The sequence below is a fragment of the Alnus glutinosa genome, chromosome 1, assembly GCF_958979055.1.
Source record: "Alnus glutinosa chromosome 1, dhAlnGlut1.1, whole genome shotgun sequence".
Classification (NCBI taxonomy): Eukaryota; Viridiplantae; Streptophyta; class Magnoliopsida; order Fagales; family Betulaceae; genus Alnus; species Alnus glutinosa.
This window is the reverse complement of record NC_084886.1, coordinates 8351003-8412131: the sequence shown is the minus strand read 5'-3', so window position 1 is coordinate 8412131 and position 61129 is coordinate 8351003. Positions and strand designations below refer to the sequence as shown.

Here is a 61129-nt window from a genome sequence, read left to right as displayed (position 1 = left end):
TTATTATTTCTTTTTTTTTTTTTTTTTTTCTTTAAATTGAGATTGCACTGCCACATCAGTGCATAAGCCCATACGTAAAATGCAATTTAAGGGTTGCATTACTCTTAATGGTTTTGGTTTTTTTTTTTTTTTTATAGGTTAATGGTTTTGGTTTTAATCTGTTATTATTTACCCAATAAAAAATAGAAGGGAAGGCAGGTCTAAACTAAGGAACAATGGGACCCAAACATCTGATTCTGACCCGCTCAATACGACAAATCAGAGGGAGACAGGGACAGGGACAAGGACAGAGACAGAGACAGGTATGAGTGCATTACACCATAAGCAGCGAGGATTTGCCAATTTTGCCGGCCTTCTTTTAAATTTTCAAACTTTTGAACCCGGAAGGTTTCGTGGTTGGCGTGCCGTAATCACATGCTCTCACTCCCACCTGCGCGTCATCTCTATTCTCTGGCGGCCCAATCCCTATCCAACGCACGCGCTTTGGTTTTTAGACGGCTTCAAAAACAGTTTGACTCCCTCTAGCCGGCTCCAGGGCTTTTGTCACTAATCATTACAACTGATTTTTAATAGAATGACTAATTTGGCCTGCCCTTTTTTTATTTAATTTTTATTTTTTTGATAAGCATATTTTGATAGCTAATTAAACTCTTAACCCACCCATGCCATGTCCTTCTTATTTGTCCTTTTTATTCTTTTGGTACGAGCTCTGCCTTAGCTTTGGCCTTTGAGCTCTCAAATGATGACCCAACTAAAATAAATAAAAATGAAAAGGTGAAAAAAGCTCTTAGATGAAAAGCATGAACTCAACCTCATTCAACCACTAATTGTAAGCAAAAAAAACTCTTGTAATGAAAAAAATTCAAAAAATATAAGAAAATAAAATTCAAAAAAAGCTTTGCCCCCTACGCCCACCCCAAAGTTTTTCAAGGTGGTCGAATCTCCTCCAAATCACATGTAGATGGATCGGCCACCCCAAGCGTGATGCAATAGTTGCCAAATCTCCTCCTCTTTGGTTTTTTTTTTTATAACTTTTTTATTTGGGGAAAAAATAGTCATATGAGGTCTAAAAAAACACATGTGCATGGCATGTGATTGAAATTCCGTCCATTTTAACGATTTCTGCTAATAATGGGATTTTTTTGCGAACGATTGATAGTTGAAAGAGATTGAGTATGACAAATGTCAATTTGTGGGGACAATGTGCAAATGAGTGGTAGTTTAAGAGGTTAACACTGTGAATATATATATATATATATTTGTTTTATAATTTTTTATTTGAAGGTAAAATTGTAATTTATAAAGATTTTTGTCAAAAATAATTACCGATGGAATAATCATTTTGTTACAAATGTATACTATATGGATTTATAAGTTCACTTTGCACAATAATTTTTTTTTTTTTTTTTGGTTATAAGGTCAAAACATATAGACCAATTTAACAATTTATCCTTATTTTTAGATAAATGACTTCAAATGGAAAGGAGGGACAAGGACATATCTTTTTTTTTTTTTTTTTTAACGGATTTCGCTTATGTGCTAAGTGCTGTAGTTTTTTCCAGCACCTAAGCCAAATCCTTTTTTGACTGCTTGAAATTTGTTTGTAATAATTTCAATTCATTTTCTATAATTAGACCCTTATCAAACAAAAAGATAATTACCTATATTAGTATTTTCTTGTTAGATATGTAGATGTACTGTTAAGTACATAATGAATGGTAGATCATATCATCAAAATATTAAATAATTAATAAAAATTGTAGCAAAAAATTGTTCATTTTAAGCATATAATTAAATCATTTAAAACATAAAAGAACTGTACTCCGTAATTCGAGATGCTGACGAATCATTTTAATTTCAATCAAGATTAAAAAATACACAATAAATAAAAAAAATTGGTATTATGAACTAGACAACTCGCGTTAAGATTAGTAGTTAATGTGAAAATAATTTTGAATATTTTGTACTTTAAATTATTTTTGGTATTTGTATTTTGAAAATAAATAAAAAAAAAATTATCAAACAAGTTTATTAATTTTAGATATCTCCCCTTTTAGAAAAAAACAAAAAAGAAGCTACAAGGCCAATATCGTCAACAAGCCCAATTTTCCATTGCCTAGAATTGAATTGCCTTCTTTTAATTCGGTTGGTCCGCAAAAACCTCGAAATTTGAATGCCTCACAAATAAAAATACATTAATTTTAAGTTAAACAAAAACAATTCAAAAACCAAAATGCAAGTTCTTACGTGCATATGTGTGGAACAGAGAAAAAAGCAGAGCAGAAAAAAGCAGCTTTCCACACGCCTCAGATTTTCCTTCATTTTCTCTCGCTCACTTTCTCGGAATCCAAACATCCCTCTGTCAGACTCACCGTGAGTGACCATCTCGATTGTTCTTCACAATTCTCTCCGCATGATTTGAAGATTTCACCTTGAGAAGCTTTTCATTTCCACGTTCTTCGCCAAATCTTTTTCGGAGTTGTTTACTTGAGTTCTGAGAAGTTCTCTCTGGGTTTCTTTTAGGCGGTCGATCGGAGTTCTACTCTGCTTTGAGTTAAAATCTGAAGTGGTTTTGAGTTCCTCTCTGAGGTAAGTAAAAGATCGTTCTAACTTTCAGAATTTGTGTTCTTTTAAGTTGAACTCTCTGTTTGGCTGCTGAGAAATGAGGGAAAAGCACAGAACTTGACCATCTGGGTTCTTTGGGGTGTTTTTGTTTTTGGTACTAGTTCTAATTTTTAACTCCTAGCTTGGCTGTTGAGAAAAATGGAGAACAAGATAAGAAATTTGGAATCTGGGTTTTACGGGTATTGTCTTTTTGGTTTTATTTTTTAATTTGACGAATTCGTTGCCTTGGAGAGACCTTTTGTTTTTGGTCCCTAGATAATGAAAACTTTGTAATTCAAAATGTCAAGTTTCTTCTAAACTCCAAAGCTATTTTCTTTGATTTTCCCAGTAGTTCTCAGAAACCAAACAATGCATCAAGGTGAAAGATCTGTTAGTGTAAAAGTGCATTGTCAAATAATGCGAAGTTTAATTATTGGTTCAATTGTCAAAAGAGTTCGAAGAAAAGGGTCAGATCGAAGATTCCTGGAATGTTTCATTGTATTAACCACTTCAAAATGTTTGGAATCCTAAATTTGCTGAAGTCATATCGCCAGCGACTCGTATGGGTTTAAAGATAATTGGAATTTTTTTAGCAACTTTAAGATTTGGAACTTGTCAATGGTGACTGATAAGTAAAGAGCACTAGAGTCTGTATCTTAAACGATGGTCCCCGCCATTACGTTCATCGGATAAGTCATTGAGTGGGACCTTGTTAAAGTTTTATATGCCTTTTTTGGTTTTAAAGTAAGCATTTTTATCTTATTTTTTTTATCCCATTGCTTCTGCCAATACTCTCAAAATCTGAGTTTTTGGGCTGGAACACATTTCAGGTAGATGTCGCAGAATTCTCAGGTTCCGCCTTCTTTCCAGTCGATCAAATCGTTGCCTGGGGATTTTAGGTTCACGGGTTCCCCGGCTTCTGATTGTCTTGAAAAATCCGATGCTGGGAATTTGGGAAATATTTATGTGATCTCGTCGAGTATTCCTGAAAATGGTGATTTAAGGGATGGGGTTGTTGAGGGAGTTGAGGGCACAGTTGGCTACATGGGCCAGGTTATTGAGGATTCCCCATATATTGGGAATGCAATATCAGTTGAAGACAGGCCCTCGATTGTTGATGAAGAATTGGATTCAGTGGTTTCACATTTGTCTTCAATCTCGGCATCACGTAGTGAATGTAGGTGGGATGACACCACCTCCTACACTACAAAGAAGGTATTTTGTGGCTTCTGGCTAAAATTTTCTTTTCCTGCCGAGCTTTGATATCTTTCAGATATACATGGTATCATTTGATTTTTCTAGAAGAACGCAAGAGAAGTCCTTGTTGTCTTGGTTGTCTTCATTGTAAATTTTGTATTTTTGTACTTTCTCTAGCTTGCATCTATTGTGTTATACAGTACATTCTTCATAACTATGTATTTATGAATTACACATGTCTACAATGGGGGGCATTTGGCATGCTAAAATGGGTGAACAACTAAAATGTAAAAGAGAATGAGATGCACTCGAGGCCCAAAAAGTAATGATTTTGCTGCTTTTTTTTTTTTTTATTGGTTTGAGAACAGAAGCTTTAGGGCATGTAAGTGTTCTGTATTTGAAGTAGGACTTCTAGAATTTTTTCTTGAATGTAGAAGGTAGGAGGAAACACGAAGATCAAATGACTACTCAGCAATTAGTAGTAATGGAACTAATTAACTGTTGGCTTGTTGGGGAACTTGAAGAAATCTCTCTCTCTCTCTCTCTCTCTATATATATATATATATATATATATGTATAACATATATACATTGATACATACATATATTTGTATAAAGTGCTGTAGAAATAGCAGTAACAAATGTTTATTTCTTTTTTTTATAAGTAACAAATGTTTATTTCCACCCTACATTCCATCCTATCTTAAATTTGTCTTGATAGTCTCAATTATTTCTTGATTTTATTCATCTTTTTTTTTTTTTTTTTTTTTTTTAATAAAGAAACGATTAAAAATATGGAAACAACACCACCGGCGTTAAGTTTTAGATTCTTAACTTTGAGATACAATGGTTCTTTGGTTAAGTGTTTTCTGTTTTTGGTTTGAAAAAGTGTTTTGACATGATATAAAGGTGGGAAGTGTTTTTTGTTGGGGTCTATATTTGAGAAAATGTTTTATGTGGAGTACACTTGTTTGTTTTTAGAAAACACAAGCAGATATAGAGCTATTACTTAATAAAAAATTAAAAAATAAAAGAGAGTGATCGAGTGGTCACTCTGGAGGAGAAGGGTAGCTGCACGACCACCCTTATCTGGTTGGGGTGGCCGCGGGGCCATCTTTGATCACCACCGTGGTGGCTGCATGGCCACCCCTCTCTTCCATTGAGGGTAGCCACTGGCCATCCCTCTCTTCCATTGAGGGTGGCCATTGGCGACTCTTTTTTTTAGTTTTTTTTTTTTAATAATGAGTTAGCCCCTAAACCTGCAAAAGTTATAAGAGGAATGTTAAATACTATATTTTTATTCTACAATTGTCCAACAATGTTGACGTGACTCTTCAAATCAACCATTGGATTTTTTTATTTTTTTATTTAACAAGGATTAATCTAAGGGTTAGTTGGGAGTGACACGTCAGCCTTGTTGGATGGAATTATAATATATAGCATTTCTCGTGTTATAATATTCCTAAGGTGTGAAAAGTTTTCTAAAAAGTGTTTTGGCTTTTGACTTTTCTTTTCTATGTGGGATAAGTGGATTGTTCGGTAAAATAGTTCTGCATCGCATTTGCAAGATAACACATCAATGCAATGTATGTAGCCTGTGTTGCTACAGCTTATTAATGCATTGCTCTTTCTTTCTTTCTTTATCTTTATTTTTGATTTTGTATTTTGGTTTATATATTATTATATATATATATATTTTTTTTCTCTCTGTCAAATGGTTGAATTGATATCATGTTTTCTGTTATTTTTGGCCCATGAATAGTTACCAGGTCAAGGCAATATGTTAGCAGTTAAAGAACTTGAGAAATATACAACTTATGTTTTTACCTTGTCTCTCAAGATATTAATCTTTTGATAATTACAATGTTAGAGCTCCCTGGTCTACAAATGTTCTTTCAGTGTTCGCTTCATTTGCCCTTGGTTCTCTTCTGTACCTCATGGGGCAGTTTGAAGAATGATGTGGGATGGATTTTGGGAAACTGTATACCTGTGTTTTGTGGTGGGCTTCAGGTTAAGAGAATTCCTGGATTTAGGGTTTAGAATTTTAAAAGAAAGGGTTAGGTTCAAAGATTTATAAGGGTTTTGAAATGATAGGGAATGAGATCAAGATCATTGTTTCTTGTAGCAAGCAGATCACTGGAAAATTCTGGACATCAAGCTTCTTTGATAGGCTATTTAACGGTGAGAATATATATGGTTTTAGGTTGCCGATGGGTAAGGAGAAGTGCTTAATCGGGGGTTGCAAAAGAGAGCAGAGAATAGAAAGTTTGTGACTGTCCAGGGGCTTACAGGTGAATAGTACCAGTGCACAGCAAAGGAGATATGCTAGGCGTAGGCGAAGGTAGCTTGCTTCTCTTCTCCTAGGGTATCCACAACTGATTCGGTAAGCTACGTGTCTGGTGCACAGGGAACTGCCTTCGGTCCCCCAAACTGACTTACTCGTGGCAACCTTCCGGCCGCCCAACGAATTATAACGCCAGTCACTTCTCCCACCGGGGCTAGGAAGTAAGCCCCACAACCCAAAGCGGCGAAGAACAAGTAGAATAATCTTTTCTAATATCAATGTCTGAATTATTTGAATGCACTTAAACCTATTTATATAGATGATTAACTCTTATTTAATTTACTAAAGCTAGAATTCCTGATTTGAATAGCAAACTAAACGTGAAATAAAACTAATCCTATTAAAATTTCTAGAATAATCTATACCAAACATAATTTAGCAAATAACCCTAAAAATATGATTATGCACAAGAATTTTATGAAATTCCAGATCTGTCCTTGGTCATAAAAATTCCTATTACTCCTAAAGTAATGAATCAATTTAAAAACCATTTGAACCATAGGTCTTACTTCAATCGGGTGTCACATAATGATAATGGCTCAATGGATTAAAAGCTCTTAAGCTGCCAGAACTGAAAATCACTCTATAGGTAGCAACTTGACCTTTAGTCCATGGCTGTATCATTTTTCCCCAGTTAGAGAAAAACTTGCTCTCGAGTTTTGAGTTGTTGGATTATAAGAATTCTTGTACTTGGAACTTGCACCAAAGATTGATAATTTATTTCTGCTCCTTGATATCTTGAAGGAGTATTATGGTTTCTTATTTTTTCATATTGACTTGTATAGAGGTTAAGATGATTCTTACATCTCTCATCTGCAACAAGTGTCAACAAAGAGAACCCTATGAGTAGGCGGTTCACTGATGCTTATTACTTTATATTTCTCACCGTCGCTTGAATGCATTTGTAGGTTGTTCTGTTGGTAAGTTTCCTTGCAGTTTGCATGAATTATTAAAAGTACTGCAACAATAGAAATTAAATTGAAAAAAGAATGCAATAGTTGATACCATAATGTGTTGGTTGTATCCGAATTACAGTCAATTGAGTTGTCAGTTTTAACATACTAGTTAGTATTTGTTACGTAGTTGTTGAAGTTTACTGTTACAGAAGCTTCAGTCTTGGATTCAACTTCCAAATGGGAATTGGGAGCTGGGGAAGATTTTAGCCACTTCATCATCTGAGTCTGTTATTTCACTGCCTGATGGGAAAGTAAGAGAACTTTTGGGACTTGTGAATTATAATTTTAATCACAATCAGATGTTTACTCCATAATTTCTTTTGTAGGTTTTAAATGTAAAAACTGAAAGCTTGGTACCAGCAAATCCTGATATACTTGATGGTGTAGATGATCTTATGCAGCTAAGTTATTTAAATGAACCGTCAGTATTATACAATATTCAGTGTAGATACAAGCAAGATATGATATATGTAAGTATTTCTTTGTTTTTATTTTGAATGTGTTACATTTTGGTTTCTGCTTCTAATGTTAAACTTTCACCTGATGGTTTTATGGGTATAACTCTCTGCTTTTTAGACAAAAGCCGGCCCTGTTTTGGTCGCTATAAATCCGTTTAAGAGAGTTTCTTTATATGGAAATGATTACATTGAAGCATATAAGCGTAAATCTATTGAGAGTCCCCATGTGTATGCCATTACGGACACCGCTATCCGGGAAATGGTACGAGGTAATTTCTCTAATTTATAACTTTACAAGACTTGAGTTTTCAGCAGTTAAGGGCTTCTCTCCAAAGTGTCATTAGTGTGTGGTATTCTTACTTTGCTTCTTTTTCTTCCAGATGAAGTAAATCAATCCATCATTATAAGGTCAGTAGATTTTGTCCAACTTTTTGCAATTCCTGTTAGTCATTCTTTTCGTACTATGTGTGTGGATGGATGAGTCAATCTTCTGTCGAAAGCTTTTTACTGGAGACTTGTCACTTTGATTATATTGAGAGAGAATGTTTGGTTAGGATATTGTAATTGTTTAATATCTATTAGTACTGCAATCTTTTACCCATTTTTTGTTTGTAAGTGTGACCATAAAAACGACAATGGGAGATCTGTGCTTTAAAGCCTAAACACGGGATGTAATTGAATTTTCCCATTTTCTAAATGGACATGTTTGATATTCATCCCCTAATTATCTTCTAGCAATTTCCATACAACCAAGTTTCAAATTCACCATTGGATTTGTGGGACCTACATTGGGTTCCAATGTAGGTCCCACAAATCCAATGATGAATTTAAAAATGAGATGGGAGTGGGATGGATTTGTATCATTTTTCTTTTCTAAATGCATGATCTCTGGCTATGTTATGAGGACAATCTTTAACAAGTTTATGGTGTTTTGGATACTTAGACACTGGTGCATATGGGGCATTAACATGTTTACTGAGTTGGTGAAATGTGCAATCAAGAAGAAATTATAAACAGAGGATAAAAGAAGACAAAATGAGAGGTGGGAGGAGTTTGTGACACTGCTAGAATCTCATAGATAATCTTGTTATGAGTTTAGCATACCTAAAGTTTGAAGATGCGCTCATAGAATTACAATCCCATGCAGTGCAGTTCATGTGTCAGACAACACTCATCTGTGCTAGATGCCAAAACCCATATCAGTGTCCTTGTCACAAGATCTATGGATTTATCGACATTGATTAGCTGCTTAACTTTCATCATTCATGCTGCCAATAGTAAACTTGGCATTCAAATTTATTCTATGGCTGCTTAAATTTGTCATCATTGCTGCTGCTAGGGGTGAAAATGCAGATGTGGTTATTAACAATATCCGCATCCGCATAATGCGGTTATCTCTTTTAGGTATCTGCATCCGTGCGGTTATTGTGTTTATTAAATGCGGTTATTATCCGCTATCTATATGAGGTAATGAACGTTTTGGATTACTATTTAAATCTATATGCAAAATTAAATAATGCAGTTATTATTATATGCAAGTTTAAATAAATTAAGATTTCACTTGTTACACAATTCACGATTATCAACCATAGATGATCATTGTCTCATAGAGTAATTGAGATTTGGATTATAAAAAAAAAAAAAAAAAAAGTAAATGTAGTGAGGTATGACTTTGAGATGATAGTAAAAAAAACCTAACATAACCTAAAGGTCTTAAACTTACCAAATTCAAAACGACCTCATTTTAGGGAATTTAATTAAATATATATAATATATATTATATATAAAAGGAATGCGGAAAACTCTCCTTCATGTGTGGGTTCAAACTCCATTTTACTAGGTGAGGTCTAACACGTATAATATTTTAATTAAAATGAGAGGTAAATGACGGTGTTAAGGTTTGAACTCAAGATCTTTGGCTCTGATATCATGTTCAAATACCATTTATCCCAAAGCTTAAGCTGATAGGAAGAGGTAAATTTAATCATTTAATCAATACTGTAACAGAATTTATTCTCTGAGCTCTGTATATGAAAATTCTTCTTGCCCAAGTTTAAATGGAAAATTGCTTGCAGTCTTACCCTTCCCAGGCATAAGATTTAGTTTTATGTCATATATTCTTTTGAGGTAGTGGGTTTTGATATTGGCTTTTGAAAGTGATAGTTTGTGGAGAGAAGTTGTGGCTAATAAGGTGAGGTTCTAGGGGAAGCGTTTAAGGTAATGAGCATTAGTTTGAGGTCCGGGAAGGGGTCAAAGTTTGGTGAACGATATGAATTGCTAATTTCCATATTTTGAGGATTTTGCAGAGATGTTTGCTGCTGGTTGGCTATGGGATTTTAACTTTGAGAAATGGTTATGTGATTGAGAGTTGTTGGTATTACTATCTTTTAGAAGCGTGAGGTATTACTAATTCTGAGGAGCGTCATGCCAGCAGCTTTCATGTTTGTTTTGGCTTGGAGGAAAAGCTGAATATTGGAGAAGTTTCCTATCTTTGAGAAGCCCATAGCATTTTGTAGAAGATGGGGTCTTTTGACGATTGGTTATGGGACTTCTTCCCTCATTAGGTGTCTTCTTTTTTAAGAATGGTGACTAGACTTAAAGAATGTGGTGGACCCTGTGACAAGTGGAAGATGATAGAAGATTCCATATACCCCTTTTGTTCACAAGCTTTGCTTCTTTATTTATTTATTTTTAACTTTTTGTCTCCTTATTGGATCAAAACAAGGGTCTTTTATGCTGTTGTGGAAATAAACCCAGATGCAAACAAAAAACACTGAAGTCGGGGGTGTAGCATGTCTGTCTCGTGTAATGTGTTTTGGAAGAAGAGAAACATAAGAATCTTCTGGAAAGACTGGATCTGAAAAATTAATTCCTTACATTGATTCTCCTTTGGAGATTCTCATCTTTATCAATAGATAGGCTTCTTTGTTGTTGTTGCTCATGGTGTTGAGCCCTCTAGTGGTTTGAAAACCCTGCATGTAATAGGTATATAAATACAAAGCCCACTCCCTTGACCTTTTTATTTTATGCCTATGCAGAAAACAAAACATGTAAACGTAACCTCAGCTAGAAAACAATTTTATCGATGAGATTTTTTGTTGTTATTTTACTAAGTCCCTAATGAAAAACTTAGCAATTTAGGTGGTGTTTATAGCAATCATGATGGAAAATGAGAGATGTAATACACTAGTAGGGGATACATTGAGTTTGTGCTGTTTCAATCAGCTACCGTATTTTTGTGTACTTTTTTATAAGTGGGCATTTAATTGTTCAGTGGGGAAAGTGGAGCTGGAAAAACCGAGACGGCAAAAATAGCTATGCAATATTTGGCTGCTCTTGGTGGTGGAAGCGGAATAGAATATGAGATATTGAAGACTAATCCAATATTAGAAGCTTTTGGTAATGCAAAAACATTGAGAAATGACAACTCAAGCCGCTTTGTAAGCTCCTTGTTCTTCTCATGAATTACTTTAACATGCTTGTAATGAGGGTTAGCAGTAGTAATGACTCTTCAGAAGTGAAAATGTTGAAGTTATGGCCTTTTATATTGTAAGGGTTGATAACCTTAGTGAAAATGTCACAGGGAAAGCTCATTGAAATTCACTTCAGTGAAACTGGAAAAATATCTGGTGCCAATATTCAAACCTGTAAGTTCACTTGTATTGATGATTTCCCGGATTAGGTTGTAGCTTGTTAATTTATTATTATTTTTTTTTTCTGGAAGTTCAGAACTGACCTTAATTTGAATCTGTGTTGCTTCTGGTACACAGTTTTACTTGAAAAGGTAATTTTTTATTCCTCTGGTCTATTGTTCTGGTCCATTTGGTTTTTATTAACTCACTTCTTGATTCTTTTTTTTTTTTTTGTTTCCCTCTTTTCTGGGCACTCACTTCTTCATTTTACTATGTCAACAGTCTAGAGTGGTCCAATGCACTGAGGGAGAAAGGTCATATCATATATTTTATCAGCTCTGTGCTGGGGTTCCTACTGATCTAAGAGGTAATTATTGCCAGCTATTTCATTATATCATTTTGAAGATATTTATTCAAATGATAAGGGAAATGGTTCAGGTATCTTAATGCAGACCTTCTATAGATTAATATATTTTTGTCTCTACTATTGTCTCCAAATTCTGAATAATAGAGTGAAGGAAACTTTACATTTATGTTAGTTTTCTAATGGCCTTTTTTGCAAAATTGGTGAATTAATTTTATCAGACTGGTCTCTTGGATTTTTGTTTTAATGGGTCGATGATAAGAGTATTGACTTTGACTTGTCCTTGTAGATCTCATGCTTGCACCACTGCGCTATTATGGCTTTCGTCTGTTAGATGCTAAATTGATAACTTCTGATTCTAAGAATTTAGTGATGTGATTTATCCTTTTATTTTAGGTCAGGAGATAGTTAAGCATTACAACTAAATGTCATAGTCCTTTCATCCATTCACTGTGGTCTTGAATGGCATTCTGCTGTGCTTTAATTTGTTTATCCCATACATGTCAATTTAAATTCTTTTGCCTTATCTGTTTCTTTGTTCCATTTAATTTTGAAATACAGAGAAGCTAAATTTGAAGAGTGCAGACGAGTATAGATATCTGAGGCAGAGCAATTGTTATTCAATTACTGGGGTTAATGATGCTGAACAATTTCGCATTGTTGTGGTATCTTTCTCTTATCATGAATTAAACCTCCTGTCTACATTTCACATTTATAGTAGTTTTCATGCTTTTTTTTTTTGTCCTAGAAGTAAAAAATTGATTTGCAAATTAATTTTCTTTGGCTGTGACCATTCTCTAGGAAGCTCTGGATGTTGTCCATATTAGCAAAGAAGACCAACAGAGTGTATTTGCCATGCTTGCTGCTGTCTTGTGGCTAGGAAACATCTCATTTACCGTGATTGATAGTGAAAATCATGTTGAAGCTGTGACGGATGAAGGTAAAAGTCTTCTAGAACTTAAAGTGAAAAGCATTTTCAGGATTGTGATTTGTTCCCAATTGGATATGCCAACATGACGTTTCTTGAATGAATAGGATATTGTATCCTCAGGAGATGTCAATACATCTATAAACAGACACCTATTTTTTTGTTAAAACTTGTATAGAACCAATTGAATTGCTAGATAAGAAAAGAACATATCTATAGTCTACCGAATAACATCAAGAGTGTAAAAGTGTTTTTCTTAGTACTTTTATCAGATTCAGAGTCGCAGGAGTCTCAAAAGGGATAAGAGGTTGTAGATAGCAATTGCTCTGATTATTGTAACCAGTGGAGAGATGAGAAGCTCATTGAATCAAATCAGCTTTGTCTGGAGTTACTTGAGTAGCAACTATGACTTGTTGCAATAAGTTTTGAAGAACCTTAGAGGTGAGAGGAGGATAGAGAACAAAGAGTCAAAAAGTGATAGAAAACAATTCCTTCAGGGGTATGTGATAAGGCCTTAGGAAAATTTATTGGGCATGCAGTATGTTTGGTTTCATGGTACACTCCTATACCCAGTATGCCGAATGTTGGGGGTAAGCTTAGTTTTCTCGCTATGAAATCGTGTTTTGCTTCAAAATGCTTATTTTTGGGTTGCATTGTTAGGATTTTTATGTGATGTGTATACATTTATACTCATGTACTTACACACTCTTATGTTCGTACATATGTATGTTTGTATAAACCTAAAATTAATCATGTCAATACCTTATCTCCCCTTTCTTTTCTTTTTTTCTTTTCTTTCTCTTCCCCAAATATTATAGTTTACTTATAAAGTTTTAGCCTAAGATACCTTTATTCAACAATGATGAGCAAACATGGTATGCTAGTATCACAATTTTTGGGTAATTGGAATGTAGTAGTACTTTCAAATTAGAACACATTGATCTGGTTCACAGTTCATAGGGTGGGTAGGGGAGTCTAGTCACTTGGGCTGAAGTTCTAACCCCTTAACATTCGACCCCGTCCTTCAAATGAAAAATGTACTTTTATCTTATCCTGTGGATCCCATATATACCCACGATGTATTTGGGACTACTGTAATACCGATATACAGGCCCTTTTGAAATATCATTGCTTTAGAGGTCTTGCATAGTTTTTGTGAATGTCCTTGTATTTTATATATATACTCCTTCCCTTGCATAGTTTCCGTGAATATCGTTGTATTTTTCAATATTATGGAATTGGATAGGAGAAAAAATGACTGTCAGCGCTTTATTTAATTGTATTTTTCAAGAGTTTGCAGTGGATAGTTTCATGGGCATCATTTGCAACAGATTTTGCTACATTTTAGACTCCTAAGTCCTTGCAACCAGTTTCTATGCCAGACTTATATTTAATGATTTATTGGTCCAGTCTGTCTTCTTGTTCTATCATACCAGTAATATGCATCTTCTTCATACGTTAAATTTTACTCATATGAATTTTTGCTTAAAATTTTTTTACTTCTAAGAATTTAACCTTCCTGGTTAATTCCTTCTTTTCCCCCCTTTTCTATTGCTTGTGCTCGCATGTTCTCAACGTGAGCTTGAATTGTTTTACTTTCAGGTCTATATAATGTTGCTAAATTAGTTGGATGTGACGTTGGGGAGCTTAAGTTGGCTTTGTCAACTCGCAATATGAGAGTTGGGAATGATAATATTGTCCAAAAGTTAACACTATCTCAGGTGAGAAGACTCTCATGGAAAAATTAATCTTTTCTATTGTAGATTGTGGATCATGCACCATGTAAATTTGGCATAAAATATAGGCAGAGATGAAGCAACTTCCCAAGAGGAGTGGGAGTCTTTGGATTGTGAAACATTCCTATAAATTTATTTGATATTGTTGAATAGTTGTGCTTTCATCCTGTTGTAGTTCTTTATCAATTGGATTTCGTCATTTTGGACCTTATTTCAAAGTTCTCCTTCATCATGTAAAGACTGCTCAAAATGGATGTCAACAACCTGATCAGTCTGAATTTTGAATTGGAAGATTAATTTTTATTCTAATTTTTACCTGTATTCATGTCAGTACAATGTTGTGGGTGGGATCATGGTTTATTTGCTGGATTGTGAGGCTCCTGTGAAATGTCTGGTTCATCTTTCCAGACCCAAGTGCTTTGTGGCTCATATGAGGGGCATGTAACACATTTTTTAAGTCTTTCTTTAGAATTGAAGCTTGTGCTGAAGAGGATTTTGAGTTGCATAAATCTCTCTCTCTCTCTCTCCCCCCCACCCCCCCCTTCCCCCTATCTCTTTCTCTGTCTTCTTCATCTAAAAGAGAAAAAGATCCTTTTGTGAAGCTATAATATAGTTGTGATTGCTGCACTTGTTTCTTAAGTTGACACGGCTTGAGGCACGTGGCATTACTGATTGGTTTTGGTCGTTCCCCATAGTGGTGGTTTAGTAGGTATTGGCAGATATTTTGTCAAGTCATATAGAGTTGAGCTTAAATTTAACAATTTCATAATTTTTTCAAATTGGTTTATGCTATACAATGATAGTCAAGGTTTTTAGACCACATGGCCTTCTTTCTCTTCAAATTAGATGTGGAGGGTGATGTCACGTGTTAAATTCTGTATGATTGCAATCATTTATCAAAAAAAGGAACAAAATAAAATACAATGATAATTTTTTTATTTTTTTTATTTTTAATTTTTTTTTTTGTCTCTGATGCTTTAAAATTTATTTTTTCTTTTCCTTAGGTGAGCTTTTACATTTTTATACAAAGTTAATCTTAATTTTTGTATTTTCAAGAGTGTGAAGCTTTAGCTCCATATAACAGAAGGTTTATACTTCAGTGGACAGAGACTTTAATGCCTTTCTTTATCTGTTCATTTTTTTCAAATGTTGTCTGGGATTAAGCTTTCTGTCCCAGAATTACACTTATGAATAACAAAAAAGAATTAAAAAAAAGGCTGTCCCACAATTATAATCAAAATTTTCAAGAGCTAAACCCTAATCATTGGCTGACACTCTTCATTCTAGAATTGGAATTAGTTTGAAGTTTGTGGAATCTTAGAAGTTTTTTTTACATGTGAAAATGTATGAATATGTCCTTGAGTCTGACCAATTCTAGTGACTTTCCTATCCTTGATAATCTAAAAATTATGTTTTGTGTCTTTCAGGCCACTGACACAAGAGATGCATTGGCAAAATCAATTTATGCTTGTTTGTTTGAGTGGCTGGTTGAACAAATCAACAAATCTCTTGCAGTAGGCAAACGTCGTACTGGCAGATCCATCAGCATTCTTGATATCTATGGCTTTGAATCATTTGATGTATGTTTCAATTATAATCCTGTTGTAGTTCTCTCTCTCTCTCTCTCTTCTTTTACACACTAATTGTTTATGGTATACCATTGGTATCTGCAGAGGAATTCCTTTGAACAGTTCTGCATAAATTATGCAAATGAGAGATTGCAGCAACACTTCAATCGTCATCTATTCAAGTTAGAACAAGAGGTATAATCTTGTATGTTCTTTATATAAATATGAAAAAAAATGCAAATATAAAACCAAACAGATTTGAGCAATCCTTTATTCTGTTGAGTTCCATGGAACACTGATCAGCTCTTCCAATTATTTGCCAAAGCAAGTGGAAGCCATATTGCTAAAGCCTAGTTTAAAACGAATCTGCCATCTTGTTTTCGTCTGTTACTTTTTTTTGGGTGAGGTAAGAAATTATATAAAACAACAAAAACCAAAAAAGAGCACATGAGCATACCCTAGAAAAAGAATAAATTTAATCACAATCTCAAGTTGGTGAGGATAATGATTCGCCACACCAACTCAAGATCAGAAGAGACTCTAGGTAACTACCCACACTTGAACATATACTCCGAGATTCCCCAAAATCCCTGCACCTATCCGATAGCTTGAGAAGGTGTAAAGATCATGAAGGGTCTTACAGTAAAACCTAACCCAATATATATCATGTCGTGAAACACATTACAAATATTCCTAATCTTATTTTGGAAGGCCCTTGTATCAATTTCCTTCCGGATTGCGTAAACTGCTCCTGTTTTTGAGGGACTTGCCTTCAAAATCTTGACTCATCCAACCAATTGCCTCTTACCAGCTTCTACAAATACATGGGAGATTACATTTATCACAAAGAGAATGTCAAAGTTGCTCAGAATAGGGGCAAGAAAAGAGGAGGTGGTCTTGATTTTTTTCCTTGAGACCACAAAGTATGCAATGGACATCCTGGACAATACCATAAGCATGTAGGTTACCTTGAGTACTCAATTTATCATGAACCGCTAGCCGAAGAATCATAGTGCGGTTCCTTTTTATGCCTAACTATTTTATATCACTCCATCTTTGGGTTGATGTACCGAATGCCCTTCCAAAAACAGAAATTTTTCCATTGGGTCTCCCACCCAATGCAAGGGGTGTTCTCTCATGGGATTGGACTTTAAATCCTCGAGAGTAGCTTCTCTAACAACCATCCACTCCCGGGCAAGAACTACTGGCCAATTCCACTTGGTACTGTTAATAATAGCTTGGAGTGTGGCATTCCTTCCTAACCCTGAGTCATAAATACTTCTTTCTCCAAACTGATCTACAAGAGGGCCAAGTGGATGCTAGTTATCGAACCACAATGAGATAGATGACCTATTATCCACTTGGAAAAAGGATTTGTCACATGCCGTAGTTCTGAGTTTCAAGATCTCTCCCGAAGGTTTTGGGTTTGAGGGATTGGGTTTTTGAGGGTTGGTGGGTTTTTGAGGTTTGTTGGGTTTTCTTTCTTGTTGTAGTCTGCTTTGGTTGTTCCTGTATACTTAGGGGCATCTTACGTTTTTTTAATAAAACCTTTATTACTTATCAAAAACAAAGTTTCAAGATCTTCCTCCATGCCCAAAAGCACTCATTGGGGGATGTAAGTCCCAAAAGTTCTTAGTTCTGATTAGGTGTGCGCGAATCCAACTAGACCACACTGATTGGGACCTATCAGTACAGATGTGCCAGGGATGTTTACATTGCTATTTTGTTCCACTGTTCTAGGCTTTTAATCCTAAACTCCCTTCCTTCTTACAAAGGCATATTTATTTCTAAGCCAGTTTAGCCCTTTTAGTGCTCATCTCACTTCCCTTCCATAGAAACGCTCTAAGAGTTTTCTTAATCTGTTTAATATCCGCTTTAGAACGAAAAAATAAGGAAGGCCAATAGATTTGAATGGCAAAAAAGATAGTCTTCACCAGTTGCAATCTCTTACTATAATAGAGGACTTTACAAGTACAGTTCTTGGCTTTGGCTTATGTCAACTATAGAGTTTTGGAGTTCATTCCAAGTATCAGGAACTCTGGGAAGACACCAATGGGTGCAATCCATGCCCTTGTGTCCTCCATACCCATAAGATGCCAGGTGCCCATCTTTTCTTAACTGTGAAAGACTTGTTATCTTCAGCAAATACACGGTCTTTGACATTCTACGCAACACCCTTTTCAGGACAACTTGTGCTGGATGCGGACAAGCTCCATAGTACTTTTCCCTATGTGCTGGCAGTGTTTCTGCACTGCAGTTCTCACCATTTCGCTCTCCCCATTCACTTGGACCAGTACAGCCACGTACCATATATATAACAACCAACAAAAAAATTGAAAAAAAAAAAATTATTTTTGTTTGTGAGGATCGGAGTATCTAAGTACTAGCTAGTATACATAAAGTTTGAACGTTGTTAATTTTGAAGAGAAAAAAAAAACTAAAATTTGTACCTATAAAATTAACCAACTTACTTCATACGATCTGGGGAGAAACCCTAGTTTTGGTCGGATTGACATTGGCTTCTATCCATTGAGCCCATTTAATCAATGCTTTCTCATAGGCTTCGATGTGATTCATGTCTTTGTATGTCGTCCTTCCATATTGAACAAAATCCTATCTGCAATTAATTCCAATGAATTAATTAATTTAAACCTACGTATATATATATATATATATAGAGTAGTAGCTAATTTTATAGGTCTTGATATACCAAAAAAAGAAGAATACGAAAGCTCAGAAAACCTTGGTCCTTACTCATCATGGTAACAACCCACCCCCAATGACACAATATTGTCCGCTTTTGGTCTCCCCCGAACTAGACTTCCCGGGAGATCACCCATCTTGGTACTATTGTTGCAGAATCACGCTTAACTGCGGAGTTCTGATAGGTTCATGGCCATCACGGCTTTAAAACGCGTTATGTCAAGAAGTGTGCGAATATTCATATAACTACATCCACATTCCCATACTTAGGCGATGTAGTACGTCACAATCATTCTTAGAGAACTCAAGCTCATACACACGTTGTATACCTGTAGTGTTTTCTTGCTCTTCAATGAAGTTTTTTCTTTTCACGGTGTGGGTGCAATTTGAAAGTAAGTATGAGCAAAGTTTTTTCTTTTCACGGTGTGGTTGCAATTTGAAAATAAGTATGAGAGAGAGAGAGAGAGAGAGAGAGCAGTGTTGATTATTTTCGGTGATTCTTTGATACGGCGAGAGTCTTCTTTCGAAACTTTCGGCTGGACCTTTCTGATATCTGATAACAGGGTTTCAGTAATCTGTGATCTCATTTTCTACTGAAACATTTTATTCTTGAGCGATGTAGTTGTTTGGATGGATTTCTATATTAATAGCAGTTCTTTAGCCTACTCACATGCGCACAAACAAATATTCATTTATATAGGAGGATGAACTATGATAGAATAGTGCCTCATCAAGGTTGACGGAACCTCACCCATTTCCACCTATTTATATGCATATCTATATATAGTTGCATGTTGAACAAAGTGCTTATTGAGAGACAAGATATTTGATTCTTGATAATCAATCATTGCTGGAGAGACTTGATTTGCCCCATTGAACTAGATTCTCAGTGTAAAATTAAATTTTGATAACTTGTTGATCTGTTTTATCCTTTAATATCCAGTTTGTTATGTGTTAAAATCTGTAGAAAAGAATTGAGCACAGAGCTGTATTTGAAAGAGAATTTTCTTGCTTATGTTAACTTTCCATGTTCTTTTTCAGGAATATATCCAAGATGGCATTGACTGGACAAAAGTTGACTTTGAAGACAACCAAGATTGTCTTAGTCTTTTTGAAAAGGTACAGAACATGATGCATCAGATGTATTTTGTGGATTTTTCCATCATTGGTAGTATAGAAAATAATTAGTAAATTTGACACCGACTATTTGTAGATGTTATCTTGTTACGAATGCCATGTTCTTCCACATTTTCAGAAATTTTAGACAACAATTTGTTGGTGGATAGTGATTGATCTTCATATTATATATGGTTACATGTCTACTGAAAAAGAAAAGTCTATTAGATGTTTGGATACTTAATATGCATGATTATCTTCTGTACAAATGGGTTTTGGCATTGGTTAGTAATTGGTTGCTAAGGTTATATCTCTTGTAGGGCTGGTCATTATTAGTGAGTTTGGATGTAGTTGTATGAGAGATGAAGTGTACAAAGATATTATCTCAAATCTAGAAAATAGATATTTGGGAAGATTAATGCTATTTAGTAGACTCTTGTACAATTGCCATACAAATGGATGATGTAGCAGTAAAAATCAGCTATTGGATCAGCACTTCAAAAAAATAATTCATTTTGTTTTGATCAAACCATTTAGTTTCTCTTGTTGTTGGTCATCTAGTTGTATGGCAGTTGTACATGAGTCTACTAAATAGAATTACCCATTTGGAAAATGTATTTTATGTAGTAGTGATATTTTTTGTTGTATTTCTAAGTTCCGAAAATCTTGGTTGTCCTTTTGGGTATGACAACCTCTTATGATTGGGTAATTTTGGTTTTATGTTAATATTGTTTTTTTAAAAAAAATATGGAAGGAAAGACTTGTAGCAATAAGTGGCTTGCTTAGGAAAATGTGTAGAGTTTGAGCCAAAAGAGTTAAGTTGCTAGGGAAAAAAATTGGGTTTCCTATGGTTGTGCCCTCCTTGTTACATGATGGTAAAAGTTCTAGACTTTTTTGGCATTTGCAAGGTTATCTTCTTGAACGTTAGTTGTGGGTGAGTTTATTGTTCCAAATTGGGACCTTGTGTTGGAGTGTTGTTCCATGCTTTCAACTCATGTATCAAGATTTGGCCTTTTTTCATTACTGTGTTAATGTTGGTAGAATAATACTTAGCAGGTTTGTTATCCATCAAAATATAGTTTAGTTTTTGCAAGTGTAGGGCTTTGGAAACCGGGTACTGTTTTCTAGCTCCCCATTTCAATGGATTGGCCTGTCCATTAGTGGCCCCCCTGATTACCAGAAGTTGAAGTTCCAACATCATTACTATCATGAATTTTGTGGCATCTAGGTAGGTGCAGGATACTAGCTACAGAATTGTGGGGACAAAAGGGAAGAGAAGAGGGGATGGGGAGTTTGGCATGCATAATGTAGCTTGACCCCTTTTGCTGGGAAGCACAGGCTAGAGAAGAAAAGAAGCCTACTAATCTACATCTTTTATTAGTTATGCCTCGATCGAGTTTAATCCTAGTGTTTTGGTCAAACTCTGGTGAAAAATATTGCTCACAAAGATCGTCTAAATATGTCATATAACCACAACCACTATTTACTTTTTGTGATTCAGTTGGTTTTCTGTATGTCCAATACTTCTGGAAGGAACATTATAGAGAGTGCTAGTTGAAGTTTTTTCTTCGAGATAAGAATTCATGTAGTCACCTTTGTAATTAAAACTTTTTAATCTTTTATTTTTGTTTTGTTTAAAATAAAAGAATTTGCTAAAAGAGGAAAACACCAGAACCCTAGCACACTGGATATATGGAAGAGGAAGGGCTGCAATTGAACCAAGCCGAGCAGTACTTGTTGTTTGAGGTTTTGCTTAATGAAACATGTAAAGAGCTTGATTTTTTTTTTTTTTCCTTTCTTTACCTGTGTTTAATGATGATGTTAAGATGAAAAATAAAAGAATGGAATCAACTATGATATCCAAAATTCTAAAACTGGCCTTCGGTACTAATGCCTTCTATCATTGGCAAATTAGACATGGGTTCAAACCTTCATAACTACAACTTGACATTTTTCTACCTTTTTCTAGTTTTCTTGAGTTTTTGGATTTTTGTTCTTCGTTTTCTCCCTAATAGGGGGTTTCTCTAGTACACTTCCTGTGTGCTAGGGTTGTGCCCTTATGCTCTTTACTAATAAGATTGAATTACTTATAAAAATATAACTTATATGCAGAAACCATTGGGGTTATTATCCTTGTTAGATGAAGAATCAACTTTCCCAAATGGCACGGATTTGACCTTTGCCAACAAGCTTAAGCAACATCTGAATTCTAATTCTTGTTTCAGAGGAGAACGAGGAAAAGCCTTTTCTGTCTGTCACTATGCGGGGGAGGTATTACCTTGTCATTGATTGATATTTACTGTTATTTTCCTTCAGTCTCTCAAGTCCTCTTATCCAGAGATGATCTAGCAATCTGATTTTGCTTTGTTTTATGGAGTGTAAATCATTTGTCTGATACCATTTGTGTTACATTTGGAACAATGGCCATTGCATTGGTACTGTTTGTTAGATTGTCATGTTTTCAAATGTTGAGTGCCACATTTTCTTTACTGACAAAACTGCTAATTGAAAAGGGGGAAAAGAACTTTAATTTTTTTTTGTTCATTTTGTTCCTGCTAGCTGACTGTAAGATAGTTCAACTTGCTCCTCTACTCAGGTTATGTATGATACAACTGGATTTCTGGAGAAGAACAGGGATTTACTGCATCTAGATTCCATTCAACTTTTGTCCTCCTGCTCTTGTCGCCTTCCTCAGATATTTGCTTCTAGTATGCTTACACAATCTGAGAAACCTGTAGTTGGTCCTTTATATAAAGCAGGTGGAGCAGATTCCCAAAAGCTAAGTGTTGCTACAAAATTTAAGGTACGCTAGTTCCCGGTCGTGAGTCAAAACTTGGTTTTGAATTTGAAATTTGCAGCAAGCTAGTCTGAACTTATTATGAAATCTATTCTATTGTGCAAGCCTCTCTCATTGATATTGATATTGATGAGTTTGTAGTGTGTATAAAGTCTTCAATATAGATATTCTTGGGGTTTGCTTTATTTTTCTCTTTCTCAAAAATATTTGCCAATTTGTGAAATTTCATTGCACAATGTTCAGAATTGTCCTGGTTCGACACTGATATCAATTTTTTTTTTTTTTTTTTTTTTTTATAAGTAATTTCAAATTCATCAATAAAGCGCAGAGGGACGCAACCCTAATTCACGGGAAGTATACAAGAGCGCCCCTAAAAGGGAGGAACATGTAATAAATTTAGAAAGTCTACAAAAGTAAAAACACCTAGGTGGCAAAGATGGGACGCTAACCAAAGAAATAGTGTGTTAAGCACACGCTTCCTTAACACTACCATTACACATTGTCTCAAAAACTTATAGCTTTTCCACAATGAATCACCAGTTGTCTAAAAAACTTAAGCTTATTGGGTATAGTGAATTTAATTTATATTCTAACAATGACATAATCAAACCTTCAGTTCAGTTTGATTCTGCAATCTTTTTGGACAGCATTATGATGATTTGCCCAAGCATTGAGGTATTCTATATATTCAGACCTTTCAGAAAATTCTCTCGAAAAGCCAAAAAAAAAAAAAAAAAACCCAAAATCTATCAAAATATAAAGAATACAAGTTCTAGTTGACATGTTTTCAAAGAACCTTTTGTGCGATGCAAAGATTGTAGTTCATCTATGAGTTAAGTGGTGTAAGAAATATATTTTTCTTAACTGTTATGCTCCAGTTTTTTTTCCAAGCCAAGGCATTGTGTACAGTATACTGGTTTCTGTCTAAGAAGCCAGCTGAACTGTCCATCTTAGGCTCTAACTTGGCCGCATTATGCATGGTTTCACTCTGAATTTTTAGATATCCTCCCTTGTAAACAATCTGTGGAAAGATAGAGATTTTTAGGGTCTGAAGGTAATTTCCATTTTTTACTCCGATTCGTAGTTTTCTGTTTATTAGTCAATGGCTCATTGGTCAAATTTAAAGCCTCAACTGAGGCTGAATTGCTATAAATGTGATGTCGTCATGTTGATGTTTATAGAAAGTAGATGAATTTTAATGCCAGAACAGAAAGCATTGGTATTTAAGGATGTAAACTTCTTGTATTTGAATTTTTTTCACCCCAAGGTGGTGACGTAAGCGAAGTTTAGTGATGTTGATCTTCCCAAGATTGAGCTAATATCCATTTTACTGACACCTTTGTCTATTTAGGCGACTGCTTCTGGCAGTATGGTTTTTCCTGTGCTTTAGGTTTTCTTTATTTTTTTAACTGAAGATTGTAATTTTTAGATCCGTTTGTATGCTTTCTGGCTGCATGACGTTTCTCCTTTCTCTAATAATGTTGTTCAAATAAAAATGTTTATCAACCCTGAGCAGAATCATTCTGTAGGAGTTTAAAACTGCTTGCATTGCTTCCATCTCGTTATTCTAATTATCAAGTGTATGATATTGTTCTCTTTTATTGTTTTGTGTTTTACCTGAGCCATTCCATTTGTATGTGGATATGTCTGACCCAGCTGACTGGAATAGCAGTTTGTGGGACTTGGCAAAGGTGGGTAAGGGGTGCAGTGGTCTTAGGTTTGAAAGCATTAAAAAGAAGTAGATGACCATCCTTTATGAGGTTTTGAGGCTTACAGTTCTTAAAATTGTATACTGTGGAAGAGGTTTTCTTTTTTCTTTTTTGTTTCAGACTTCAGTACAGGTATTTCATCTGCTCATTGTATTGCTTTTATTTACTTCTTGTTGTTGGTATTCAGGGTCAATTATTCCAACTGATGCAACGCCTAGAAAGCACCACACCTCATTTCATACGTTGTATCAAGCCCAATAACCTTCAGTCTCCCAAATTGTATGAACAAGGACTTGTGCTACAGCAGTTAAGATGTTGTGGAGTCCTAGAAGTAGTGCGAATATCAAGATCTGGCTTTCCCACCAGAATGTCCCACCAGAAGTTTGCTAGAAGGTAAAGAAAGATAATATTTTATCTTTAGTTACAGCTTTAAAAGTTATTATATATTTCCTAATTGATTACAAAATTCTTTTTCTTTTCTTTTTTTCTTTGGCTCTTTGGGGGGGTTAAATCTTACATCAGATATGGTTTTCTTCTGCTGGAGAATGCCACATATCAGGATCCACTTAGTGTTTCAGTTGCAATTCTTCATCAGTTCAATATCTTGCCTGAAATGTATCAAGTTGGCTACACAAAGTTGTTCTTCCGAACTGGACAGGTACTCTATATATTTGATATTAGATTTGTCATCAATATTCCATTGGATGTAATTATGGTGAGATTGTTTTAAGTTCAGTTCCTTATTATTGTTATTGTTATTGTTATTGTCATAATAATAATAGAGGTCAAGAATCTAGAATGTTCTATCAATTTCGATGCTAGGGGAATGGGTTCTAGTCGGGACAGAGGCAAGAAGATGGGGGTTTGATGTAATTTTTTTTTTTTTTTTTTTTTTTTTTGGGTTTTTTGGGTGTTTCCTTTCTTTTTTTTTTTTTTTTTTTTTTTTGTTTGTGTCCTTTCTGTATACTCCCTGTAAGCTTAGGGGCGCCTTTTACGCTTTTTAATAATATTCTGTTTATTACCTATCAAAAAAATAATAATAACAATAATAATAATACAATTATTATTTATTATTGTTATTAATATTAATATTATTATTATTGGTTGGTAACAATAGAAGTTCTGATGTGGGAATAAGGAAGTAAATGATTTTAGACAGGTAATTAAGGTCATGGCTGTAGCTAGGGCTGAGTGGCTTAGAAGTATTCATGTGGCCAACTTCAATCAATTGAGAATAAAAGTCAATCGAGTTATTATTATTTGGTAATGAAGGGCTTATTTCAACATTGTCTTTGTTTGTCCTGGCTTGGTTGATATGCTGTTGTGAAAATGCAGTCCATGTATATTTTATTGATCTGATGTAACAATTCCAAGGATGATGATGCAGATTGGGGTGCTTGAGGATACAAGAAACCGTACCCTCCATGGCATTTTAAGGGTTCAAAGCTGTTTTAGAGGGTACCGAGCGCGCTGTTACCTTAGGGAACTTAGGAGAGGAATTGCCACTCTTCAGTCATGTATTTCCCTTTACTTTATATTTGTTGAAATATTTCATATTCTGTCAAGGAGAAATTCAAAAGAGCTTGTGAAATATCGCTACATCTATTCATGCAGTTGTTCGGGGAGACAAAACCAGAATGGAATATGCAGTCACCCTGCAGAGACATAGAGCTACTGTTGTAATACAAAAGTGGATGAAAGGAAGGATTGCTAGGAAGAAATTGAGGAGTATAAATGATGCATCAATTGTAATACAATCAGGTAAAATTTGACATTTTAACTTGGTAGGACCAAATCCTCTGATGCCTGCTAATTGTGTTCATATTGGAGTGCCTCATACAAATTTGCAGAGAACTATCTAATGGGTTCAATTTGGTGAGTTCATGATCTCGTCAAATTTGGGCTTGAGTTCAGGCCAGATTCAATGCACCAATTTGTTTATAACAAAGAAAATTAATGCAAATCAAGTGCACATTAAAATATAATTGAAAACATAAAGGGCTGCAAGTACTTAATTATATTTGAAATTTAAAACTGAATTGAGTTTGGACAACTGTCAACTGGTTTTGTCAACCCAACTAAAACCTGTTTAACCTGGGCTGGCTTGGGTTTGATATTGCAAGCTCTAAATTCATCTGTCGTTACATCTAAAATATTACCTATAGATTATTCATTATTTTGCTTCATGATTTTGTTTGTGCTATCTGGCAGTTATTCGTGGCTGGCTGGTCAGAAGATGCTCAGGGGATGTAGGACTACTGAAATCTGGTGGCATGAAGGTACTATTCCCTTACTCCTTGTCTCTACTTCTTTTTCTAAATTAAAACTATAACTCTCAACTCTTAGACTGGTTTGCTTCTAGCTACTATGGCACTTTCAAATTATACATATCTTCCATTTATTGTTAAATTAATGCCCATACCTTATAATTCCCAAATTGTTTACTGTTTTTTTTTTTTCCTGACAAAACAGAATTGCTGGATGATTTATAGGCCATTCTTTTTTTCTTTTTTCTCCTTTATGCTGCAATGTTAATCTCCTAAGGAAATATTAAATATTAAGATCCAATTACGTGGATCAATTGTTGACCCCAAAGAAAGAAAATCCCATGGAAATTCTAGTGTCCACAAAAAGATATTCGCTAATCTTGTATGGACAACTTGTCTTTGATGGTGTTCCACCTCAATATAAGTTTTTTTTTTTTCATGCAATGCTTTCTTGAATCTCCCATATTCTCTTAGTTTGAGATAGTTACAATTACGAATTCCAAACAGGCTAATGAATCAGATGAGGTGCTGGTGAAGTCTTCCTTCCTTGCTGAATTACAACGACGAGTTCTTAAGGCAGAGGCTGGTCTGAGAGAAAAAGAAGAGGAGAATGACATCCTCCACCAACGTCTCCAACAGTATGAGAGTCGTTGGTCTGAATATGAGCTGAAAATGAGATCCATGGAAGAAGTGTGGCAGAAACAAATGAGATCCCTACAATCTAGCCTCTCCATTGCAAAGAAGAGCCTAGCCATTGACGATTCTGAAAGAAACTCTGACGCATCAGTAAATGCTAGCGATGACAGAGACTACAGCTCAGATATGGGAAGTAATGATAAGCGAGTTGAGAGCAATGGGTTGAGGCCAATGAGTGCTAGTTTGAGTGTAATAAGCAGGTTAGCTGAAGAATTTGAGCAGCGGAGTCAAGTATTTGGTGATGATGCCAAGTTCTTGGTGGAGGTAAAGTCCGGTCAAGTCGATGCAAGTCTGAATCCAGACAGGGAGCTTAGAAGGTTGAAGCAGATGTTTGAAGGTTGGAAGAAGGATTATGGGTCAAGACTGCGGGAAACAAAGGTGATTTTGCATAAGCTTGGAAACGAAGATGGAAATGTGGTGAAAAAGAAATGGTGGGGAAGGAGGAACAGCTCAAGGATAAATTAGATGGGGTTATATTTGTCTCAATTATTGAGGCCCCGTCTGTTTTCCATCTTCGGAAATCGTGAAGGTACTGTTAAAGACACGAGAAAGTTGTAGGGAAAGGAGCAGCTCAATGATAATTGTTGATCATTCAAACACAGTTTTATTGAATCATCATTTTGTTTCCTCTTTTCTATTTATCAACGCGAGTTGTTGTTGCATATAGAAAATTGTGAGGAGTTTTGGTGTTGCAAGCGATTTGGTACATTACAGAGCCTGGAAATGAAAGTATGTATATCAATTTCAATATAGATCCAGTTACGTTAATGAAAGACCGAGTTGTCTACAAGTCATACAACTGCTGGTTTTGAATGATACCATCAACAGCACATATTCAATTTGTTTTTTTGAGTAGCATTACATACTAAAGGCCGCCCCATTTGCTGACAATTTGGCACAATTTTCATCAAGCAGACGAGACAAGCAACATATACTAGAAAGAAAATCAGTGTAATTTAAGTCGAGAAACTAGAGATGCCTTGCATAGGGTGGAAGGAACATTGGCAAAACTATTAACGTAACTTCCATGGCTTACTGGTTGTGCATGTTTGAAGTTGGGAAGATGAATACGTGGCTTCTCTAATCACTTTTATGATGCCTATCAACGTCAGAATCTTCCCGTTTCTGTCAGCATAAGAATCCTCAGGTGAATAAGAATGCCTGTCCATTCTTTTTAGTTTTTACGTCTGTCAGACCCTAAACTGTCTGATGAACTCGGATCAGAATGGATTAGCCGGTGAAAATATTATTGACAATGTTTATCCGGAAGACGAGAAAGCCATGTTGATGGTACTCCCTATCTCTCTCTTTCTAATATATTTGCATTTGCTGTGTTAAAAGCCATAAACAAAGAAAAAAAAGAAAAGAAAAGTTAACGGGTTGTGACATCCATATTGCAGGAATAAGTAGCTTGGATGTTAAGGATATCACTAAAAGATATAAAGAATTTAATGGAGTTCCAAAAAGTGCATCCAGAAGCGAAGAAGAAAGGTTTTGGTCGAATCTTTCGTTCTCCCAACACTATTTGAGGATGCTATTAAGCCAGCTTCTTCTTGGCTTAATTGCAATCGTCAGATAGTGTGAAAGAACGAAAGGTTCGACCAAAACATTTCTCCCTAACTTCTGAAGGCGCTTTTTGAAACTCCGTCAAATTCTTTTCATCTTTTTCTAATATCCTTAGCATCGAAGCTATCTTGTTCTTACCTTACGCATGTCACGATCCATTTCATTGTTTTTCTCTCAAACATATAACATGCAAACATAGATGAGAGAGAGAGAGAGCTAGCAGTGTTGGAGAGTTTTTGGCGGATGAAATCGAAGTCTCCGACTCTCCAAGAGTATTTATTTTCGTCTTCCAACAAAAATCAACAAAAACGAAGAAACTCAGTTTAGTTTTCCGAAGCATTGTAAGTGTGAAACGCCACCGCATGTAGTAATTAATTATTTTAGTGCTTGTGATTAACATAAATGATACACGACAGGTATCGGGATTTTTTACAATTTCTTTAAAATTGTTGATTCATAAATTATGTTAATTTAGGTTGTTTCATGCTTCGAACGACGTAAAAAATACTATCTATTAAAAATGTGACATGTTAATAATGAGAATTGAGTTATTTTTATCAAGTTCTTACACTTTATGTCGTAGAAACGTTTTGAGTAAAAAAATTGTCTTTTGGTTTAGTAAAGAATAAGCGTTTCTTTAAAAGTGAATAAAAAGCATTTTGGAATGATTTTTTTTTTTTTTTTTTTTACCTCAATAAAATGTCATATTTTTAATATGTAGCATTTTTCACGTCGTTTGATGTAAAAAAAGGGTCTAAATTCATATAATTTGAGATTTTAATTTTTTTTTTTTTTTTAAATTGTAGAGAATCCTAATCCTAGGAGACAAAGAGAGTTAATTAAACTTAACATCAAAATGCATCTTGATTCGAACAATTAGTGATTATTGATTTTTCGTCTTCCACTAATAATCAACAAGCATCAAGAAACGTCGTTTAGTTTTCCAAAATGTAGAAAGTTATAGGTAGGTCTAGATTTAATTACATAGTGGTGTAATTTAACTACTGTTTTAATTAGAATTTTGTGTAAGTGAAACGACTGTGTTTTGATTTATCTAGTGAAAAGAAAGGCTCTTATTTGGTATATTAACTAGACAAGTGAGTAGCTAAATAAGAGTGTTACAACATGATTTCACGTGTTAATTTTTTGACGTGGTAATGAAAATTATCATTAAATTTGTATTTTATATTTATAATTGTCTCACAGTATTGACGTGACACTTTAAATTAATTTTTAATATTTTTATTTAATAAAGATTAATTTAAAAATTATTTTTTATTTTTTATTTTTTTAAAAAAATATATGACGTCAACGGGTATATAATAAATACGAAAAGAAATGCTGGTTTTTATAGAAGAATTTTGACACAATTTCATACCTTTTATACAGAAACTAGTGGTAGCTTAATTGATTGGAAGGACCATACAAGTCAAACTCAACTTGGACAAAGAAGTTTTTACTTTGATTGATTAACATGCCCCAGCTCGAACACAGCAAAATGTCCACGAACAAACTCGTGAACATAAATACATTTGTTCTTTCTTTGTAGCAACTGACGATAATGTTGGCTGGCGGCTCTCGTCTCTCGCACCACCTGCGAGAGTGCGACCCGCGCTTGGGATTAGGGTTGGGGTTTTACAGCGCGCGAGTCGTTCAGCTCTCGTGCGCGTGCCCTCCCAACCCTTCCTCAACACCCATTCTCGCTGCGACTCATCACCACTACCACTACCACTACCACCACCGTCGTCGATTGCAGCGCACAGCTTCTTCTTCTTATAGCATTCACTCCAAGTCGCCTGGAGACTTTCCTGCATTTTCCGATTGCTTTAGGTTCATTTCTATTCTATCGCGTTTCTAATATTGCTTGAAATTTTGACGTTCGCTCCTCTGTTTTAGTGGCTGAGAAAATGTGGAATTTTTGGTTTGTGTGAGACATGAAAAATGTCGGCTTAATTATACAATTCCATTACTTCCTGATTGTTTTAGGTGCTGTTCTATTCGATTTTGTTTTCATTGGTTCGACTATTGCTTTGTCCTCTGTTTGGTTTGTAAGAAAATGTGGAGTGAAAGTAATTCAGATTCATACACAAGTACACATTTATATATGGTTGTCACTCATGCAAGATGCAATAGGGCCTTCAATGTTAAATCTTTTAGGAGTCTTATGGTGGTGTACAAGTATCTGGAGAAATTATTAATAGCAATAGACTGTTGAAACTACTTGAAAGGATCTAATGCCAAAATTGTTAAGTAATTCCCTATTCATAAACGCCCGGTGGGAGATATTCTAGGGACTCGATAATACTACTATGAACTTTGAGTTTTTTAGGGGCTTGAAAACAGTCAATTGTTGGGCACTAGATGTAGATCTCCTAAGTATCTGTTAGGGAAAAAATATTTTTTCATCGACTTGAATTAATTACGTGTTGATATGTAAGTGTTTAAACAAAATGTTGCAAATGAAAACAGATATATTTTTTTTTTTATCGTCTGCTTTCTCATTAGAACCATATAGTTTGGCTGAAATGTGGAGTCCACATAATTGAGCCTTAATATGTAAAAGCAATTGAAAGAAGTGAATTTTCATATCAGACCCAAATAATGACATCTTACGATTCTGTAACTACAATTTAAAGTATATGCAGAACAGAAGATCCCTCTTTGGTTTCTGAAAAGGTTGTAATGTAAAATCATTACACTATAAACCTATCCTATATATATATATGTTGCTTCTCATGTTTTGGTCAAGAATCTGATTTGCTTCTCTTTCTGCAAAGCCAACGAGAAGAGGATCACGAGCTTCCATCGGAAGGATTGTCCCCAGTGGCAGGTTTCTTTCATCCTGTTTTATCCGTTCTCCTGTATTTATATCCATATATATAACTAATGTTGTTTTAATTATTTAATACTGTAAATGGAAAAGCAATCATGCTTTGGAGCATTTTTTTTTTTCCTTTTTGATTTGGTCAAACTCTTTCTAGTTGTTTCTCCATGTGCCTTAATAGTGTTTATAGTTTTTCTTTTTTAAAATTTTCTCCTGACCATTAACTAGGTATTGCTCATTTTTCTAGCAATGCAAAGAGATCTTTTCAATAAGTTATATGGAAAGGTTAATTAACTCCTAGAATCTTCTATTATTATGGAATCAAATGCATGTGGATCATTACATTTAGAGCAGTAGGAATGCAAAATAGTATTTTTGATAGTTTATATGTGAAAGTTTTATTAACTTCTAAAAGCTATCCCTTTTTAGAATCAAATGCCTATGGATCACAAGTTTTAAACTTTGGATTTGTTGAGTATTATCAATAAATATCAGATGATGTGGAGCATTTGGGGTTTCAAATGCATTTAGTGATCCATTCATGCCACTTGAGGCTTTGTTGTTTCATTGACATGAAGAGGCTATAACGATGAGGATAGGTTGAACTAGAGTCTCGCTGGCCTTGGCAGAGTCTCTCCACCAAAAGAAAAGAGAAATCACATCTAAAACAAAACATCTGTTTTCATTCATCATATTTTGTCCCCATAAAGAGTACAAAAGTTGAATTAAATAGACTGAAAAAACCTAATCCTAATGTGACTGACTTTGGGCCAAGCCCCATTAATAACACTGACTCTTAAATTAAATAAAACATAATAACAATTACAAAATTACACCGACTCTTCAAACATAAATTAAATACTAAAAACCTAAATAATTTATAACCCTAAACAAATCTAAGGACCAAATATTCTTTCCTTATCTTGCATCATTACTATTTTTTTTTTTTGATAAGTAATTTCAAATTCATCAATAAAGCGCAGAGGGGCGCAACTCTAATACACGGGAAGTATACAAGAGCGCCCCTAAAAGGGAGGAACAGGTAATAAATTTAGAAAGTTTACAAAAGTAAAAACACCTAGATGGCAAAGACTGGACACTAACCAAAGAAATAGCGTGTTAAGCACACGCTTCCTTAACACTACCATTACAGTCTCTACATCTTCAAAAAGCCTCGCATTCCGCTCCCGCCAAATATTCCACAAAACACAGTGGGGAACTAACCGCCAAGCTTTTTTAGCTAGGCCATGCCCAAAAGACGCACCACAAGTAGTCAACAAATCCAGCACCGTTTGTGGCATGACTCACTCAACTCCAAATAAAGAAAACATAAAGCTCCAAAGCTCACGGGCGGTGTCGCAGTGAAGTAACAGATGATCAATAGCCTCCCTCTTCTTTTTACACATACAACACCACTCAATAACCACAATATTCATCTTTCGCAGATTGTCATGGGTCAGTATTTTTCCTAAAGCTGCAGACCATACAAAGAACGCCACCCTTGTCGGAGCCTTAGCACACCATATATTCTTCCACGGAAATGAAGGGCCTTCTTTCCTACTAAGCACTTCATAATAGGAGGGAAAGAGACAAACTAGAGAAAGATAAGAGTGCTTTAACTCTTCAGGTAGAAGACTAAATTTTCTCAAGATTGATTAAAAATGAGGGCCAATCTCTCTCGGTCTGTCCAAGTAAAAGTGAGTTGAATGCGAAGTTAGTGTACGCTGATATAGTATGTTAGCAGTCCTCTATATCTCTTTCCATACATAACATACATACATACTTATCTATCTATCTATCTATCTATCTATCTATTCCCAAGAAATATAATTAACGGGTCCGTTATCATTTCTAGGAGGAATAGTAGCATTGGGAAAGTTCGATGCCCTTCACGTTGGTCATAGAGAACTTGCTATAAAAGCAGCGAAGGTTGGGCGCCCATTTCTTTTATCATTTGTTGGAATGGCAGAAGTACTTGGATGGGAACCTAGGTATGGATATTATTTATCTTTATTATTTGTTTATTGGAAGTCTTCTTTCTCTATGATTTGAGGTATAAAAAGTTGTCTTTGTATCATGCAGAAGTAAAACTGGTTGAAGTACGACCATTTGCATAATTTTGTGTGTCTATAGTTAATAAAGCTTTGCTTTAGTTATATATTTATGTGGTTCTGTTTTTGAGGCTAGTTTGTGGTTTGAAACATTACATTCCTATTTGCCAGCAGAAAAGGGTTAGGAAGTGATCTATATTTGAGACAGGCTGGTGGATATAACTTTACAACTTTGGGATTTGGTATGGGATAGCTTAAGAGATGAATATCGGGCAGATCCTTGGGTAAATTGACTGTCCAAAATGATCCTTGACGTCCATATGGTAGAGGGCAACTGTTAAACCTCCACATCAGCACCTCTCTCCATTACACATGGCATAATTAATGAGTCAGCCACCTTGTTGCCACGTCGGGTGATACACATTAGCATCAAATAAAAAGGAAATTAAAAGGCCACGAAATTAATGAAAGACTTGTCAGCATCAAATAAAAAGGCAAAAAAATTACAAAAAAGTACTCGACTACCTCTCATGGCATAATTGATGAGTCAGCCAACCTTGTTGTCACGTAGAACGATACACATCAGTGCCACGTCAATCAGAAAGGCCATGTCATTAATGAAAGACATGTCAGCATCAAATAAAAAAGGGTAGTACCTCCATAAAGTGGCGGCTGCTACCTCTCATCTGTAAGGGGCAGCCATCCTGCATATCTAGGAGGGGTGGTGCCCTTTATTTGTGAAGGATGGCGGCCTTTCCCATCTTGGAGGGGTGGCCACTCCTTAGATCAACAAGGGGTGAGTGCCCCTCACATCTGCAAGGGGCTGTAGCTCTCCCACATAAGAGATGGCCGCCCCTTGTTGATCTGAGGAGCAGCTGTCCCTACCAAATGTGAGGGGTGGTGGCCACCAACCTATGGAGGCCTCCACCCACCTTTTTTTGCTTCTTTTTTTTGTTCTTTTCATGCTTTTAATTTGATCTTGATGTGTCTTTCTTTAGTTACGTGGCTTTTCTAATTGACGTGGCAACAAAGTTGGCTGACTCATCAATTATGTCACGTGTTTTGCTGAGAAAGGTGTTGACATGAAAGTTTAACGGTCTCCGTCTACCATATGATCAATAGGGGCCACTTTGGACAATTTAACTTACTCCATGGATTTGCAGGATAATTTTGGTACCCCAGGTATTTGTTTGGTACAAATGCAAACCTAGATTAGATCAGTAATTTTTCCTATTTTATTTCTAAAACATACAAATATTATCGCTATTGAATCTTAGTGATTGTAACACAGCCCTACGATTTGGAGATTAGGATTTTTGATCATTAATATAGGTGGGCTAAAGGCTTTAGAATAATGGGAGTTTAACAATAATGGATGTTAAAATACTAAAAGTTTATTATGTTTTAAAGGATTCCATGCGTTAAATTAATTATTTTTACCTCTTTTTCAAGTAAATAAGTTAAAGTTTACAAAATTCTGCCAATTTCATGTACAAGCATCAATAACCTTAAAATAGTTTCAGGATATTTTCTTCTTTTTCTTAGTACTTATTAACATGCTATGTTTAATACACGAAAGAGTGACTTGTCTTATGGGAAATAGATATGATCTGTCTTTATGTTTTGAGGAAAATCATTTCTTTCATTTGCAATGCCCTTTGCCCATATACATAGATATGATTTGTCTTTATGTTTTGAGGAAAATCATTTCTTTCATTTGCAATGCCCTTTGCCCTTATACATTCTTCCAGATATCCAAGCTGTGAACACCAATAACTTAAATGATTTTTTTTTAAAAAAAAATTTACGTTTGAACAGGGCTCCTATCGTTGCTAAATGTGACCGCAAGCGAGTTCTTTCCTCTTGGGCCCCATACTGTAGTGACATGGCTCCAGCAGAGTTTCAAATTGAATTTTCCAGTGTTCGCCATCTCACCCCTCGACAATTTGTTGAGAAGTTATCAATAGAGCTTGGAGTAGGTGGAGTTGTTGCAGGTGAATATAATTGAGAATTCGATTGTTCATTTTGTTGCATCATTTATCAGTTAGAAATTCTCTTGATGACTAAATTAGATGGCCTGATGGGAAATTTTGGCAGGTGAGAATTACCGATTTGGATATAGAGCTGCTGGAGATGCATTAGAGCTGGCAAGGCTGTGTGAGGAGTATGGTATTGAGGCTTGCATAATAAAGTCTGTTATGGACAAGAACGAATATGCCAGAAATATAAATGCCAGTGATTCAAAAGAGAGAGGACAAGTGTCATCTACCCGTGTTCGCCGTGCCCTCGCCGTGGGGGATATGAGGTATGTTTCTGAGCTTTTGGGTCGTAAACATCGTCTTATATTGATGGCAAACAATGAGGAAGGATTGAGTAGCAACGGAAGTAGGGTATCAGTCCCAAAGTCTTGTTTGTTAAATCTAGCACCAAAGGAAGGTCTATATGGGAAGTGTTCCATTGTTGTAGGTGAGGAGAAAGTAGTAGCTTGTAAAGTGGTGATTGACATTACACATGTCCATATTGAAATGGATGAGGTAGATACATGTAATATTGTTGGTAATCAAGCCTTGCGGCTCTTCCGTATTGAATTTGGTGATTAAGTTTAATACATACATTTTTCTCTCATCCGATTGTCCTTTCCGCTCTTACATTGTGGAGCTACTTGTTGAATTACCACAGTAGATAGGAATAATTGAAAAGTTGTGTATAAAGCAGAGCAGGTTCTAGTGTCTGAAAGCAATCGTGCCAAATTATGGTATTCTTAGAGAACTTGTATTAAAGTTAACCATAATGGTTCCTTATTCTCTGAAACGATATTTGTATAGTTCTATTAAGTGGAGCATAAAGCAAGCTTAAGGTGCCTGATGGCTATTTGTGCCAGGTGATAATTGATGTATGAAGAGCTTGATTATAATCATGCAGGCGGGTTTTTTTTTAGAGAAAACAAAACTCTCGAATAATAGTAATATTTTACAATCAGATTCCTTTCTTTTATTGAATTCTTACTTATAAAAAAAATAATCAGATTCCTTTCTTAAATATTTCCAAATAAAATATACAAAATTTCCTTGTTATTCCTAACAAACATCAAGATCTTATAAAGTAACAATAATATTTTCGTTCTCTACGTGCTCTAATTTTTTATTCTTTTTTGAATTTCCAAACACAATAGAAAACCTCAAAAGTGGGTATATATCCTCTTATCCATTTTTGTTGCTTTTTAAAGATATGCATAAATTCCGATCTGACTCGGACTAAAGAAGGATTTGATTTGGCTTAGGTGGTGTTAATAGTTTTTTTTTTTTTTTTTGAGGATTCAGATTTAATTTTACTTTCTTTTTCCTTTTTATAAAAAATTTGAAATTAAATCTTGACCATTAAAATAGCACCTGAGCCAAATTCGAAAAAGAATATATGCACATTCAATATAAGACCCGAGTTGGGAAGATGATTAACCAATTCTAAAAATTTTTAATCACAACTTAATTACTTCTTTTGAAATAATGGTACATATATTGCTAGAGTGGTTTGGCGCCAATCTTTTTGGCTTTTTGGATATTTTTGCTTTACACATTGTAGATATGACAGAATGACTTTCTATTATCCTTAACCCAACAAGGATAGGCATTCCCTCGAAGGACTCTCATTTGTTTCAAATTTTTGCTATGGTAGCTTGTGATCATATTTGGTTTTCGAGGAATAAGGTTTATCATAAAGATTTAGTTCTCCATGGTTTTGCTATTTATGCTCCTATTAATAAATTGGTTATGGAGCATTCTATGGCTTGGAAAGCTTCTTTGTCAAGAAGCCCTGAGGTTTGGCTGAGGCCCAGCTCTCCTTTTATCAAAATAAACTATAATACTACTATTTGGGATTATTTTTTAGCTCAAGTAGCAGTTATTAGAGACTCTTCTAGTACTATTACACATTGCTTCTCGCTCATCAACCCTCCCTGTACAGCAGTTTATGGAGAAGCTCTTGCCATTCTTCTAGCTACTAACTTGACTCTATCTCTTCATGCACCTTATTTTATTTTAGAAAGGAATTCTACTACTGTTACTTTAGCTCTACAGAATTCTTTGATCACACAAGACTAGCGTATTGCATCTACTATTTATCACATTCACTCTCTCATTCCCCCCACATCTAACTGGTCTGCTAGCTCTGTCAACCAAAATACAAACTTCTGTATCCATTATGTGGCAAATTGGATCGTAATTAGATTTCATTTTGGCTGCATTCTCATTTCTTTTGTTTTATTGGGATCCCTTTTTTCCCCTTTTTTTTTTTTGGGAAAGGCATCATCATTTTCTTTTCTAGTTTTTTAATGTCCGTTCTCTTTTTATCTTGTACTTATAAAAATAATAAAAAAAAAAGAAAAAGAATGAAAAAAAAAGAGAGGTCAGCTGGCAAATCCCTGCACCATTTAAAACTAAATTTAAAAAAAGTCCAAAACAGATGAACAGAATCTTTATGGGCGGCCACGGCCCACGAGCATTATACGTAACAACTGTCAGAGACTCCATTCCAGTATCCTCTCCTCCTTTCCATGGAACATTTTATAAGGATATTATGGGATTTATTTATCATATTCTGCATTGTTTAATTCTTTATTAATTTTAGATACAAAGATTAAAATATGGATTATTTATGAACAAATTAAAGAAGATTTGTTTGTGAAGATACAATGGCTAGAGATCAATATAAATTTATAGAGTTATTTGTTCCAATATTATAGGAAGGAGGGACAAATCTGTTTCCTTTCATTCATTCGTTTTATCTGTTGGACAAGAAGACACCGTGCAAAACCTTTCCCCTTTCTATCTCAGATTCTCAGGTCAGTTCCTCCTCTCTCTCTCTCTCTCTCTCTCTCTGTGTATTTCTTCCCATTCTTAACTATTCGCTTTTCTCTGCGGCCTCTCTCAATTGGGTATCCAACTTTCTATTGTCAATGGCGTGCGTTCTTTTTTCATTCTATTTATATCTGAATTTGATATACCCGTTAATTGCATTGGCCATTTCTGCCATTCTTTGCCGACCTTTTCAATTCCATTCTCTTTATATTTCAATTTGAAAGATTTTTATTCAACATTCTAGGGTTCCCGGTTCAATTAATTCCCTACCGATCTAATTTTGAAGAAAAAAAAAAAAGCAGAAAAATTCCCTAAAAAAATAACAGGATTAGGGACTTCAATTCCCAGCTTATTGTGATTCAAAATTATCCCCAAAAAAGAAGGAATTACGTGCTCGATTACCGAGTTCCTGTTCGACTCGGTTTCCTCTCGGAGACGGAAACGGAGATAGGGGCAAATTGGTCATCTCAAATCGATTTTCCTCTTCACCTCTCAAGAACGTTCGCGTCAGATTCGTTACCTTGGCGTAACCGTCTGGGTTAGATTCGTTTTCTTGAACTCCTTCTTTCGTAACGCTGGATATCATTTCATTGTCCTTGACTCTTAAAATTATTATTAGATAAAAATTTAAAAATAATATATCAAAAATTCAATAATTTTAGAGAGACAAAAATATGACAAAAATGAAGTGTAACATTACGCCTTCTGCAATCTGAAAGGAGACACAGAGACGGACACGGATGCGTGTGGTCTTCAGGTTTTCTTGATAACGTGTCGAAAAGTAGGTTTCGTAGGGACAAAACAGTATTTTGATCTCCCCTCCGGCTTCGGTACAAGTTCTCCCAACTTACCGCAGGACACGTGGGTCATCGCTGTCGTGTCCCCACAGAAAATGACCCGAAAAGAGTTGGTTCAATTTAACACTTTTAGGTAGAACCCACGACTTGGCGTCCTTCGATTGGTTCCCTTTACCGGCAGGCTTAGTTGGACGCAGTTTAATTTAAGCACATTCTTTTTGTTAATTCCTTTTCTTAGTTATTTGATAATTTGAATATTGTAATATGACTTTCTTGCAGGAACGCGGGTTGTCAATTAGGGGTGTTGACCCAATAAGGAAGCTTCGTTGTTGGTCGCTGTACAGGGGGAGAATCGGGCTGTCAAGAACATTTGGCAGCCCGATTACTTTGAATAAGTTTAAACATTCGGGTAAGAATATTTTAAACGAATATGCCCCACTTTTGCGATATTCTTGCGTTGCTCTTATAGTCGAATATACTCGCTGCAAGATTCTTGTTTGTTTTCCTTTGTGTGTGGCCGACTCTTTCTGATTCAAATCTGATACATTGGTTATTATTTTGGTCATCGTTATATTCGAATTCATCCTTGTACTCCAACTAATTTGGGCAGGTGGTTCTCATTCTGATTTTGGGCTGTCTGGCTTTGGTTATATGTGAGGTTTGGTTGGTATTGGTATGAGAGATTTTGAGCTGTTTTTCCAATATGGGTTCCTTGTCCGGAATCTTTCAACGACCTCTGGTTGCGGCGGCTGCCGTTGCTGTAGCTTCTTTTTCTGCTGATCTTTCTGATAAACTGCCATTTCACAGATCTTCTGATACCTGTTCTACGTCAGGTTTAGTGAATTCGACAACTTGCGATTCCTTGCAAGAATCAAAGCTATCATGGGTTTCTCATATCTCGGTTTCTAAGCTTTCCAATTTGTCGTTTGTGACTAGAATTCGAGTGCCCGTTCCTAACGTTAACTTCCGGGTTCCTGGTTCAGGCCAGGATTTTGTTCCCAGCTTGGTCTACTCTTCTGTTGCTTCTTCTCCGCTTCTTCTTAATTTGTATCAGTCTGCAGATTTGGCAAAATCTCCAAAGCCAACTGCGTATGGGCAGACTATATCTACCTCGCCCTCTGAGGTTATGTATAGATGGCATTTACCGGAGCCAGATGCCATAGATGTTTCAGGTACGTCTGAGTGTTCATCAGCAAAGTCTAGAACAGTGGTGGTTTTGCTTGGATGGTTGGGAGCGAAGCAGAAACATCTTAATAGATATGCAGAATGGTATGCTTCGAGGGGGTTTCATGCCATTACTTTTACTTTTCCAATGGCTGAGATTCTCAGTTACCAGTTTGGTGGGAAAGCTGAAGAGCATATAGCCTTACTTGTGAACCATTTGGCTGATTGGTTGGAAGAGGAGCATGGAAAGAACCTGGTGTTTCACACCTTCAGCAACACTGGATGGTTAACGTGAGTTTTCCCTCTCGAACATGCACTGACAGTTTTCTTATTTTTGCACTCACATTTTGCTTATTTTTTGTTTGGATTTACCTTGTAAACAGGTATGGGGTCATTTTGGAGAAGTTTCAGAAACAGGATCCTTCTTTAATAGGAAGGATTAGGGGTTGCATTGTAGATTCTGCACCAGTTGCAGCACCTGATCCGCAGGTAACTTGTACTCTCAGTTCTGTGACAGGTTCTTGTTCAAATGGTCAATAAGGCATACTCAAATGTGGGGGAGGAGTAGACTTTGTCACTAGCATCCCTTTGTGTGGCAATCATAGCCTTTTGTGTACTATTAAGAATGTGTGGCCATGCTTTTTCCCATGACCGTTGAGTTATTGTTTTTTTCCCTCCTTTAAACATATAATCCTTGGAACAGCTGAACTTATATATGAGACCTTTCTCAAAGCATATATGAACATCCATGGAAAAGTTAAGCTATAGGCCAGCTGTTTTTACTTTTTGTGTGGCCTTAATTGCAGTATATGTCCTTTGTGTTGTGCACTGTGTCCAGACCTTTCCCAGAGCATATATGGACATCCATGGAAAAGTTAAGCTACAGGCGAGCTGTTTTTACCTTTTGTGTGGCCTTAATTGCATTATATGTCCTATGTCTTGTGCACTGTCTTAGGTTTAGCTGTGTTAATGTTGATTGTTTTAGATGCTTCTTTTGTTGTTGTTGCTTTCAATTGTATATTGTCACTGCCTTTTAATATAGAAAACTGCCATTTCTTTCACCAATAAGTTGATAGATTGGTATTTGAAATTATCTTCTTCTTTTTCTTTTTTCTTTTTTCTTTTTTTTTTTTTTCTGGGGGAAAGAGGACGCTATGGTGTGGGGAGATTATGATTTCTATCTTCCTATTTTCTTATTTAGAGTTTTTTGAATGGGTCTATGTGTTTGTGTTTATATTTTGGCAGTCTGAGTTCCGGATGAATGTGCTGGACAATCTTTATTTAGTCCTCCTTTTCTTCTGTTTAGGTCTGGGCTTCAGGTTTCTCTGCGGCTTTTCTAAAAAAGCGTAGTGTTGCAACAAAGGGAAGTATTAGCTCAAATGAATCAGGCATGGAGGTATTAGTTGGCAGCAATCAAGCTATGGAACTTAAACCTGCAGTGACTGAAGCAGCTTTGCTAGTAGTTCTTGAGAAGTTCTTTGAGGTGGTTTTGAATCTTCCAACAGTTAGCAGGTAGTTGTGCTTTGCTAAAATGTCACTGCTCTATCATTACATAAGCTTTTAAACGCCTCATTAGCTGAATAGTTGTTAAATTTTGTATGACTTAGTCAATCAAACATGAGGAGACAGGATTATGCAGATTAAATTAAAAAACATCATTTCATGAATTTCTTTTATTATTTTGTAGAGATGATATGGAGGATCACCCTCTCCCTGCTTCCCTCCCTCTCTCTGTGATTATATGCAACAATAGTAACTCTTTGTTTCATACAACATGGCTAAGCATTTTATTGAAAATTTGCCCATGCATTATCGCTTTTGTTTTGAGGTTATATACTTGCAACATGGCTCTTCATAAATATCTTAGTCAGTGACAGCAGTTTGTAGCATAGATTACCATTACTGCTATAATACACTAATAAAACTTCATGTATAATCAATACGCCTGGCTTGACTATCTCTCAACTCCTGAAAGCATTTTGTTGCATCACAGGAGGCTTTCTGATGTATTGGGCATGTTATCATCTGGGCAACCAAGCTGTCCACAGTTATACATCTATAGCTCTTCGGACAGAGTTATTCCAGCAGGTTCCGTGGAGTCATTCATAGAGAAGCAGCGGAAGGCTGGGCGTGAGGTCAGGGCCTGCAACTTTGTGTCCACGCCTCATGTTGATCATTTTAGAAATGATCCGAAACTGTATACTCTGCAGCTGACCCAGTTTTTGGAGGATTGCGTGCTTACTTGTTGCAAGCGTTCTCCATAGTCAAGCTCATTCTGTCACTAACCATGAAACTTAAATTTCTTTTTTAACCTCAATTTTTACTTATTACAGCTCATAACTTATTCATTCACATTGATGTAGAGGTTGCTGAAAGCAATCGAAAGTAGTTTTAGCTTTCTGTTCTTCTTTACTTTGTACTGTACAATGTAAAAAACAAATACATCAACAGGTTTATGTCTCTCATTCAATGCTGAACAGAGTTTATCTGATATAAACAGGTTAAATCTCTCATTCAATATGTAAAATGATGTTATCTAATTCTCAGCCTGCAAGTCAACTTTTATTATATCCTGGACTGAGATTTAGCAGGGGTATACAAGCAGCGGTATTAATTGCTAATCGTTAATAAATGCTAACCGCATAAGCGACCCGGCATAACCGCTTTGTTTGGCAGTTGGCAAAAATAGCTAATTGCCTAGGATGGTATGATTAGCAGTCTTAGGGGTAAACTGAGGCGGTTAATAGCCGCTAATTGTCTATCCTTATATATATAATATATATTAAATGTTAAAAAAAAAAAAAAAAGAATATACCAAAACGACATCGTTTTGGTATAAGGTTCCATCTTTACTTGGTCTTTTCTTTTTTCTCACTTTTCATAAAAAATAAAATAAATAGGGGGAAAAAAAGAAAGAAAAAGAAGCCTAAAACAATCCTAAAACCGGCTATAAAAATAGGTCAAGAGAAGCTCAAAACACCAAAATAAACTCAAAAGGCCTACGTTTGACAGAAGGTTACGTGGTGTAGTTCAGGCTTCAATAATTGATAACGGACGCTTATTTTAAAATCGCTAACCACTTAAGGTAATACGGTAACAGTAACATTTCAAAATTGCTAATTGCTTATATGGTACAGTTACAGTTACATTTCAAAATTACTAATTGCTTAAGACAATACAATTACCGTTATGAAAATTTGATAACTATAACAACATGTAGATCCCTAAATTTAGTAATGCTCGAGCATAGTTGAACTTGTCCAATTCGGCATCATCCATGCACAAGGCACCTGGGGTTGTCATTCACGTCAACAAGGGTGGCATAAAAATAGAGCACTTCCTTTTAGTTAGGCTCATTGTATCACTTCCTTTTAGTTATTGTCCTTAAAAAAGAATGTCATTGTTCGGTGTAACATAAAGATAGGACAATAATACACAATAGTATTACAAGTTATTTATTTTCTATACATAAAATAATCAGTCTGTCGTTTATATTTGAGGTATAGACTTATTTATAAATAAAGATGTGGAGTCAAAACTAAATTAAATTTCTATTCCAACATAACCTAGAAGTCCCTAGAGTTTGATTTGGTCTCAAAAGTCCTATCCTCATTCAACTAGAATTCTTCAATGAGTTTTTATTGTTGGATTGAGACTATTACCTTAATTTGACTTGGAGTAGGAATATTCTGAACAACACTTATTACGTTTATAAATTAATATGAGAATTTACGTGACATTTATTATGTCAATCATTAAAATGTAAATTGTTATACGACAGTCCGCGTGATACTCATTTTCATAAAATACGAGTTATCACTTTTCTTTTCTTTTTTTTAAACAAAAAAAAAAAAAAAAAAAAAAATTGTAGTTAAAGATAGTCCCTCAAACATTTTCCTAATATAAAGTGAAAGTTGAAATCAAATCACACTAATCAAAGTTGTTAATTTTCTTCCATCTCTAAAAATCAAGGGTTTCATTTTCTTTGCTATGAATTTGTAGCCTGAATTGTGGAGTTACAGCAAAAAGAAATATAATATGGATGAAAGAGAAAAGAAAATAAAAGAAAAATGAAATGGAAAATAGAGTCATGAGTATAGCTGGGAACCTCAAGTAACCAGTCCACCAACAACAATGCTGGAATGATAGAGACCCACCACCCTTCTAATGAGACGAAACCACGACGATGCCCCCGGAGCAAACATAGCTCACACTACACCCACCAAGGATATTTAAGTGACTTCGCTATCCGTAGAGCGCTATTTGTGCTCCACCCCGCCCTTTTGGAGTATTTAATTTTTAAGGAAACCTTACTTCTAATCTCACCCGAAAATTTGGGCTTAGGATTAGGGATTAGGGATTAGGGGCCCTGCAAGCCATGGCGGGGAGCGTCTGCATCAACGAAATCCTGACGGACGACGAGCTGCGAGCGATTCTGGGGAGGCTGGGGAGCGAGAAGGACAAGGAGGCGTTCGGTCTGGTCTGCAAGAAGTGGCTGTACCTGCAGAGCACCGAGAGGAAGAGGCTGGCTGCGCGTGCCGGCCCCCACATGCTCCGCAGGATGGCCGCCAGGTTCTCCAGGGCCGTGGAGCTCGACCTCTCTCAGTCGGCTTCCAGGTCCTTTTATCCTGGGGTTACCGACTCTGATCTCTGCGTTATTGCCGATGGGTTTAGGTGCCTCAGAGTGCTCTATTTGCAGGATTGCAAGGGTAAGCTTTCTGTTCGTTTCCGGGTTTTTTTTTTTGGCTTACTGAGAAAGAAAAGGGTATGGTACTTGTATGGTATGTGTAATTGTGCTTTTGTGCTCGATTTGCAGAGTTGCAATGGTAATTTTGATGGGTTTTTGTCGTTTTGGGTTTAGTGGATATTTGCAATTTGAGTGGTTAGTTGGGTTTGGTTTGTTTGATTAATTTCGAGTTTTTATTTGTATGAGAACAAATGGGTCTGGAACTCATAGCGGAAATGTCCTAGATCTACTTGTTAACTTAGCGGAACTTAATTGGTCATTTCACTTTGTTTGGTAGGCTATGGTTATTCGAGATTAGTGAATTTCTGGAATTGAAATGGGTATTTCATTTTGTTTGATGGGTCTTGATTTGGTCTGGGTAAATCTTTGTTTTTACTTGAGAAAAAAAGGGTGGAATTTAGCTTTAAACTGTATTTATGAGTGCTGAATTTGCAGAATTGTGCGAGTAATTTTTCAGGGATTCAATTGTTTGGGAGTAGTAAATTTGTGGAAATGGAATGGGTATTTTGTTTGATGGAATTCTGTTTGTATCTGAGGCGAACTGAGAAAGAGAGTATGGAAGTTAGGTGTAATAAGTGTTTGCAGTTGCTCAATTTGATGGGAACTATTTTTCTGTTTGATTTGATGGGAAAATGTTCCCATTGCATATTTTTACTGCCTCTGTTCCATAGCGCGAGGTAATTGAATTTGCATATATACAATTGATAGGTGGAGCACACGCAGGGAAGCAAAATTTGCAACAGACTTAGCGCTACACAATTGTGTTGAAATTAAGAATATTATCTTTTCTGTCAATGGAGTTTGCAAAGAATTTCACATCAAATTAGTTGATTTTAAGAATTTGAATGTTCATGTGGTTTGATCGTGGGTTCAAGATATGGTTTAGTGGTTTTTATTGCTGATGAAACAGCTTATTGTAGCTTATATTGAATTCCCAGTTTTGTTGTTCAATTGTTCCTGAATATCCTGCCATTTTTATCTGGGGTTATATCCTTTGTTTGTCTTTGAATATATTCACTTGATGAAATGGTTTGTTCACTGTTAACTTATAGGCTTATTTCTTCATAAGTTAGATGAAACATGCTTAATTAGGGTTTCCTTTGTTATTGTTCTTTCTTTGTTTTGCAGGAATTACAGATGCTGGCATGGTTGAAATTGGACGTGGTCTTTCTTCCCTACAATGCTTGGATGTAACATATTGCAGGAAGTTAACTGACAAGGGATTGTCAGCCGTTGCTGAGGGCTGTTGTGACCTACGAAGCCTACGTCTTGTGAGCTGCAGATTAATTACAGACAAATTATTACATGCTCTTTCCAAAAACTGTCACAATCTGGAAGAGTTGGGGCTGCAGGGATGCGCCAATATAACCGATTCTGGGCTCACAGATCTTGTAAGTGGGTGTCAACGAATCAAATTTTTGGACATCAATAAATGCAACAATGTTGGAGATAGTGGGGTTTCAAGTGTTGCCGAGGCTTGCTCATCTTCTCTCAAGACGCTCAAGTTGTTGGATTGCTACAGAATTGGGGATGCGTCTATATTGTCCTTGGCAAGATTCTGCAGAAATCTTGAGACTCTAATTGTAGGTGGCTGCCGAGACATCTCTGACGAGTCTTTAAAATCTCTTGCTGCTGCTTGTAAAAATAGTCTGAAGAACTTGCGGATGGATTGGTGTTTAAATGTCTCTGATTCTTCCTTGAGCTGCATCCTCAGTCAGTGCACAAACCTAGAGGCTCTCGACATCGGGTGCTGTGAGGAGGTGACGGATGCTGCTTTTGAGGGTTTAGGCACTAGAGAAATTGAGTTGAGTTTGAAGGTTCTGAAGGTTAGTAACTGTCCAAAGATCACAGTGGCAGGAGTAGGTGTGCTTTTGGACAAATGCAACTCTCTGGAGTATCTGGATGTGAGATCATGCCCACATATTACGAAGGCAGATTGTGATGGGGCTGGATTGCAATTTCCTGCATGCTGTAAAGTGAACTTTGCAGGGAGTTTATCTGAACCTGATGCGTTGCTTTAGGAGCCTTCATTTGAACAGTTTGGCATCCTGGAAAAATCCTTCCCTTTAAAGCTCTCACACAGCAATCGCTGCTGGTGAAAGCCTGATTGGTTACTGCAACTGGTGAGGGTTAATCCTACTGTCATTCCTGTTCATCTCCATTTTATGTCTGGGGTTAGACTTGTATTTATTGGGTTTGTATATTTATCACTCAGGTTTTACATGTATGAGTTGCGTGTACATTGTCTTTTGATCGCCTTTACCCCCCTCCCCTTTTCTTTGAACTATGAAATATTGTTGTAATTTGTTCCCTGGTCGGGATTGGATATTGGCCTAATAATATAATTATGAGCCTGTTTCAAACAATTATCTCATTTACTAATCATCACGTCAAAATGCAAGAGTAGCATTTACGTTACTGGTAGCTTTAATGAACGATCAGTAGTAAATTACTCCCAGCATTATTAGAGCAGCAGATTTTACTGGTTGTTTTAGAACCTTGATACAAAATGTAATGTAATCATTACATTTGATCTAACGGTTGAAATTAAGTAATTGTTACTAACAATTATAATCTAATTGTAATAATAATAACCGTTAATTATAAAATTGATCTGACAGTTAATTATAAAATTGATCTGACAGTTAAATTGATATAATAACTGTTAAATTAACAGTTATTTTTTGTTATTTCGAACTTTCATGTATGTTATTGTTCCACACTTACACTATCAGCAGCCCACTGTTAGACCAGTTTTTACATACTGAAAAATCTTCTCTTTTATCTCTCTCAAACTCCTTTTGATTTATTTAACATTTGTGTTTATTAGGTTCTACTTTTCTGCGGAAGCAGAAACAAAACACTAATCTTCTTGTTATAATAGAAAGTTAGAAACTCTGAGGCTGTTCTTTGATTGTTGTTTGGCAAAACTCAATCAAACATCATAAGTTTTATAGGCTCCATTGTATTTTGGAGAAGTGTTTGCCTTCGCCCAATGCATGCTCACCAATTAGTTAGGATTGGTGGGGGCAAATAAGTACTTAAGAAAAACAACCTTATAACGCATCTTAAGAGCATTTCTTTTTCCGTTTCAAGTTTTTGCACTGGCGAAATAGTTTGTGGATCTTAGTTTTAGTTTCCGAGTCATCTAGGGTTCATTGGTAAGAATAAAGGCACTCGACATACAAAATGGTGTGTTAGGTTGCTTTGAGAAAAGGTTTTGTAGAAAGCTCCTAGTCTTCTTTTGAGTGGTTTTTCAAGAATTAGGATGAAGGTGGTTTCGCTATTTTGAATTAGTCCAGTCAATTTTTTTTTATTTTTTTATTTTTTATTTTTTTATTTTTTTAAAAAAGAAAAGAAAAGAAAAGAAAATCAGCGACACAGTTGAACTTAGGCTGTTCTATTTTTTATATTCATAATTGTTTCATAATTCTGCCCATAAAAAATATCACGAAAGTGTTAAAGGATTTTGGGCTTAATTTGAAAAGGGATTTCTCTTGTTATGAATAACAGAAAAAGAAAGAATGAAACTATTCCCTTTGAGTCGGATGCTAATAATTCTCTTGTTAATAACGTTTTTTACGTACTGGGACTTAAAAGATTTATATAAAATATGACAGAAAGTTGTTTAAAATTAAACAAATAAACTACATAACTATATTGGTTCCATGTGGAGGCAGTTTGTTTATTTCTTTTAAGATAAATGGTTTTCTATCGTGAATTCGTGATTAGTTGGAACACATTTTCTTAATACTGTCTGAGGAAGTGTCGTTATAGCTTTATGAGGTGGCATCTTTACTTTCTGATGCCAACCCTCTTTTGATAGTAATGAAAAGAAAGAGGGAAGATAAAAAAATAAAAAATAAAAGAAGAGGGAAGAAGAAAAGAAAAAGAGAAGGAAATGTTACATCGACCACATTTCATGCAAAAATAAATGATTATGATTTATGCAGTGATCTCACAATGTGTGTATATATATATGTACAAGACATGATCTATTTACCAAATGGTGGAATAGCCGGTTCTAAATTGTGGGAAGTTGAATGGGCCTTTAGTTTTTGTTGGAACTAATCCATGAAGTGAAGTTCTTGGAAATTGCCTCAATATAAGGATGATACATCTACCAACTTCCATGAGCTTATCTATGTGGTCATGATAATTGGTGGGAGTTCATAATTTCAAAGCTAGAGGAAGTGGAAATACCTTATAAGCATTGGTGGCATGCTAAGGAGCTTAATGGAGACACAACTATATATGATGCATGATGAACAAGCCTAGATATGCAGCAGAAATCATGTAGAATAAGAAAACCTAGCTCACTAGCCAACCTTCTTGCTCCTCTATCCACTTGCTTTGGTCATGTTAATCCATTTTGCAAATTCTTGAGTTCTATTAGTGGTTTTGTTTTTAAATGTTTTCCACATTGGTATAGACAATGTTCCCATTATGTGTGCAGACTGCAGAGGTTAACAACTTGGTTTCTGTATATTTCTTGGCTCAAATAATTCTCTTAAGCTTTCTAGTGGAAGATAGGGTCCAAAAATAAGTTTTGGAACTGATTTATTTCTTGAGAACCTCTTTTTGTGGCCACTTCTTTATGTAGCCTGCTCATATTTCCTTCCAAAAGATAAATTGTTGACTATCAGTGTCTCTTTAGATGCTATCACTACTACCTTTTAGTAGTCTTACTCTGCAACTATGCCACAATTCATACAGTTATAGGCATGTTTCACATGGCAGATAGTAAAGAAGATTCAACAAAACAGAGTAGGTAATGCTTCGGTTCGATACAAAATCCATTTTCTTATGCAAATTGTTTTCTGTATATGATCTAAATTGTCTGGATCAATTGAAGGGGCAAAATATCAAAACGTGACACAGGGACTACATTGGTTGAAGAATCAAAGACCATCTTACCATTACGGAAGTATATACAATGTCTTTTAACTTTCTCCACATCTGCTTAATTCATGTAATACATAAACTGAAAAAAGAGGGAGAAATATTTGTGTTTAAGGCACTTTTCGAGTGACTTATGTATTATTTCTAGGCTTGAGAGATTGCCTGCTGAATAGATTTCAAAGCTTTCTGATAATTTAGGAAACCCATGAACCAGAAGTCAAAATCATCCACAGTTAATATTTCTATGTACTTTTGCGATGGCTTCTTTACATTCTCACTTTGATTGACTCTCTTTATCTTCTTAAGTGGAATAGTTACCTGCACAAAATAGAAGGCACTTAAGATGTTAACAATCATGGAGAGAGACAGAAATTAAATAATCATCACCATGTGATTTTACCTTGTAATGGGCTCTAAACAATTCTCCTTTAGGAGAAGAAATTTTGATTGATCTCTCACTGCAAAAGGCAACCTTGTCGGCGGAGATAAAGAGGAGACCTGCTATGGGACCAGCTGTGGTTGATATATAACATTGGGAAGCCTTCAATAGTTTTTCTCCTTCTCTAACACTAAATAATTGTCTGAAGATTTTATCCATTCCACCTACTTGAAGAACTCTAGCCCCCAAGCTCAACTTTCCCTTTACAGTTTCAGTGATCTTGGGTCCCAGTCTCACTGCAATTCACAACACTTAAAAAGTTAAAAACTTATTTTCATCTATAGATGAACTACATGACATGGAGAGAAGATAGATCCAATCTTAAAACTGCAGAGTTCCCATTCCAATTGTAAAAGGTTTCATCAACTTAATCTGCTCTCTTTTCCTTCATCTTAATGCAAATTAAACAAAAATTATTGGTGGAACCCCATCCCATTATTTAAGTCCTAGATCAAGAAAATAACCATTAATTATGTGGAAGGTATTGAAATACTTACCATGCTCTCGAACTCCATTTGCTAAATTGTCTGCTTTTTTTGCAAATTTATTCATCATACTAAGAACAGTATATGTTCTTCCTGCAATATGAAGACCCTTTCATTACTAAAACACCTTCATTGAGGGAGAGAGAGAGAGTGAGAGAGAGAGAGACTTACTTTGTTTTGGAGTAGAAGGCGCATTTCCAGGAGAGGGAATACGGTATTGGCTAGCAGGTACCACCGAGTATTCTTTTGATGACCCCTCAACCGGCTGTGCTTCAGAGCCTATAGGAATCCCAATAACAGGCTTTGGAATCGAGTTTTTCATATTGAAGAAATGGTTAAAAAAAAACCCACTTCTTCTGTTTGTCTTCTGCAACAACTTCACTGTCTGAGATCAAGCAAGAGATAGCTTACTCAGGTTGATCAAAACTTGAGTCCCAGAAAATGTATTTAAAGGCCTTGGTTATGGTAGAAGATTCTAACTTTTTGTTGCATGCATGGGTCCTCTATGGCTCATCAAACATTAAAGGCACAGACACGGACTCTTAAAAATTAATAATTTCTAAAGAAGACTTGTTCAAGTATATGATGCTTTTGTTGCTTTATAGACTGAAATCGTTAAAAAAGTCTCAAGTCATGTGTCATGTTCTTCCTAGTATGAGGTGCCTTTTGTGTTTTCTGATTATGTCGGCTATTTTTTAAACAAGATTTAATGGGACGCGGTTAGAATTAGAATCTTATTCCAAAATCCTCTCCATTTCATTCAAGTGAAATCGACAGAATCCTATATACCATTTCTTTGGTATATAAACATGGAGAAATGTTATTTTTTCAACTCTTATCCAACTCTAATAATTTAAAAAAAAAAAAAAAATTCAACCGTTAGATATGCAGGAGTTAGGACACAATCTCACGCGTAGGAAAACATATTTAATAGTTGGTTTGAAAAAAAAAAAAAAAAAAGTTGGATGAGAGTTGAAAAAGTGCATGTTTCTTAATTCTAAGGGACCATGAAACTGAAAGTTGTGTATGTACTATTTCATGTTGTTTGCATAACAATTGGATGCATTTAATTGTTATAAGATTTAGGATATTTTCAATGTTAAGCCTCTTCATATATTTTCCTTATAGGCATCTAATTGTAATTAACATTTTCTAATCTGACTCAGCTATATATTGGATTTTCCCTATAAATAGAGCATGTAACACAATAATATTATCAAGTCAATAAGATCGAGATGTAGCCCTACAGGCTACGGCGCACCTTCTAGCAATGGTGGACGTGGACGTAGGCCTGTAAGGTCAAATCACCACAAAATTCTTGTGTTCTTTTTTCTTTCTTTGATTAGGACGATAAGCTTATACATGAAGTAGACAATTAGATTAACCTAGGTTTCAAGTATTGACCAGGTCTTGGAAACTTTACAGAGAAGGACAGGAATAATGTTACATCTTAATTATTTAGAAATTATCTAATTGCATGGATTTGAAGAAGCCATTTTGTATATATCTTTCCATGCTATCTGTGGAAGATGACAGCCTAGGCCCTAGCGCATATGGAATGACTGTGACCGTGTGACTCTGCGAGGGTGTGGCATTCAAGCTTTATGAGGTGGCATATTAATCTCAAAGGAAACGTAATGTAGTGAATTTAGCATTTATTATATCTTATGGAGGGAATAAGTTAAAAAGCAAGTTTTTAGTTTCTTGTTAGCCTTTTTCTTTTTCTTTTTATAATTACATCACATAAAAAAAGGGGGGGGGGGGGGGGGGGGGAGGGTTAGAATGGAACAAAAAATTCAAGAGAAGCGAACTTCCAATAACAAACTTATACGAAAGAAACAATGCTTAAACTGGAAACTAAAATCAAGAAATGAGTTCATAAATGATTCTAAGGGGATCATAAATGACCTGATCCTTTATATCTTGAGCAAAAGCTAAGAAAATTGTTGCATAAAGCGGTATAGGCACCAAAATAGAGGACAAGCATGGGCATAACCCTTCAACCCTAGGGGTGGGCAAAACCGTGGAAACCGCCCGACTCTCAAGAACCGCCCCGCATAAGCTGGTTCTTGCGTTCAAAGTGCGAGCAGCGTTTGGTTTTTTTGTAAAACCGTGCGGGGAGAGGTGGGTTGCGGGTTTAGGATTTTTAATTCATCGGATCCCCGCCCTGCCGAGCCCCGCGCCCTTTATAAGACCTAAAAAAAACCCTAATCCCTTCGTCATTTTTTAAGCCTCATAAGTTCTTAACCTAAAAAACCCATGTGACGCCTGCCCCTTCGTCTTCTTCCTTTTTTCCTTCACCCCCTCACCCCCTTCGTCTTCTTCCTTTCCTCTTATTCTGGTTTTTGAGGAAGAGACCCCTCCAGACCACACTTGCCCTTCTTCATGGCTTCAGCCCATGGAGAAACACCACCACCACTACCAATAGTTCTCACTTGAATTTGATGGCCGCTTGCAGCTCTACTACAACGACAATAGCCGACACTCAAACTAGAAGGGAAAAGGCAAGAACTGAGTTCTTGTAAGAGCAACATCCCTCTTGGCCCATCTTCTTCCTAGTGAGTTATAGTAATGATTCTAATCCTCATTTTTATTTATATTTTTTTATTTGAATGCATTGCTTGTTTGGTACATTGCTTCTCTGTTCCTATGCTTGTTTAGTTCTTTGCCTCATTTTTATTTATTTTTTTTTTAAAAAAAAAAAACCCACCCCGCTCGACACAAATGTAACTGATTTTTTGCGGTTCATGGGTGAGATTTCTTAAACTCGTAGGGTTGCAGGGGAGGGGCAAAAATGGTGGAAATCCGCCTCATGCCCACCCCTATTCAACCCTACCAGAACCCCAAAAAAAGGGGATGCGGGTAGAGACATAACCCTCGAAAGACCATTAAACCCTACTCAAACGGGCAAGAGCAATCATGACTCTTGCAAGGCTTTTCAACCTTATCCAATCATCTAATGAAAGTGGCATACACAGGAACATGGTTCTTGAAAGTTTCTTCAATCTTACCCGAACTTTTACAAGATAACAACAACAAATAGTAGGTAGTTGGGGAGTTAGAAGCACCGCCTATTCTTTGTTGGCCTTAGAATTGAGAAGAAGTTTCTCATATTTGGCATTAAATTCAAATTTTCATTTACACATAATTGGGTGGGACGTTTGCTTCTATCTATAATCTATCCCCTTCTTAACCCTATTTCTTTAGGGGGAAGAAAAGAAAAGAGTGCATGTGTTCTGACGTGCAAATCTTTCGTGATCTTTGTATCTTTCAGGCTGAGGTGTGAATGAATCGGCAGTAGGCCATGCCCATTAAAGCAGTTGGTTGGACCTTGGAGACTCAAATGAATAGGAGAGAAGGCAAGAGGCCAGCCTTTATCACCTGTACTTTTCGTGTTTATGGGAAAGGGATTTGCCACATCGCATCCACGTCGGCCTGTTTCCTACCTCTCCATCAAGTCATCAACCATTGTTGGACACGCTACATATGATTGACACATCTCCCTGTAATTTAAAAATCGGATACGTTATTTTAATAATAAAAACAAAAACCCTACTATTCGAGGGTAGCAACGTGACCACCCCTTCTGCTGTGGTAGAGTATCAATTATGAAAGTAGCGTCCATCCTCTATTGTAGGAGAAGGCGGCTACACAACCATCCCTCCCACAACAAATGGGATGGCCGCATAGACACGTAGCCCTTCTAACAGCAATTGTTTTTTATATACAAAATTATAATAATTTTAATTATAAATATATTACATAAATATTTTAACTCATATATCTGATTTTGTTTATTAAAATGGAGAAACAATTTACTGAATAAAATAAAATAAAATAAAAAAGTAATCCGACCAAAAAGTAATTCCCTTTCGCAATTCTGTGGTCGGTTAAGATAAACTCGAGCTTGATGATGAGATCAACTAAGCATATATCATATGTGCCATTCAACTCTCTCTCCCTGCGCTTTTGGACTCAAAAAGTGTTTTATCATGACATTAATTCTTCATCGCCAAAAAGTTTTCAATAAGACTTTTACTCGAATGGTTGAGGCTAATGCATCATTTCTTTTTCTTTTTTTTTTTTAAGTACATTGAAATCAAACAAAGGAAACAAAACTAAAGAGCAAGACAAAACTATAAACCTAATAAACTAGTGGGAGGTGGATCTTTCCCACTTACAATTGGAACAAAAGAAAGAGAAGGAGGAGCAGTGGGTATGCAGCTAGAAAAAGATCTGGCTGCGGCCCAATGTGCTACTGAATGAGCACAGAAGTTTGCACTTCTATTGACTTTCCTAGCACTCCAAGAAATAGATGCCAGAATTGAGCCAATGATATCATATATAATAGGAGAAATGTGCCAGTCAAGGGAATTCTAAAAATGTTGTAGAGACCGAATTACTACTTGAGAGTCACCTTCAATAATAAAGTTATTGAAATTTAGAGAGTATGCCAGAGAAGCAGCTAAGCGTGCTGCTAAGGCCTCACCATAATTGGGAAGACAGGGAGAGCCTATTTGGGAGATCATATGAATAATAATGAGGCTAATGTATCATTTCATTTTCACATCTTGTGTTCGGTCTCATTTTGACTTTAAGACCATTTTTTTTTTTTTTTTTTTCTTTTGAAAACTTGAAGGCCCAAGTTTTAGGTTAATTTTAATTGAAGAACTCCATTAGTATTTTAAGGCCCAAGTTTAATGTCAAGTTTAAGGCCCAACTCAAAACACAAAGGTTATGTTTGTGTCTGGGAAGCAATTTGTGTTTTTTGTTTGTTAATTTGAAAGTGTTTTGGCCATGGCCTCCTCCTTTTTAGAAAGTTTTATTTATTATAGTATATAAATAGTTAAATTTATATATTTGAATCAAAATAATTAAATTTGGCCCTTGTCCCAAAAAAAAAAAAAAAACTTTCTTAATTGATTAGGGAAAAAGGGTTACAAAATATAATCTTTTTCATTATTGATCCGAAAAGAAAAAAGAATAGAGGATCCTAAATAAAAACAAACAAAAACTAGAAAATTGGTGGATTCTACAACAATAGACCTAAAACAAATACAACCGTCCATAAATATAAACAACTAGTAGGAAATTTGACAAACAAGTGTCTCAAAAAGATAGCATAAAGCAGTAACAAAAGCAAAAGGGATACAGATTAAGGAAAACCTATTTGAACCCACACTTGAAAACATCAACAATTACGGAAAGGAGGCTAAAGTGGTAAAAGCATTGTCAGAATCCGAAATAGAAACTATAAAAAAAAAAAAAAAAAAGAGGCACCAACACAGATCCAAGTGAAAGAAAACATAAACAAATGAAAAATAAAGATTGCGGAATAATAAAATAGACAAAAGAATTTTACGTGGTTCGATCTATGACTTACATCCACAGGATAAAGCCCTAAGGCTACATTATGCTCTTATTGCTTGATTGATTTACAATACAAATTATCCATATTTATAGAGATATAGAGAGAATACAAAATAGTATGTAAAGAGAACACAATCAAATCAGAATTGAATGTATTCAAATCTAATTTGATTATAATCAATTACAATTAATGAGGATTAATTCAAATCCTACAATATATGGAGAGTACAGTAATATACGGTATCGCTATATTTTCTAACATCCCCCTGCAAATTCAAGGTGGAAGATTCTGAAATCTTGAGTTTGATTTTTTTTATTTATTTATTATTTTTTTATGTTGGGTCGTATATAACCCAGTTTAGAGAATATATTTCTTCTTCTTCTTCTTCGTCTTCCTTCTTCTGCTTCTTCGTCTTCCTCCTTCTTCTTCTTCGAGCCAACTAGGGGCTAAATGGGCATGGGCTTAAAATAAGACCATAAATGCCAAAATACAAATAATGGGCTAACTATGAGCCAAATATAAAAGCCAACAATGAACTTAAATGGGCCTGGATTTGAAACAATACCACAGGAGCCAAAAATATATGGGGCCAACTATGGGCTAAAATAGACATGGATTTGAAACAATATCACATGCCAAAATATGGGTCAATGACCAAAATAAGGAGCCAACAAAGGGCCAAAATAATATGAGCAACTTGGCCTTTTTTTTTTCTTTTTTTTTTTTCCTTCCTTCGTTGCATCTGCACGATGCTACACTCATTTGATTCAAGTCATGCACATAAATAACCAAGCCTTTCTCAGTTTCTCTACACGTTTCCTTTTTTTTTTTTTTTTTTCCTTCTTTTTTTTGACCAAGAAAACACTGAACTGAACGGTTTGAAAAACCAAATGAAATACCTGTAACCAAACGAAGGCCTCCGTCTCCAACAGCTCGCCTGAGACCTGCCAAAAACTTACCGGTAGGACTTAATCTCGCCGGAGAACACCACATATGGCCTGGAACATCGCTGGACAACTCAAAAGTTGGCGGAAAATATCAAAATACCACAAAAGCCGCTAACAACCATGAAATCACCATTAATGGCCAAATGTTGCCGGTGAACACAACAAAACCGCCCGAAACTTGATGAAGACAACCAGACGCCGTCTCAAACGATCTAAAACTGCCGGAGCAGATGAGAACTTGCCAGTGACACCAACTAAGATCGACAAAAAGTCAATCTACAAACACCCATCGTGAAAACACACGGAAATATATATATTTTTTCTTTTCTTTTCTTTTCTCAGGAACAGTAATTTCCCCAAAACCAAAATGCATTTTTTTTTTCTTAGGAACAGTACGAAATCTCCTCATAACGAAATTTCCTCCTTCTTTTTTTCTTTTTTTTTTTTTTTTCCTCAGGAACAATAAGAAATCTCCCCATAACGGAATACAATTTTTTTTTTTCCCCGTCAAATACACTGCAATAACTATGGGGATGAGATTTGCAAAGCATTGACTATAAGAAAACTAAAATACAAGAAAATGAAAAACAAGAGAAATAAATCACAGGACCATTGGATCGAACATTGACGTTAGCCTATAGCTCTGATACCATGAAAGAAAACATAAACAAATGAAAAATAAAGATTGCGGAATAATAAAATAGACAAAGGAATTTTACGTGGTTTGATCTATGACCTACATCCACAGGACAAAGCCCTAAGGCTACATTATGCTCTTATTGCTTGATTGATTTACAATACAAATTATCCCTATTTATAGGGATATAGAGAGAATACAAAATAGTATGTAAAGAGAATACAATCAAATCAGAATTGAATGTATTCAAATCTGATTTGATTATAATCAATTACAATTAATGAGGATTAATTCAAATCTTATAATATATGGAGAGTACCGTAATATACGGTATCGTTATATTCTCTAACACCGAGAATATACCATCAATTATGAATATGTAAATATAGATATCTTAATTGGTAAGGGAAGCTGTTCGTCACCTAACCAACTCTGTCTAATCGCCATTCTTGACAAATCGATATCGTTAAATTGAAAATGGAATGTCCTAACTACTAATCCTTTACTTACCCAATTTCGATGCCTAAAAGCATTCCCATGCTAGCAAGCAAACCCCTCTCTCTCTCTCTCTCTCTCTCTCTCAGATCAACCATTGCGTAATTTTCAATTCTTAAAGCCCGAGAGTGCAGGGAAGCATCCGAGTCGCAGCCAAATTCAGACACTGGCATATATATTTATATATATAGGAAGATGACACACAAGTACTAGAGAAGCTTTTGGAGTAGTAGTCTACTTCTTTTGTCGTGGGTGGAATTAATTAAGGCTAAGCAAGAGCTTTCTCTTCCGTGGATGATAAGGCTTTGAGTTTTGCAAACACTCCAAGTCATTTGTTTGAGTTTCTGTCCTAATTCACAAGATTCAAACATGTGCCATGACAACTACGGAGCTTTTAGTATCCAATGTGATCTGCTGCATGTCCTTTCGTTGTAAATAGTGTCATTTCTAATTTAATTTAGGTTTGCGTGTAATGTGTAAGAATTAATTAAACAATTGAAAAAAAAAATGCCTATTGTATTTTACTCCATCAATCCTTAATGACATTTATGAAGATTTCAAAAGATTAGTAGATCATTTATATTACTCATAATCACAAGAAAGTAATTTTTAATTATTTCTTGATTTACCATAATATGTTGACAATGAAGAACACAACCCTTAAATCTTAATATTTAGGAAAGTAAGCAATTCTCAGGATGCTCCATATTACATATAATTAATGTTGCTTAATTAACCAGCAAATATTAATGCCATCAAAAGGGATCGGAAGATAATTACTTTTTACAAATAAAAGGGAGACATAATTAACATGAAAATGATACGTTTTCAATGGCAAATCTAAACTCTAAGCAAATACACGCTGAGTTCAGGACCTCCGCCACCCTCTGGATTCTTCATGTAAAACGCCTCCGAGTCTTTACAACCCACAACTCGCTCGAACCTTGCTCTCATATACATCAGCTCGCCTTCGGACTCGGCTCCATTCCCGCTCCCCGGTAACACGCCGGCACCCATTGAAATCGGCTGCACAGCTTTCAACACCTTCCAATCCTCTGGCCCGCACTCACGCCGCATGGCAAACCCGCATTTCTTGCCGTTGCAGTAGGTCCTCCACAGGGGCTCCTCCAGCAGCCTCTTACCCTTTTTGTCCGTTTTCTTTTCGCACTCCAAGGCTATGCGGACCAGCCCGGAAGCCATTTCTCTGACTAAGACGCTTGTCGGCGTCGCGAGTTCAATGAGAAAGGCGGGATTCAGCTTCGCGTCCTCTTGAAATGCGATGTGAACATGCCCTCGGCGATACCCGAAAAGGGTGCCTATGACTCGGGTCCCAAGGCCCGAGTGATGATGGTGTGCTCGGCTCTTGGTGAAAACTGCAAGAGCCGACCGGAGCTTAGAAACTGACGGTTTCTTCCCTGGCGGTGGAACACAAGCGATTTCTGTAGGTGCGGGGATTCGAAACTTTGCATCTTTGAACTCCTCGTTACAGAAATGTGAGGAGGAGCTGAAGGTCAAGATTTCCTCCTCGTCATCCTCATCCTCGGCCTTCTTTTTCCAGTGGAAGTATCTCCTGGAGAAAGAGAAAGAAGAGTCGTGGGGGGTCTTGGCAGTGATGGCCTTCATCTGTGGAAGTAAAAGAGAACACAGAATGATGAGGCAAACTCCTCAAGAGGAGGTGGGTAATGACTGAGGGAGTGAGGAATATATGTGGAGACTTAATAGATAAGTAAAAGGATGATGAGTAAGAAAGAGATTTGATTGTGTTTATAATGTCAAGTGCTTATGTTGGGGGGTGATTTTATTGTTTCTTTCTACCCCCTCTAGGCATGCAGTTGGCAGGGCTTAGAGTAGTGAAGGATCCTGCCAAAAAAAAGAAGGTGAGCAGCCCCACCTAACTCTAACAGGAACAAAGAACTGGGAGGATTGTTAAAGACAAGAACAGGTGAAAAGAAAGGGATGGAAGTAGACAGCAGAGAAGATTTGGAAGACGATGCAGAAAATTGTACAGCCAGAGGAGACAAAAAGCCTTTTAGCATGTGTGGGGGTTGAGCTGTATATATATACATTGATAATGTATATGAGAGTTGATATGGGATTTATTCAATAATAAAACTTATCTGTTTAAATAAATTTCATGTAATTTTTTTTTTTTAATATTAACTGTTTAAATGGCTAGTAATTTAGTTGCGAGGGCACAGAGAAGAAGGGAAGCTTGACTGACAATCTGACTTGCATTGGAAACCGTTAAGGGCAGCTGGGCACAGGTGAAAACATACCCCATCAACAGGCAACAGGCAACATGCAAAACAGCACCCACCAGGGACAACCCCGTCCCCCAACGCTGCCTGGCTCCTCTTGCACCAAAAGCACAAAACGCACATGTACCCGTGAGCCACAATAAGCCTCCATGGTGCTTTGTGCCTAGCTCTTTGTCTTTTCCGGGTCTTTTTGGGCTGAGAGAATTATTACTTGTTAGTCTCTGATGGAAGCAGCCAATCTGCAAAAACAGAGAGTGGCAGAGTGCTGTTTTTGACAGATTCACAAGGTTCTGGGTTTTGGGCTCTAGCTCTAATAATAGTTACAATACTAGAAAGATTGTAAAAAAAAAAAAAAAAACTAGAATTTACTTCATATATTTTAGAGGTTGGCCTGGGAGCATCTCTAATAGAATGGATAAATGATTTATAATAGATTTTAGAGCTATTCTGCCTATTCGCATTACAAATTATTTTTTATTATGTTCTCCCTTCCTTTCATTCTTTTTCTTTTTCACTCTA

The 61129-nt window shown here is 35.9% G+C and overlaps 6 protein-coding genes across 6 annotated transcripts; 4 read left to right on the top strand and 2 right to left on the bottom strand.

Moving 5' to 3' along the window:
* The first annotated feature begins 2227 nt into the window (after positions 1-2227).
* On the top strand, positions 2228-27864 carry LOC133870501 (myosin-1-like). The gene is made up of 23 exons (XM_062307662.1): positions 2228-2589; positions 3435-3819; positions 7250-7351; positions 7427-7570; positions 7677-7827; positions 7939-7966; positions 10833-10998; positions 11142-11215; positions 11448-11557; positions 12116-12219; positions 12356-12494; positions 14085-14203; positions 15646-15798; positions 15892-15981; positions 19531-19608; positions 21718-21876; positions 22202-22408; positions 24299-24504; positions 24634-24769; positions 25499-25628; positions 25726-25872; positions 26323-26390; positions 26886-27864. Exons 2-23 carry the CDS (start codon positions 3439-3441, stop codon positions 27537-27539), a joined length of 3546 nt encoding a protein of 1181 aa, XP_062163646.1. The 5' UTR covers positions 2228-2589; positions 3435-3438; the 3' UTR covers positions 27540-27864.
* A 2239-nt stretch (positions 27865-30103) lies between these two features.
* LOC133870496 (FAD synthetase 2, chloroplastic-like) lies at positions 30104-36140 on the top strand. The gene is made up of 5 exons (XM_062307650.1): positions 30104-30470; positions 31418-31470; positions 33320-33455; positions 35334-35509; positions 35613-36140. Exons 1-5 carry the CDS (start codon positions 30202-30204, stop codon positions 36113-36115), a joined length of 1137 nt encoding a protein of 378 aa, XP_062163634.1. The 5' UTR covers positions 30104-30201; the 3' UTR covers positions 36116-36140.
* A 2056-nt stretch (positions 36141-38196) lies between these two features.
* Positions 38197-42794, top strand: LOC133870487 (uncharacterized). Its single transcript, XM_062307637.1, has 6 exons — positions 38197-38352; positions 39445-39574; positions 39776-40620; positions 40713-40818; positions 41636-41841; positions 42323-42794. The coding sequence occupies exons 3-6, from the start codon at positions 39869-39871 to the stop codon at positions 42591-42593; spliced, it is 1335 nt and encodes a 444-aa protein (XP_062163621.1). The 5' UTR covers positions 38197-38352; positions 39445-39574; positions 39776-39868; the 3' UTR covers positions 42594-42794.
* A 1663-nt stretch (positions 42795-44457) lies between these two features.
* Positions 44458-47442, top strand: LOC133870482 (F-box/LRR-repeat protein 4). Its single transcript, XM_062307625.1, has 2 exons — positions 44458-45038; positions 46205-47442. The coding sequence occupies exons 1-2, from the start codon at positions 44708-44710 to the stop codon at positions 47095-47097; spliced, it is 1224 nt and encodes a 407-aa protein (XP_062163609.1). The 5' UTR covers positions 44458-44707; the 3' UTR covers positions 47098-47442.
* A 2523-nt stretch (positions 47443-49965) lies between these two features.
* Positions 49966-51446, bottom strand: LOC133858462 (GEM-like protein 4). The gene is made up of 4 exons (XM_062293933.1): positions 51074-51446; positions 50915-50995; positions 50379-50653; positions 49966-50296 (listed from the first exon to the last, which is right to left on the bottom strand). The coding sequence occupies exons 1-4, from the start codon at positions 51222-51224 to the stop codon at positions 50123-50125; spliced, it is 681 nt and encodes a 226-aa protein (XP_062149917.1). The 5' UTR covers positions 51225-51446; the 3' UTR covers positions 49966-50122.
* A 7560-nt stretch (positions 51447-59006) lies between these two features.
* LOC133858461 (protein MIZU-KUSSEI 1-like) lies at positions 59007-60290 on the bottom strand. The gene has a single exon (XM_062293932.1). The coding sequence runs from the start codon at positions 59973-59975 to the stop codon at positions 59193-59195; it is 783 nt and encodes a 260-aa protein (XP_062149916.1). The 5' UTR covers positions 59976-60290; the 3' UTR covers positions 59007-59192.
* Between the last annotated feature and the right edge of the window lie 839 nt (positions 60291-61129).

Excerpts from the sequence above, each read along its gene's own strand:
- LOC133870487 (XM_062307637.1), top strand. The coding sequence starts at position 39,869 with ATGGGTTCCTTGTCCGGAATCTTTCAACGACCTCTGGTTGCGGCGGCT. Across the intron at positions 40,621-40,712 it reads AGCAACACTGGATGGTTAAC|GTATGGGGTCATTTTGGAGA; the intron begins GTGAGTTTTCCC and ends CCTTGTAAACAG. Across the intron at positions 41,842-42,322 it reads AATCTTCCAACAGTTAGCAG|GAGGCTTTCTGATGTATTGG; the intron begins GTAGTTGTGCTT and ends GTTGCATCACAG.
- LOC133870501 (XM_062307662.1), top strand. The coding sequence starts at position 3,439 with ATGTCGCAGAATTCTCAGGTTCCGCCTTCTTTCCAGTCGATCAAATCG. Across the intron at positions 7,352-7,426 it reads TTTCACTGCCTGATGGGAAA|GTTTTAAATGTAAAAACTGA; the intron begins GTAAGAGAACTT and ends TTTCTTTTGTAG. Across the intron at positions 25,873-26,322 it reads ATCAATTGTAATACAATCAG|TTATTCGTGGCTGGCTGGTC; the intron begins GTAAAATTTGAC and ends GCTATCTGGCAG.
- LOC133870496 (XM_062307650.1), top strand. The coding sequence starts at position 30,202 with ATGTTGGCTGGCGGCTCTCGTCTCTCGCACCACCTGCGAGAGTGCGAC. Across the intron at positions 31,471-33,319 it reads AGGATTGTCCCCAGTGGCAG|GAGGAATAGTAGCATTGGGA; the intron begins GTTTCTTTCATC and ends TATCATTTCTAG. Across the intron at positions 35,510-35,612 it reads AGTAGGTGGAGTTGTTGCAG|GTGAGAATTACCGATTTGGA; the intron begins GTGAATATAATT and ends AAATTTTGGCAG.
- LOC133858462 (XM_062293933.1), bottom strand. The coding sequence starts at position 51,224 with ATGAAAAACTCGATTCCAAAGCCTGTTATTGGGATTCCTATAGGCTCT. Across the intron at positions 50,996-51,073 it reads GCCTTCTACTCCAAAACAAA|GAAGAACATATACTGTTCTT; the intron begins GTAAGTCTCTCT and ends TTCATATTGCAG. Across the intron at positions 50,297-50,378 it reads TGTTTAGAGCCCATTACAAG|GTAACTATTCCACTTAAGAA; the intron begins GTAAAATCACAT and ends TATTTTGTGCAG.
- LOC133870482 (XM_062307625.1), top strand. The coding sequence starts at position 44,708 with ATGGCGGGGAGCGTCTGCATCAACGAAATCCTGACGGACGACGAGCTG. Across the intron at positions 45,039-46,204 it reads CTATTTGCAGGATTGCAAGG|GAATTACAGATGCTGGCATG; the intron begins GTAAGCTTTCTG and ends TTTGTTTTGCAG.
- LOC133858461 (XM_062293932.1), bottom strand. The coding sequence starts at position 59,975 with ATGAAGGCCATCACTGCCAAGACCCCCCACGACTCTTCTTTCTCTTTC.